The 61,778-nt window shown below is 32.5% G+C and overlaps 3 protein-coding genes across 3 annotated transcripts; 2 read left to right on the top strand and 1 right to left on the bottom strand.

Moving 5' to 3' along the window:
- Positions 1–7,115: 7,115 nt before the first annotated feature.
- Positions 7,116–13,214, top strand: LOC133189980 (phospholipid phosphatase 2-like). The gene is made up of 6 exons (XM_061325436.1): positions 7,116–7,273; positions 8,618–8,769; positions 9,245–9,597; positions 9,983–10,040; positions 10,323–10,499; positions 11,214–13,214. The coding sequence occupies exons 1-6, from the start codon at positions 7,183–7,185 to the stop codon at positions 11,616–11,618; spliced, it is 1,236 nt and encodes a 411-aa protein (XP_061181420.1). The 5' UTR covers positions 7,116–7,182; the 3' UTR covers positions 11,619–13,214.
- A 2,195-nt stretch (positions 13,215–15,409) lies between these two features.
- LOC133189979 (DNA damage-binding protein 1-like) lies at positions 15,410–31,915 on the bottom strand. The gene is made up of 28 exons (XM_061325435.1): positions 31,800–31,915; positions 28,877–29,025; positions 28,617–28,733; positions 28,199–28,344; positions 27,996–28,071; positions 27,236–27,350; positions 26,965–27,062; positions 26,528–26,686; positions 26,253–26,336; positions 26,027–26,143; positions 25,827–25,929; positions 23,611–23,683; positions 23,417–23,525; positions 21,965–22,143; positions 21,340–21,503; positions 21,084–21,191; positions 20,751–20,958; positions 20,383–20,478; positions 19,892–20,127; positions 19,477–19,641; positions 19,188–19,282; positions 18,924–19,094; positions 18,697–18,806; positions 18,485–18,570; positions 17,939–18,022; positions 16,320–16,422; positions 16,004–16,127; positions 15,410–15,845 (listed from the first exon to the last, which is right to left on the bottom strand). The coding sequence occupies exons 1-28, from the start codon at positions 31,858–31,860 to the stop codon at positions 15,762–15,764; spliced, it is 3,420 nt and encodes a 1,139-aa protein (XP_061181419.1). The 5' UTR covers positions 31,861–31,915; the 3' UTR covers positions 15,410–15,761.
- A 2,884-nt stretch (positions 31,916–34,799) lies between these two features.
- LOC133189986 (X-ray repair cross-complementing protein 5-like) lies at positions 34,800–60,584 on the top strand. Its single transcript, XM_061325442.1, has 19 exons — positions 34,800–34,890; positions 35,073–35,186; positions 35,600–35,674; positions 35,952–35,999; positions 36,542–36,596; positions 38,230–38,323; positions 38,584–38,662; positions 38,949–39,056; positions 39,515–39,591; positions 41,011–41,094; positions 46,493–46,589; positions 46,698–46,812; positions 50,133–50,221; positions 50,576–50,704; positions 50,802–50,913; positions 55,252–55,413; positions 57,439–57,539; positions 58,071–58,169; positions 60,256–60,584. The coding sequence occupies exons 1-19, from the start codon at positions 34,819–34,821 to the stop codon at positions 60,370–60,372; spliced, it is 1,827 nt and encodes a 608-aa protein (XP_061181426.1). The 5' UTR covers positions 34,800–34,818; the 3' UTR covers positions 60,373–60,584.
- The last annotated feature ends 1,194 nt before the right edge of the window (positions 60,585–61,778 follow it).

The raw sequence follows: 61,778 nt of genomic DNA, 5'->3' as shown, positions 1-61,778 counted from the left end.
AAATGCTTATCTGTAACATTTGTGTCCATTATATTAATACATACTGAAACATTTTGTATGATAGTCTTCAGTGTTGTATTTTGTGTATTTTATCGTCGAACCTTGTATGGCTGTACAGAGGGATTCAATTTTAAAAACAATAGGCATGAATGGAAGATCTTTAAACCAACTTGTATGATCATTTATTGGGCTGAAAGGCTTAGTGTTAATGTATGGAACTATTACAAGGAATCACCAGCTTTCTTTTGACTTATTTATCCAAGCCGTATCTTTTACCTTACAAGCAATAAAGGCTGTGAATGAAATGTAATACTTGTATATATATAGTCGTAACTTTATAAGCAACCTTTGAAGATTAAAAAGGCTTGTAAAAGGTCAGCTAGTGGTCCCTTATTTTAGGTAATCAAGATAACAGGTCCTAAAAAATGAAGAATGGATTGAAATATGCACTCTTGTAGGTCCTTTAGAAGATGGTCATGGTGTATAAGGATGTATTCCGATTCAATATGAGAATCCACAAAATGACTACATGTACTTTTATTTGTCAAATAATTTACAATTGTGAACTATAGTTAAGAGTTGTAAATCAAAGTTTCACAAATCGTGAAACTATATTTATCAGATAAACTATGTTTTACATCGTTAATGATAGTGTTCGGTCGTAAACTATAGTTAACGATCATTTATACTCATAAACTATATTTAACAAACGTAAACTATAATTCACGATCATGAACGATAGTTTTGATAGATAAACTATATTTTACAATTGTCAATCATAGTTTATCACAATAAACTATAATTCACATTTGTAAACTGTAGTTTACAGTGGTTAAATATAGATTATGCATAAAAAAAATCTGTTAACAATGGTTTTCAATTTGAATTCTCGAGGAACCAATCGTGAGAGGCAATACAAAATGTGCGCCATGCTAGGAAATGGCTCTTCAAAGGGAAGCACGAGCGAATTTGCCATCCGTACAAAACTGCATAAGCAGAATTAATTCTCTCCTGGATAATCTTTGAAGTCACCAGCGAATCCTTTGATGCTAACACTGCACGGTCATCTTTGTTTGACCTACGACGTAACATAGAAAGGTTGGAGTCGGCAGGAGTAGATGTTTTTTTATATTTTAATTCTTTTAAAAATTAATAATTTTTCCGGTAAAGTTTTTTAAAATATTAAATTTGCCTGAAAGTCGTTACAAACTAACTTTTCATGTCAAAAATTATATATATATATATCATAATACATATATATATATATATATATATATATATATATATATATATATATATATATATATATATATATATATATATATATAACAACCAATGAAAATGATCGTTGTAAAGGCAAACTCTTATCATGTTGTAACTGTATCTATGATGTACGAACAAAACTATTGTTAACTATAATAGTTTTGATCGTAAACTATAGTTTAGAGTTGTGAAATATAGTTTCACAGAAAATTATGCATTTCCGATACAAAATACGAGATTCTGTTTGTAAACTGTGTTTCTCAAATGTAAAACTATATTTATCACAATTTTGTGAATTCGGCACCTTAAATATCTGTTAACTATAGTTTACAATCGTAAACTATAATTAACATTCGTTAACTATACTTAAGAGTTGTAAACCGTCGTTTACAAATTGTGAAACCGTATTTATTAGATAAACTATGTTTTGCAATTGCTAATGATTGTTTTCGGTGCTAATTATTGTTTACGCTTTTGAAACATAATATGGCACGCCAAATTCACAAAAATGAGCTATAATCATAGTTTCACAGTAGATAAACTAGGTTTATAGACTGTAAACTATAGTTTACGGACCCTAAACTATAGTTAACGATGATAATCTATATTTCACATCTGTAAACTATAGTTTACACGATAATACATGTATATGTTTCACAAGCGTAAACTATAATTAACACGGAAAACAATCATTTGCTACTGCAAAATATAGTTTATCTGATAAATATAGTTTCACGATTTGTAAACTATGGTTTAGAACTCTAAACTATACTTAACAAATGTAAATTATAGCTTAGGCTTTGTAAAGTATACTTTACAGACATACAAAGCGCCAAATTCACAAAAATGCGATAAACATAGTTTTACACTTGAGAAACACAGTTTAGGAACAGAATCTCTTATTTTGTATCGGAGATGCACAATTTTCTGTGAAACTAGATTTCACGACTCTAAACCATAGTTTACGATCAAAACTATAGTTAACAATAGTTTTTTTTTTTTTTGTAAATTATAGATCGGCTAATCCTAGTTACAGCATTATAAGATTTTGCTATGTAACAACGATTGTTGTTAGATATATATGCATGTATATTTCTTGTTGGCATTAAAAGTAAATGTTCTATTATTTTAAAGCAAATTTGGAAATAAAAAGAAAAATGACAGGAAAATTATTGATTAAAAGAATGAATCCTCATAACACTGCTTTCTCGCCCCTTTTTAAATGCAGAATTTTACCTTTTCAAATCGGAACATTGTTATATTATAGCTAAAGTCTTCAAGCATAGTCTGTATAGATACTCATAAAAGATTTTTTGAGGAAAGAGACTTTCAATATATACATTATATCGATTAAATAAAATCGTATACTTCACTGTAAAATCCCGGTGTCGCCATTACAGCTATGTAGGTCATTGTATTATTTGAATGAGAAGGCGGAGCGTCTCTCAATTCGCATTGCTGCGAAGCGTGCGATTAGTATGAATACATTAGCGTGTGTTCGAGGTGTACTAATTTTTATGATTAACTGACACCTAAAAAAGCCTTTTTCATGCTAGAGACCGACAAAATATAAGCATACGTTTTTAATTTGGTTGGCTTAACTTTGATTTCTTTTCTACTTAACTTACGAGTCGTAATTGAAATGATTTACTAGAAATTTGTTAAATTATTTAAGTATTAAATACACAATGGAATTCGGAAAACAGAACGTATAACGAAGGATACACTATTTTTCACACTTTAAAGAAACTTAAAAAAGAAGAAGAAATAATTAATCCATTTAAGCTTATTACGTACATAATTAGAAATTGTTCATATATATATATATATATATATATATATATATATATATATATATATATATATATATATATATATATATATATATATATATATATATATATATAAATTTTGCAAAATGCGAGTGCTACAACAAATACACGTAGGCGGTTGAATTATGATATAAAACTACACTCGGTGTATAAAAAATAGTTAAGAAAGTGAAAATTTAAACTTCAATTAAACGTCAATTTAACGTCAGTATCATCGCTGGTGGATAAAGAAACACCCGTGTCAGTGTACTTTGTACAGTCCAAATTGCATTGCTTCAAAAAATCCTGTTTATTCATGCCAGACAAGTTAATATGATCTTCCTCATTTAGGAATTCATTAATTGTCGAAATCCACTCCTGTACTTTTTGATTTTAACAAACTCTCTCCCTGTTGTAAGATAAATAATAAATCACTCCGAGGTATTTTTAACGTCCTTTTTCATTCGACTGATTTTTTTTTTTACTAATATCTAGATCGGACATGTGAAAGGGTCATACAAATGCATGTTCTTGCTTTTAAACATTATATGCTTTAAAAATACCTGCGAACATGGACTTTCTTTTACGTGATCTAAAAAAAAAAAAAAAAAAAAAAAAAAAAAAAAAAAAAAAAATTGTGAAATTTTGTGCCGATGTAAAAAGTTAAAGCATTTGCTTTAGAAGAAACCTGTAGCTTCCTATTAGGGGTGCTTTTGTGCATCCAGTGACTTTTCATCCGATACACATGTTTTTTATCGAGCGCTCCGTGCTTCAATTTCTTTCCATGAAGGTTTCCTCTATTGGAAGTATGCATTTGTAACAAACAATTTATTTTTCTAAAGATATGGTGAATTTATGTTTTTCAAATAACGGACTATAAAATTAATGACAGTTTTAACTAAAAAAAAATCTTTCATATCTTCCAAGGCAATGAACGGAGCACCGATGTATATTTAGGAACAAGGGCAAATGTATAATATATACCTACAGTAATTTAAATTTTAAAATTCTGTATTTATGAGGCACAAGCAGTAAGTGCAAGCTATATGCTACAGGACTTCAATATAAATTGATATATACCCCCCTCCCCCCCCCCAAAAAAAATCAAACAAAATCGACTGAAAATATTAACACATCTTAATCATAAAAAAAAAAGTTTTCTCACAGAATTTTAATTACCCATCTGAAAAATGATTTGACCATCGATAGCTCGCAGACACTAGACACAATGTCGCATAGGTGTGCTCAAAGCGTGGAAGTGAATAGATTTGAATCACGTGTTCAGTGCTTTGTTATTCATGAGGTCAAAGACAGGTTGAAATTTGTAAACAAGGTGCCTTTACTATGGAGACAAGCACCCGTGATTTTGCACCTTTTTGGAAAATAACAAATGAGCGCAAGACTGTTTCAATTTCTTTCTTGAATGTAAATGACTAGTATAACTCTTTACATTGACTGTACTTACGACAACTTGAAACATCCATGCGCTCATATAAAAAATGGGCTTGCAAAATGGGGGTGTGGCCTAAAGTCTATGAGAAATCGATGTAAACAACATACCCCTGCTATATTAATCACATAAATACCTAATTACAGCGCAAGGAAGTAAAAATTGAAATTGAAATCAATAAACTACAATGTTTGATGGAAAGATTGAGGCAAAAATATTTAGAAAATCTTTAATGTAATTTTTTGTAAATTATCGGGGGGCCAGATTTGGACGTTTAAACGATTCATCCTTTCATTTTTTTTAATTTAAAAGAGAAAAATAGAGACCGGAATGCGTGATCTGTCATTAATAAAATACATGTATATCTTATATTAATCTGTAAATAAAGACATAACACAGTGCATGTAACATTGCAGGCGCGGAATTTATTTTTCAACAACCGAATTTTCTTCATACATAAATAAAAGTGGCCTTTTACGGAACAAACAACAAATATTTGGGACTTCTCTCTCATTCTCTCTCTCTTAAATTCAAAGGAGGACGTTGAAACCCCCACAACCCTATCTATATCCGCCACTGCATTTCCTCTGTTTTGGTGATGAGATGTGGCGGGAAAATGCTTGACACATTGTAAAACGCGCTTCACCCTCCTCTGCTTGAGCAAAAATCTCGTAATATTCTGTCTTTTAAGAAATTAAAATTTTATCATATTTTTAAACATTTCCCATAGGAAATGTATATATACACGACATTTTAAAACAAATACAATTAATCTTAAATAGAGAAAGTAATATTGATTATAATATAACTCGGTCTTTGCTTTAGATAATGCCGAACACGTGTCCTTAATATTCTCCCCACTGATAAAACCTATACCCCATTATTGCTTCTCGCGATTGGCGCCGCGAAATTTCGAATTGAAAAACTATCGTTAACAGGTGTTTAGATTCATAAACTATATTTAACAACTCTTAACTATAGTTTACGAGTGTGAATTATAGTTTATGACGATAAACTATGATTGGCAAATGTGAATTATAGTTTAGCTCTCAAAACTATAGTTTACGATCGATAAGTATAGTTTACGTCTGTTAAATATAGTTTGTGAGTATAAATGAGAGTTAACTTTAGTTTACGACCAAAATCTATGGTTAACGAATGTAAAACATATTTTATCTGATAAATATAGTTTCACGATTTGTAAAAGTTTGATTAACAACTCTTAACTATGGTTAACGAATGCAAATTATAGTTTACATATGAGAATCTATATTTATCAGCAAAATCTATTGTTAACGTTTATTTTCAGGCAGATAAACATAGACTAACATTCGTAAACTACACTATACAACCGTTAAATATAGTTTTACAAAGGAAAACTACAGTTAACGAATCGTTAATTATAGTTTACAGTTCGTAAACTATAGTTTACAATCGATAAACCTAGATTATCAACTGTTAAACTATGTTTATCTAATTTTTGTGAATTTGGCGTGCCATAAACATAGATTATCGTGTTAACTATGGTTTACAGATGTGAAATATAGATTAACGTCGTTAACTATAGTTAACGATCCGTAAACTATAGTTTACAGCCGATAAACCTAGTTTGTCGACTGTGAAACTATGTTTAGCTCATTTTTGTGAATTTGGCGTGCCATACATAACATCACAAAAACTCCGAGAAAGAGAAGATCTTGTATTTAGACAAACTGCATGGTCAAAAAGAAAAAAAATTGTAGGTAGATAAGTTTAGATGATCGAATGACTAAATACATGTAAATGGAACAAACACATAAACGAATGACTATTTTTATTCACGGTAAACTTAAAAGGCACAATCTCTCTAAAAACTTGACAAAAACGGGACTGGCATATTAATTGTAAATACTATCAACATGATCAATATGTATTAAATACTATCAAAATGGATCGATCTATTCTGATCATCCACTGTAGTAAATTAATCAGACCGAGGTTTCTTTTAGATAAACAAGAGCTGAAGAAGGGAGCGGAAAATGTCTCAAATCAGACCAGGATTCGAACATGGACCTCCTGAACTCTAGTCTAGGCAGCTAACTGTTAGCTCAGGGCCGGGTCACAGGTGCCACACCTTAAACATAATCAGTCATTCTGCGAAAAAAAAGTGACCAAATATTTTTTTAATATCTCTAATAAATTTACTGTTGCAACATCATTTAATCTATAATTTAAAAAAGTGAAACCCAATACACATAAATTTAACGATAAATTAATGTTTGGGTTCAAATCTCATTCTCATCATACAAATATTCTCGTATCATAACTAGATTTGGACAGTTGATCCATAACGTTACATTCCGCAAAGCTCAAATTACTTAACTGTTATATGTGTAGTATTCATATTACTTATATGTGTAGTATTCCTTCCTCTTTTTTTCAAAACGTGCTGTATTTTGAAATAATAGGCGAGGATATTAAGTCGTAGTTATGTTTATATACGTATATTTATTTTTTTTTTCATTTTGAAGAACACATCGGAAAAGCATGAGAACGAATTATCAAATATTTCCTGTTGTGAATGAAAACAACACTAGGCTCTGTATCCGGACATTGATCGCGAGATTATGAATCAACGAGGAATCAACATATAGCATATATTTTAGGGGGAAATTAGCAATGTTGTCTGCAGTAGATGCAACAGATATTGGATCATGCTCTAAGCGGAAGATTATCATAACTCTTATTGACATATGCATTGTTGGATTAGGTATGTACATCACTCTGTCCAGAAAATTAAAAAAAAAAGTTTCATTAAACTTGATTGCTAGTTATTTCATAAACTTGATTGCTAGTGAGTACTGGTGTATGCATAAGAAAAAAGTAAAAGATAACGTATTTATTCAAATGGTTATGGTGTTTGTACATTGATCAACTTTTTATTTCACTCAATGTATTTGTCAGAGAGTGGGTCAACTGTGGGTGTGGATTTTCTTAATGATAACCACTTATGATTAAATATGGCAAGAAATTTGTCCTGTGTTATACTGTGACGATTATCAAAGGGTACAATCTCTTAGAATATAAAAGATGGGTTGCTTATAGGGTGTTTATATAAGATATGATACTAATTCTTACTGAAAGTGAAAGTGGAAAAATAAAAAGTGTACATGTACCATACATGTATAAGTATGTCACACTTGGCTAGGTTATATTTCTGTTGGGATGTTGTCAATAACATGAATTGTTATGTAGGCTACTCCAATCTCATTATATTACAGGTTCCATTGTATCGGAGTATTCTTATTTATGAAAATTTAAAACATTTTCGGAATTTAGTTTCGTTATCTCATATCAATATGAATATACATATGATTGTATATAAACAAATAAAAACATTGAGTCAAGAAAAGATATTGAATTTCAGTTGTAAGTTTAATATATCACCTATTAGCAGTATTAACTACAGATGTCTGAATTTATAAATTTGTAATGAAATATAAGATTTCAATATCTAAACTTTTCAGTACTTTTTCAGTACAATAATGCATGACACCTGTATATATATGGGTTTGAAGGCTTTAAGGAAATGCTCAAGCCTTGGTCTGTGTAAAATCAAAATAATTTTTTTGAAAACAAGTTTTCAATGTAAAAATACTTCATAAACATGTGATTTCAATCTCCTCATGGATCTTATTTTTAAAATAGCTGTTGCTATGAATTTTCAGTAATTCATTGAAAACTTGAGGAAGAAAACGTTAATCTATTAGATCAAATGTCACGTATTTACATCCCCTTTATGTTTTCCATTCATCAATCCGTTTATGCTGCTATTTAACTAGTTAGAACTGATACATGTATTTCAAGGCCACCTGTATGAAAGTGAGCTATATTTCATCAATGAAACGTACACAACTTACAAAGCATAAATACAATATTTGAGTAACTTAAACTTTTGTATGATTACTTATAAATATAAAGACAAAATGTCTTTGTATGTTTATGCATTAGTTGCAACTGTTTAATTCCCACATTAACAAACGAAGAAAGATATTTTATTGTTTTAAGAACTAACTGGGTTTTAAATTTAATTCATAGACTTATTTTCAAACAGCTGCAGTACCATTGTTGATATTTAAAGTATCAGTGACTCCATATACTAGAGGATTTTACTGTAATGATGACAGCATCAAATATCCTTACAAGTCATCCACAATAACATCAACAGCCCTCTACACCATAGGCTTTGTCATCAATATTGTGTTGGTAAGATTGAACTTCCTGGTAAAGTCATCTTTATGATACAGTCACATGAGAGAGAGAGAGAGAGAGAGACTTGGATGTAAAGAGTGGATGGGGTATCTTGATTTTTAATTTTAATACATATTCTGACAAGAACAAACTTTTTTTCATGCTTAACATATAAAGCTTAATTGACATTATACTGTAAACCAACTTTTATTCGCATGTGAGAAAGATCTGCGAGTTTCGTGACCTACTTTAACTCGCAAATTTTAATCACCGCAAACCATTTATTTTGCTTTGTTTTTATAGAGAATGTTTCGTCAGTCACAAAAATTAATCACTACAGATTGATTTCAAACTGACAAATCGCAAATAAAAGATGACACGAATAATAGTTGGTTTACAGTAACTCAAACTCAGCTTTAATTCTGTACCGTAAAAAAGTGATCTTTGAAGTGACAGAAATGTCTTGAATTTAAATTTATTTTCTTGACAGATTCTCCTTTTTGAATTCATTCGTTACCAATTTGGCAGCAGCTATAGAGCCACCAATGGAGGCCCTGCAGCAGAGAGCACCACAAGCTATACTGACAGCACTATACAAACAGGAAGGTCAACCAGACGAAAAATCTTCCAGTATTTCTACAATGTTTACAGGGTGCTCCTTCCTTTTGTATTTGGTGCGGTGGTGGAACACCTGACGACAGACATTGGAAAATACAGTATTGGTCGACTTCGTCCTCACTTTCTGTCCGTGTGTCAGCCAGATCCCGCTAAGTACAACTGTGTGACAGGGTACATCACTGATGATGTCTGTACCGGGGATCAGTCTCTCATCAGAGAAGCAAGGTTAAAATCTCTTAAGATAAAAACATCAACTAGATATAGGCAAGGCACTCAAAACCTCAAGGGGTTTGCTATGGATGTCAAATATGAAAATATGGAATGTTGGAATTATATTCTTACATAATTCAGAAATCTGACACAAATTATATCTTTGTCCTTAGAAAAAACTGGACTTACTTGAATGTTTATACCTGTATATAATGGTGTTAAGTCATTTTAATATTGAATCAATGGCACTCATTTAAGCTTCATCACATTTAATCTATATAATTATTCAAAAGTCTATATAAAGATAGGACTGCTTACTTTTGGAGACAGAGCAAAAATGATAAAAGTAAATCTGATCATGAATAAACGTGTCAAACTTTTGATTATTTTTCTATTACAGACTTTCTTTTCCATCTGGACATGCATCATTTTCTACCTATACAATGATTTTTGCCATGGTGAGCAGCAGTATTTTTCTTTGTCTTAAAGTTCAGAGAGAATGAGAAATAATCTGATGAATCAATGATAAACTGTACAACAGTGGACAAAAAGTAATTGATTAAACTTCTTATTCCCACTTTACAGGAGAAATTTAATGGAAAATGGATTGGGACTGAGTGCATGTATTTATAGATGCTTCCTTGTGTTTGAAATATGATTCACATGCAAACTTAAACCTTTCTTTGTAATTCAACTCGGGTAAATCTTATATTTATTTACTATGACGTTTAATATTGTAGTTGTATGTCCAAGCCCGCTTAAGATGGAGAATTGTTTATCTGTTGCGTCCTTTGATCCAGTTGATCTTGTTCTACCTTGCGTTTTATACCTGCCTGTCTCGGGTGTCTGACTACAAACACCATTGGAGTGACGTGTTGGCGGGAGCCATTATAGGGGTAGTCACAGCAATCCTAGTGGTGGGTTCTACAAAATTAATAAAAATATAATTTACACCTTATCTATAATCACCTTTATCCTCATCACCTTTCAGAGGCACAGAAATAATTGCCTTTTTTATATCATTATTAGTCCCCTACCGGTGAAACCGGAGGGGACTATAGGTTTCCTCTGAGTCTGTCCATCCGTCTGTCCATCCGTCTGTCTGTCTGTCTGTCCGTCTGTCTGTCTGTCCCTCTGTCTGTCTGTCAGTCTGTCCCACTTGGTTTTCCGCACTTATTTCCTTAACGCTTGCAGATATTGAGCTGATTTTTGCTATGTGAGTGTATCTTGATGAGTTACAGATCAAGTTTGCATTTCGTTCCGCTTCGTTGATTTTTGACGGAATTACGGCCTTTTCAATTTTTACGGGTTTTCCGCAATTTTCTTCTAAACGCTTGTAGATAATGAGCTGATTTTTGGTATGTGGCTTTACCTTGATTAGTTATAGATCAAGTTTGCATTTCGTCCCGCTTCATTGATTTTTGACGGAATTATGGCATTTTCAATTCTTACGGGAACCAGATTACACTTGCCGGTAGGGGACTAGTATTGCTAATGCAATACTCTCAGAATGCTTGTTATAATAGTAGTCTATGTTAAGAAGTAAATTATCTCTCTTTTGTATATTAGCAAATACTGATGCTTATTTCCATATTTAATCTGTTTGATGAAAAAGAGATAAATCCTTACAGGTTTTTAAAGTGTCCAACTTATTTGAGATTGAACCTAAGGATGTCAACTCAGGCACTCCTGTTATTCAAAACATGGTGGTCCAAACGCCAGAGCACAGAACCATGGGCCTGCAACATTTTACAGAAACAGTCGGTCCAGGACCAAAGGGGAAGCAACACAACACCCACATAATGACCAAGGGATACAGCAACTCTCAGTTTGTTCCTGATGAATATGATGATAGATATTACGTACCAAAGGCCAGGCATAGAAATGGTGTAGCACAGAGTTACCGTGAAAATGAGGTGGGCGTCAGGGCAGAAGGGAGGATAGCTACACAGGTCTATTACATCGATGCAGGGTCCAGTCACCATTCAGACAGTGAAGGGAATGCAACATTTTCTAAAATGACAACTCAGTTATAAAACATTATTATTGATCAAAATGTCACAAAATTATTTTCTAGTCTTGTACATTCTAATATTTTTATTCAATGCCAAAGAGTTTAAGAGTATTCTACCATACATCTATATCAGTCAAACTATCATTATACCATATCATCATGAATAATCAACATCAAATGCAGGAATTTTTAATATGAAAAATTTACTTCTAAAAATATTATTATCCTGAAGATATATTTCATAACTTGTTTTACACCATGACAACTATATTTTTTCATAACAAGCAGCATGGAGATGTGTGTAATACATGTATAATGCAGCTCAGGTTTTGTTTTTTAACATTTTAAAATATTTTTCTTTTTCAATGAAAGAAAAAATATATTATTGCTAAATACCCAATGCCTTCCTCTCTCCTAGTGCAAGGAGTAGAGAAATCTAGATCATCACAAAAAATAAGTATGCTGCCGAGTAGAAATCATAATTACATGTACTGGGTAATTGTCGATAGTGCTCCAGACATCTTCAAAGTCCAAGAGATGTTTTTTTTCTGTTGAACCAATTAGCTATCTTTATTGCTATGAAATGTTTTGTTGTTTATGTGTATAAGTTTGAAGATTTTTATGTTATTGTAGAAAATCATAATCTACTAATTGATGTTTACGTTGTGCTGTATATTATGAGACAAAGTAGTCCAGATTTAAAATCTGGACTGTTCTGTCTCATTTTTATACCTTACCCAGACTCTATAATTTATTCAGATCTTTTGTTATGTTTGCCCTTCTTATTTATCCATTCCATTCAAAAGGTAATGGTAATGATAAAATTATCATGAAAAAAAATGAAAATTCCAATTAAAAATTGAATTGAAAGTGTACACTAAACGAAAATGCAATTTGAATGAGATATTGCAATGTGCAACTATAAAATTAAGTGGTATGTTTTATGTAGCTTTGTATTGAATTTTTTCCTTCCATAGTTCATGGGTATCTTTCTCAATTTTTAACTAACATTGCAACATTGTTCCATATTTTCTTAGAAATTAATAATAATCTTTATTCAGGTATAGGCATTATGCAATGTACATGGACATTGAGGTGTGAGTATTATACACATTTAAAACTTTTAAATAGACATGATTTAAGAGATGAATTTTAAAACATATTAACTAATAAATCATATTTTGCATATAAATCAAATAAATATATTATTATATTGTATATGCCTAAACCCAAGGATAACCCATGAAAGCCAGTATGGCTTATTTCCAATGGGGTCCTTTTACATGGAACAAAATTACTGGCATATGACATATATATACTTAATATAAACAAATAATATACTTACTATAAACAAGATGGCTTAAAATTCAATTTTCAACACTTAATAAAATGACTCAAACCAGAAATTAAAAAATGTAGATCTTTGAAGGAATTTATTTTGTGTTTGAAGATTATAAGGGTATATATGATTTTAGGGAGTACATTCCAAAGTATTGATTTGAGAATAGATGTAATTTTTTCCAAACATGTGTAATATTGTAACTTATCTTCAATCCTTATTACCTATATTTATGTACATAACTTACATGTATAGTTCTACATGACCCACCGTCAGAACAGAATATTAAGGCATCAGTAAAGGTGGTGCTTTTTTCATACAAGTAAAGCTACAAGATGTAAGCCTACCTAGCATGTATAGAGTTTTTATATATTATGCAATCTTTTTGGTAATTTATACATGAGTTATCAGACTTTTCCAATTTTTCCATGTATCCATGTACATGTTGAGTACCCTACATTACTGAGGGCATGTATATTACGTAGTAATATGATTGACCAACAATATACTAAAGATAGGAAAACTTACCACAACTAGTCTTCCAGAATTGAAGAATAATAAGCAGCTATGATTAATATTGTGTTATTTTGACAATTCATAAACAAAACCTGCTATATATTGCAATAATTGTGTTACAGTTTACACCATTCATCTTTGTCTCGGTGAATGACTCATTAAACTTTCAGAGTTGGCTCCAGTTTTAGTATCCAAACAAAATACTGCTATATACAATGGTAATGTTTACTTCCACTGGAAGACTTTTATTTTTTGTGTCATACTAGTATTTGTTGTTATAATATGATTACTATATAATTTCATTGTAATTGTACCTTTGTTATCTGTGATGCACATACATGTACTATACAGAATTAAAAACAATCAAAAACTGTTGTTCACTGTCCTTCACAAATGTTAGAAAAGCAATTTTTAATAAACATATTGTTTAATCTTAGCTTTAGCAGGAACTGAAAGATACCTGCACCTTTGAGAAAGTAGCTATCAGGTCATTAGAAAATGACCCTCTCTGATCGCTACTTCAGCTTAGACATGAAAAATTTATGAAATGTCACCTCCTGTACATCCTGCTCTTTAGTATGAACTGTCCAAAGGCCCCAGTAGTGTAGCGAGAAAATGCAGAAATTGAGACGGATACTCTAAAAACTGAGCTATCTCACCATCAACACCTGGGGCTCATTTTACAAAAGAACTTACGACTATGGCCAAAACTTAATTCTGCTTGTAACTTTCTAATTTACATTGAATTGAAAATGGTTTTAATCTTTTTAAAGGGAATGTAGAAAGGTACTTTAACATTAGCAATTTTAAACAGAATAATTAATTTTTTAAAATTTTACAAACAACTAAAGTTTTGGGTCTTAGTCGTAAATTCTTTTGTAAAACGGGCTGCAGGTCATTTCTTATAACCTCCTGCCTCTGGAGATTACATAGGTTCGTCCCTGGCAGTGTTTTTACCTTACACTATCAGGACATGGTCACAGCACCAAATATGACAAGATTGGAGAAAATGAAACAGACCAGACAAGAATTAAACTAGATAGGTGCTTTACATAACAAAACTATCTTGTCACTGGCAAACTTGAGGGATCAAAATAAAAGTAATCTTCCCTGGCTTGACAACAATGGAATATGATTAAATTGGTCAACAAAGAAAAGGTTAACAAGTAAAATGTCAAGGTTGAAATCATCCTTAAAATTTGGTTAATAGAACATGGCGTATTTGGCATGTGAACTGCAGGAAGCACATGTACAAAACTTTTATAGTTTAAATATCCACGACTTGGTCATTGAAAAACAAAGCATGTATAAGACTATGGCTATTTCCAAGACAATTTATGTTTTTTTTCAATTAAAGGTCTTCCCCCCCTTCTCTGTCTAGCCAATTTTCAAGTTAATTTTTAGCAAATCAAAACACAACACCAGGAAAATATATCTCTTTCCTATTTCACAGGAACCTGATACATCAAAAGAATGCTAAAACTTCATGTGACAGATCAATGAAATTTACTTTTCAAGAGTGCCCAGATTCCTGCCGAATGTCAATCAAATTTGCCTTTGTTCTTCAATGTACTACTACCCTCTTCTAAACATGTATATTTTTGTAGTAAAAATTAAGTATTTAAACAGTAGATCAATTTTGCTTAACACTTTGACAACTGAAACATAAAACGTGACAAGGTTTACAATTTATTGCCATTATTTTTTTTTTTTTTTAAATTAAACACATCCACATGGAATACAAACTATTTGTATCTTGCATAATTTAGCAGGACTAATTTAGAATATTGACTGAAATATTTTTACCCAAAAGCAACATTTTGGACCACTATTCATGAACTCCATCTTTGTTTATTAACAAATACTGGGATTGAACAGCTTTCTCATTCCATAACTCCAGTGTGTCTCACATGACCTACATGTATTATAGGAATCAAATATAATAACACAATATCAAATGCATTTTATAATTTAATGACATATCAAGCAACAATGTTCATTAAAGACAATCTTTTACAATAAAATAATCAATATATACATTAATAGCACTAAAAAAGAAAATCAATCTCTCCTTTGTAAAGTATCATGCTTGGTTTAGTATAGGATAGCAGGGGAGGCAAACCAGTCCATTGTCCTGGATGACAATTGCACCAAATTTCACATTTTCCATGAAATAGAAGAGATTTCTATATATATGTACAATACATTGGAGGTTGAATATCTCGGTGAATTCATGGTAACTCTTCAATGATGGATGTGAGACTTTTTACTGAATTTGTATTAGCTCTTCAATGGTGAAGGTGGGATTTCTTAGTGAATTCTTGTTAACTCTTCAATGGTTTTTACCAAGTCATCCACAGTTGCTTCCCTCTTCATGCCACTCCCATCATCAATCTGGAAAAAATTAGTACAAGTTACTGTCCACTGTCATAAAACATATCTACATATATTCAATTTTATTCAAAATCTTACATCTGACCTTTTCTGCATAGAAAATATACTTTAGAAAGGTTGCCTTTTATAGAGTTCAGCAATGAATTTTGTGTTTGTACCTGTAGCCCTTTGACAGTTTCCTGCATTTTGTCTCTGTTCAGATCTAAGAAACTTTCTATCAGATCACCGTCAATAAAACCTTCACATGCCTCTGTCTTCCTCTCGGTGTGGAATGATCGCCAACTGACAGATGTCAAGGAGTTCAATGGAAACAGAATTAAAACCCTCAAATCTAATCAAAATCAAGTCAACTTTATTTGGAAAATGCAAATCTGTCAACCTCTCTCTATTTAGATTTTTAGTACATGTATATCAGGGACAAGTTCTAAGAAAGAAAGAATTTATCAAAAGGAAATCTTTGTTCATAAAGGATACAATGAGTGTTCTATCTTTCCAACACTTTTGATAACTTTGGCCAGTCTTGACTGAACATCTTGTAGGAAAGTATAAAATTCTTGTGGCACCTGCGTTACCAAACCTGCAACATATAACAGCCATGTACAAACAAGAATCAGATTTAAGTGAAAAATAAAATAGATGGTTCCTATTGTGTGTGCTACACTTACCCACAACCCTAATAACTGTTCAACCAGTGTTTTCCCCAGAAAATTTTCAATGCATGGGGGGAATTTTGCTGAATTGACGGTGCGCGGCGTGTCTTGTTGAGTTACTTGTGCATGTATCTGAATTTATATTTAAATGAAAAATACAAATTCATTCATTTAATATATATTTTTTAATTTAAATGATATATTTTGAATACATTGTCAATTTAACTTTTAAAAAAGCTAAACAATTGAGTTCTCTTTTATAAAAATAGATCTGATCACAAAAATTGTTCTATTTTATATTCCTCTAAAGACACTGTCTTTTTATCATGTTTATGTGCCATGTTATTCTTGCTTTCTACAAACTGAATAGGCCCCTAGTGACCCCCCCCCCCCCTTTATTTACTAGACTACATTTTTTTTTCTTTTGAATGTCCCTACTTTTACAGTCATTTTTAAACAAAAAGGGTGCACATTATGTAGCACCATTGCTTACATTTAAATATTGTGACAACATATTTAGTACATTGGTGTCTGATTTTTTTTTTATTCAACGTAATGTAGGTCAAGCATGTGCGCTTGAACGAAGTATTTGCCCATAGTTCATAGAGTAAATAAATAATGATAATATTTATTGGACATGTTTATTTTAAGCATATTTATTCTAAAAAAAAATGGCTTTAAAATTATGTGTTTAACTAATGAATCATTTTTGATGTCGGAACATCAATGCTATTTATAGAATGACCTGTGGATGTTGGAAAAACCCACATGTGCATATAACAAGTGTATATTACTTTCACCGTGTGTACTATCTTTCAGCAATTAATAAATTTTTCATGTTTATAAATATTTTTAATCAAATAAAAGCTTAATACTTAGTAACATATCAGTAAATTGCAATAAACATAAATAGAGAACTATTGCATCATACCACGTACCGAGTTCACCAGGTGCGCAACATGTGTACAGTACACTCTGTGACTCTAGTAATTTGAATTGTTTTATTGAAAGATTAATAACTGATAACAATTTCAATGTATATCTTCTTCTAAAAATAGTCTGCCTTTAATAATTCATGCATAGCGGGAAGCATAGCGGCAATGTGTGCTGCATGGCAGGGGATCGTGAATGCATGGCGGTATCGCCATGCAAAAACGGTCTGGGGAAAACACTGGTTCAACACAGAACCTTGAGTAGCTGTGCTGGTTTTTTCCATGTTTTACTTACCCACAACCCTAATAACTGTTCAGCAAAGAACCATGAGTAAATGTGCTGGTTTCCATACAGCACAGAACCTTGAGTAGCCCCATTCACTGTTCCATACAGCACAGAACCTTAAGAACTTGTGCTGGTTTTTTCCGTGTTTTACTTACCCACAACCCTAATAACTGTTCAGCACAGAACCTTGAGTAGGTGTGCTGGATTCTCTGGTGTGTTACTCACCTACAGCACCATTAACTGTTCCATACAGCACAGAACCTTGAGTAGGTGTGCTGGTTTCTCCTGTGTGCTGCATTACCAAGGACCCTAAAACAAATGGAATGCAAGTTACCGAATATATTCAGGTAGGATGCTGTCTTTAAGGACATACGCAACGTACCTTACCTAATGATAATTTTTCAAGATATTCTTTATTTAAGATTATAGTGCCAACAGATGCTCATAGACAAAAAATCAGCATGCATTACCAGGGCTTTTGAAGAGATATCAATTGAAAATTCTTGTATACTTCAAAGAAAAATATTCAAAAATTACTAAACATATATTCTAGATGTTTTGTTTATCCAAACTTGTTTTAGAAGTGAAAAACAGCATATATAGGAAATGTAGCACACAGTTCCTTTTAGTATTGGAACTCTTCAACTCCAGGGAAAAAGACAATCAAGTTCAAACTACATTGCGTATGTCCTTAATAATGAGTATCAATGAACAAGAAAATATGATTTGTAAAAAATCATCTAATACTACCCTGATTTGTTTTGTACCTACCATGCCTAAATACATTAACAAATTCACCAAGATGAAACATTCCAACTTCTTGTAGGTTTTGCCTGTCCTCATCTGTTGTGGATGCACTGAAATTAATATCAGTAATCACACTCTTATAAAAAAACGAAACCTGCTCAAAATACTGTACACAGATTAACGAAATTACTTGAAAGTGAATCGGTTATTATATCAAAGTCCAGACAAATCTCTACCTGTCTTTCTGACATGTGAATAAATTAAATGAATTCTCAGCTCCAAGGAAGTTGTCATCATCCAAGATCTCTATTGCTGTAGTCCAGTTTGGATTGCAGTCCCTGGCAATCTGCAATAAATTAAAATCTCTTTATCATATTATATTCAATTTCTTTTAAAAAAAATTTTGTGTGTGTGTACATGTACATCCAGTTTATATGTAAGGAATATTAGTAATGTCTAATACCTCCTCAAAAGTGCCCTCCATTGGTTTGTACAGGAGCAATGTAATGGAGCGCATCAGGTCTCCCACAAGAATAAAATCACACTTTGTCTTCAGATACAATGCCACAATACTGTTAAAATAGTTACACTCTAATCTCAACTCCTTTTCTGTCGTCCACTCAAATAGCCGCACCTAAAAGTAAGATTAGGAAAGGTGCATGTGTCTGAATAATCATGGACTCAAAGATGTTGGTTTTTATAACATCCTTAAATATACTGAACTTACAGTGCTATTAATACTGGCAAGTAACTTCCCATTGAATTCCACAAGTGTGTAGGCAGCACCTTTTATTTCTTTCTCACCAATTTGATTTAGTTTACCTGAAAAAGAATCCATCATTGTTACAGAATCCTGCATTTTTTCCTCGTATTTCTATTTCCTTCCATCATAAGTATGCCTTTTGAGTGTTAAAAAAAAGATATTCTGGAAAGTTAAACTTTTTTCTTTATCATACAGGCTTTCTCTATGATGAAATTTTATAAAACTCATTGATGTTCATTTAGATTTTTTTTACCATCATGGAAGTGGAAGATGACAATTCTTCCCTGTTTAGGCTCTGCCTCCTCAGGGTGAACCAGTGCTGTCCCCACAATGTAGTATGTACATGGATCCTCCCCAAGTTTGGCAGAAATGAGACTAGTGGCAAATTCATTGGGCATCAGCTGGTGGGCATGTAGCACTGAAATCATAATCAAGTGTTTATCATACATACTATAATTAATAAGATGGCTCTTTCTCAACATCATTAAAGTACTGACTATAAAATTAAACAAGTTGCTGTATATTTTTTCTTTTACTGTAGATTAATATCACTACTGAAGATCATCTAGATGATGAACAGGGGGAAAAGTTGAAATTCAAAGTGTTTGGGAAAAGGATTACTTTTAAAAGAAAATGCTAAACTTGATTACAACACTTTATTTATTAACCTTCAAATGTGTGTTGATCAATGATCAACAGTGAGTGGACCTCTACTTCATCCCCGGTAGAGTGCTCTCCCATTGTGCTGGTCCCCATGGTAACCTTGCCACTAGAACTTGAGCTTGTCATTGCAGCATGTGTGCTGGCACTGGGTCGTGTGGGATTTAAACCATTGCTGTCTTGAAGGTCCATACGCATGGAGATAACACCAAATGTCTGTGACGATTCCTGGTAAGCTATTCGCCTGTAAATACCACACATTTACACTGCACTATTACATCATTAACTTTAAAAATTTTATCCCAGAATCTCTATCTTTGACACTCCATAAAAAAGATACAAGACTACTGAATGTTACACCACTGGTTAGTATTCATATATAGTTTGAAGGAATTATGGAGTCCTTGATTACAAGTTTGGATTTCTGAGAATAACGCAATGTAGAGTATGCTGTATGCTAATAAACTTTGAAGGAAAAAAAAAATTGTTATTGTCTTACCTGGGTGACTCCCCTAAAGGAATAGTTCTAATGTGTAACTTCTGAATTTCATCTATAGTCCCAATGGTAAGAGTACTGTCATTAGCTAATGCCAAACTAGAACACAAAAAAGATACATGTAAACAAACAGTTTCCAGTTCAAAGAAATATACACGTACGTGTAACTTGTTAGAGTTGTACCTTATTGTAAATACTACTTTTGTGTTTGGGAATAGGAGGATAAAAAGGAAGTATTAATGTAAACATGCTCCTAAACTGTTTAGACCCGTGAAAAATTTGAAGACTTGAAATCCCCTTTACACATCTCCTCCTGCTTATCCTGTGATAGAGACTCAGAACTAACACCTGTATTTTTTTACTGTTCTCACCTGTCTGGGTATCCCTCTGAATTCAGTGGACACATGTGATTAACTTCTTTTAAGTTGACATTGGAGAAAACAAGTTTATGATTACTGGAATATATCACAGTTGGCCGATCTGAACACGCAAACACATTTGTTGTAGACAGAGATCTAAATGTTCGTAAAACTGTTGGCTGTGTGCCCAGAGTCACTTTCCTCTTCTCTGAGAAGTATCCTGCCAAAAACATCATTGCATCAGATCTCTGAGACCTTGAAGTATTCTAAACTTAAAAATATTTCACACTGTTGTTAAGATAAGGATTTTGTAATCCAATTCTATAAACTAACTAAATTATGTACCTGTTTCAATATTAAAATTAAAGTAGAATAATGAACCATCTCCTAATGCACACAACAGATAATGAATTCCTTCAAATGTTGTCATCAGAATAGATCTTGGGATGATCTCTGTAATAAAATAAACTTATGTTACATGTAATACAAAAAAACAAAAAGGGTTTCCCTTTAATACCAAAAAAATGTTCAATCCCAAACAACATGTCAATGAATCACATGTATATTTCATCAGTGAATTACAAATGACATTATCCAGTACCTCCTCCCAGCATTTCCACATGGAGACTCCGGAAATCTGGCAAACTAAGAACCCTGGCTGAGATGTCTGTCCACAGACCAATAGCACACAGGTGAGACTTCTCCTCCCCTTCCCTGAGGGGGGTCAGGTCTACACAGGCCACTTCATGCTCCATTGTACAGGTGCTGTAAAAACAGAGATTTAATGCAGCAGAGTCAACACAGGTGCTTGATTGTTTAACAAACAATAGTCTTCTAACAATGCAGATTCTGATACTGATCACTATAAATAAAAATATTTTTTGTTTTCTCTTTTGAACAGTAAATTTTTTCCCTCCTATATCTATTGTACCTGTCACAGAGTAAAAAAAAAGAAAGTCTTGATTAAAACTGGAACCTCAGATAGAGTTTCAACTACAGTTGAACTTCAATATCTTGAACACCGATATCTCGAATACCATGGATATGTCGAACTGATTTGGAAGTCCCAATTACTTATTTTTTAAGCATATTACCCTCCCTATCTTGATTCCTCCAATATCTCAAAGTTTTTTCTCCATTCCCATCATGTTCAAGATAATGAGGTTTGACTGTATCTGAAATATCAATGTCACTAAATATGATACCTTGTAACTTGACCTACTTACCTGACTTGTTTGATGTCCCCCTTTAACAGTTCCAGGTAATACAACTCACTGCCAACACAGGCTACAACCTGACAGGTGTTACTACTGGCCAAACTGATATTCTTCCCTCCAGGGTGCTTCCATTCCTTCATCAGTTTCTGGTTATCACAGCTGATCAGTCGAACAGATTGAGGGGTTATCTATAAATGAATTCATAAAATAAAATTGAAATAGTAACTGTAAATACAAGCTGTGTAACTTGAATAAAATGCCTTAATAGTAGGGTAATACTGTAACTTCCGTTTGACCATATACAGGCGACTCTCGATCTCTCGAAGTTCAAGGGACCGCAAGAAAAGTTCGAGAGATCAAGGGGTTCGAGAGAGAGAAAGTGAATAAAATCCGGAATTTTCAGTTCCGATCATCATTGTTCTACTATTATAAATACCGGAAGTATATGTCGATAATGTCATTGCACGTTTTCATTCGTACTATTTTACAGGTAATACTTGATTTCAACAACAATGATCGTATTTTGAATAAATAAAACGATCTCTTTAAATTTCAGTATTTATTTGTTCTCATTTCATAATTACATGAAACCTGAATAGCAATCGTCGGCGTGGCTACCCCCAGGGCTTCATCGGGTCCTTCACCAGATTTCTCGTATTAAATGGGTAATTAATTCTTCAGATAGGATTTCTTGTGCAGTGTTTGTCATACTGGGATTATGTAAGCTCTAATAAAACTTCAAAATCTATGAAAAAATATTGACACATTTCTTAACTCATTTTCTAAAAATTATCGTCTCGCTGTCAAGTCAAAATAAGTTGTGAAGCAATTCGTTTATAGTTTACCAATTGTAACCAATTAATTATATCAACACTCGGATGCTCACATGTATAGTGTCATCTATGTAAACACCCATTTAACACCTCAATGCCAGCCCGAGGCGTTCACTGTTATCCAGGTAAGTCTAAGCTGCATTAATTTTACGCTTGATCGGCGTGTGCACACACGCAATCAAAACTTCGAGAGATAGAGAGTAAAAAAACAAGGAAATGTGTGTAACGGGACCCAGGTCTTGGTTCGAGAGATAGAGAACTTCGAGAGATTGGAAGTTCTCGAGATAGGAAGTAAATTTGCTTAGTTATATAGAAGAAAAAAACGGGACCGGAGGTTCACTTCGAGAGATCGAGAACTTCGAGAGATCGGTGTTCGAGCCATCGAGAGTCACCTGTATATGTGCATATACATTAACTCTGACTTGTCACAGGGCAGTGACTCAATTAACCTTCATCTTAACTAAATGATTATTATCTCCAATATTTTTATAGCTAAACTCAAAGTTTAAGTTGTGGACAGACTGACTTACAGATCATATAGATGTAAATATACAGGTTCTTATTGCTCTACCTGCTTTCTGTGAGAAAAATATTATTTAAACTCTGGAGACAATATTACAGACTTTACCTGTAGAAGTTGGTTGTGTACAACATTGGCACATAGAAAGGTCTGCTGATCTGATTCAAATCCCGAGAGCTCTGTTTCTTCTACTTCCTCTCCGTTTAGCATAAGCACCCTACAAAGTCATCATCAAAACAAGTCATATTCAATTGTCGATTTACTTCACCATTTACCTTTCTCCTTTTATTTAGTTTACCTACCTTGTTTGTCCAACAAAGGAAAGCACTATCATATTGTCATATTCCGGTGAGTTCACTCTCAGTGACCAAATACCTAAAAATGAAGCTCAAAATATTTATCCAAACTTCTAACTTGTTTACAGTATTCAACGTATAATACCACAGACTTTAATATTACAGGGAAATAGTTTTAACAAAATATTTAGCAAAATATGTAGGTTTAGTATTAGGTTAACAAGTACATGTATTTTGTATTTAGAACATTTTGAAAAATTTCACATTTAAAAATTAAATTGAAATTTAAATCAAATTTCAATTCTTGATACTCCAATTATGTTCAATATAAAATTTGATGAGCCTTCTTTCCACAGAATATAATTATTTTTTAATTTTTTTCTATAACAGTCTTTTCAAAATACATTGGATTTTGTCATAAAGCTCTTCATTAAATAAAAATTAAATTCCCAATTAATGATAGACTGGTGGATAATTTAATTAAATATACTGGAAAAAAAAAAAAATCAATTTTCAAGTATACATTACGCCTAAAAAAATTAATAACTTGGTTCTCAGGCCAGTTTTCTAAAAAAAAAAAAATAAATGCGGGAGGAAGGCATTTTTTCCTTTTTTTCCTATTAAAAAACAGACGCAGGATTTTTAATTTTTTTTTTTTAATTTCAAAACTAGCAACTTTTAATCAACAATGTTTCAACACTGAGTGCAGAAATCAAGATCATTTATTTCCTGCTTCTTTCTCTTTTTTCTTGCATTTTCTACATTTCGGTGATTCGTGTAATGAAACGGTGGCATCCTTAACAACCAGGCGTGTTAAACTTACAGAACCCAACACTTTTGCTTACGTATCACAACTAATCTAAGAGTGTTTCAGCACTATAAATAGCGCTTATGATTTTATTAAACATTGTTAAATTTAGCAGTCTTTGGTTTATGCACATTATATGATATCAGCAAATCTTGCTGAAACTTTTCTGGAAACTTCCAAGGCTGAGGGAGTTGTCTTTGATAGCGTTATTGAGTTCTAACATAGAACCACCTTCACGAAACCCCCACTATGTGCCATGGAAGTATTTCAGTCCAGGGATCGACATTAACGGTTGTCCAATTGCCCGGGACAAGTAAATCATCAGTTCGGGCAAGTGAAATTGTCAACGTACTTGTTCGATAGGGCAAGTGATTTTTTTTTTCATTCATATGTACATATTTATTTAGTTTACATTAATTTATAAATAAAACCATAAATTGAACACTTTATTTCTGCAACGTACCTGACTGACAATGTTTTTGCATTCGGAATCCCTTGCTAGTGTTTCTGTATATATACCGTTCATTTAAAAATCAGGTTCCTTATTTTCTTTCGTAGTAAATACACTCTACGTCTAACAAAATTTTGTTAACTTCTTATTAGGAAATTAGATTATTTATTCACGCACAAAATATAAGTACAGTGTAACAGGATGTATCGTGATCAAGATAAGATGTATGTTTCGTAGCAACTATCTTCCTTTAGCGGTGCTTCACGGTTATCTCTGAAAATCACGATTCACAAAAGGATCCTACCAAAAATAATTTTTAATGAACTTTATTAAAAGGAAACGGAGGGTTATTGCTGCATGTCAGTGTGTGCTAACATGTTAAATTTACAAGTACAGTGGTATACATTTATGTACAAATGCAGCATCGCAATTTTTTCAGGTAGCTCAACTTGCCAAATTGACAGTATTGTATTTAGTAACATTTTTTCTTATCATAACGTTTACAGTAATAAATTATTTTCTTCTTAAATTCTTTCCTAATTTGGGCAACCAAGTTTTGCATTCGGACAAGTCAAAGTTTGAGATCACTTGCCCGAAGGGCAAATAAATCTGAAAGTTAATGTCTATCCCTGCAGTCATTCCCTAATGAATTTGCACTGAAGCCATCATGACCAAAATTAATCTTGACGCCTTGACCTGTTAACTTGACAGCCATATTTGCAATTTTTAACTAGGCCACTAGTCTGGATCATCTTGATGATTGTCAAACGTTTTACTGATGGGAGTATCTAAAATGCGGTCAGGGATTCTGGATTTTTTTTTTTGCACCATATGAGCGCATGAGAGAAGTTTTATTTTATTCATTTGAGGATAAAAATGGGTAATGCACATTGTTAAATATGATGCGGGCGGGCCTGAGAACCAAGCTATTAATTTTTTTCAGCCTTATTTCATGAAATATACCTTTGATTCCTGGTAAATCTATACTGGCATGTTCATGAATTCCAATACCATTTCGTATTATCCTTAATGAACCCTCTTTATATGCACCAGAGCATGTAACAAGCTAAAAATAAATAGGCATTTTATTTAAATGTAAATTTACAGCCTACATGCATCTTAACCTGTCTGATATCTTAATTTTCTTTTATGCTGTACACTACCTGTCCTTGACCTTGTCTTTCCAGGTCAACCACACACATATCAAGGATAGGGCCCAGGTTTGTGAATCTCTCCATCTCTTGTACATAGGATCCATTCTCATCTGGCTCAACGTTGAGCTAAAATAAAATCATTGTTAATTTTCTCTTTAATCAAAATGGTGTTGCAATTTTCGAGCATCATAGCATTTCTTTTCTAGACCAAAAGAAGAAAATCAAATATTCTTACTTTGACAAGCTGTGAATCTCCAAGTCTGGATCCAATATACACAACAGCATTGTCCAAATATGTCATACATTCAGCTATTGTAGTCTGCAGTGAAATATATCAAAATTTTTAGGTAAAACAATGTAGTCTGAAGTAAAATATATATACATGAAAAATGAAACATTGTAGTCTTCAGTAAAATATATGAAGTCTACAGTAAAATACACCTTGCAATATATTTAAGTTAAACTATCATCTAATAAGAATGCATGACAATTGTTCCCTCAGACACTGACCTCTCCCAGGAGTTCCACCTTAAGGTCCTTCACTGTCACTGTAGAGTCCATTTTCTCCTCCTTCTCCAACATTAGCATGAAGAGTCTCCCCATCATGTCTCCTAATAAATAACGGGAACCATTGGCATCCACCTTCCCGTAACACGTCAGGGTACTTTGCTGAAATTCAAAATATGCTGAATAATTCCCAACAGGGTGGTTATCATCTTTACAATTAATGGATAAATGATGACAGATAGTTACTGAATGTGTCAACTCATATTGCCGTGATCTGATCTGAATGGAAAACTCTGTACTTTGTTATCAAACGGTTAATATTTAGCTTCAAATTCCTTCATTAGCAAGAATAGGGTGAGAATTTTTGCAGGTGGTATACAAATGTTGCTGTAAAATTTGAAGTTTTTATTTCCTTGACAAACCCATGACTATAGATATACCTTTATGGCAGGTGGAGCAATAGGAATGAAGTTGTCTCCCTTGTGGTACGTAATGGACTCCTGTCCAATGATTAGTGCTCCACCAAATGGTTCAGGTACTACAATGAAAAGAAAAAATTCATTTAGTTTAAAATATATTTTATTCATGCAAATGAAATGGATTGAACAGCAGGCATAAATGCCTATGATCGTTCTCTCCATTTATTCATTTATTCAGGACATCAAAAAAAAATTGTATAGGAATCATACAATATTATAATGAATTCCTTACCAGCTATAAGCATGCATGCTTCTGTTTCCACATTGTCTTGCTTCCATGGACCTTTCTGAAATTCTTTGTCTCTGAGAGATATTTCATATGTTTTAACATGGCGACCATGTTGATCCTGTAAAATACCGCATCAAGAACACTTTAAATTTCTTAATAGCTGGTGTCATTAGACAGATGCTTTTAAAAAAAATCAAAATAGAACTGTTTTAAATGGACCAATATCCCTCACATTATACACTAAAACAAGCTTGTTTAGAAATATTTAAGATCTCAGTAATACACTTGTATCACTAAGATTTCACTCTGCAATTTTATACAACATGAACTTCTCCAAATGTATTAATGCTGTAGTTTCTGATCATTAGCAAACTTCTGCAATCTATACATGACATTATTATGACTTGAACTATACTTACTGCCTCTCAGTGGGTGAATCATTAGACAAACTCTAGTCATGAGCAACCAGAAGCACATCAAGAGAATGTGGGTTAGATCAAGCCAAGTATGAAATTCTACCATTTGTCTATTTCTTAAATACAAGGTTACGATGTGGACAAAAAATCCAACATGGAAACTTGACCTTACTAAATTACCAACTTGTTTCAGGGTCATGACACCCTCTAAGCTAAAAAATAGTTTGCCAGCGATGACAGAGGTACATTTCCAGGTATGTTTTATGATGATCAAACCTTAAAGTCATACAAGAAAATGAGACTACTTGTTTTTTTTTCCTTAAATTTGCTAAGCCTTGTTGACTTGCCTGATGAATAAGAATCAGAGTTGGGGTCGTACAGCCATGAAGGAATTGTATGTCAATAACTGTCAGCTCCTCCAATCTGCAAAAAGATTTAAAGTGTGGAAAAAAAACATCACAACATATTTCCTGTGTCTCCATTCTTAATGACATCACATACATGTATATTTCCCGATATTCAGTCAATAACCTTTAAATATAAAACAAACCTAATATTAAAAGCCTTCAGTTCTTTGTTGTCTCTTTCAAGTGGGATAACTTTGAACAATCCATCATACAACCTTAGACCTATCACACGACACAGGGGGTCGATGATTCCAATTATCCCGGTCTCTGATGCTCGGCCTATTTTATCCTACAAGAGACAACCCAAAAAAAGTTAAAAATAATGAAACATAAATCTACAATTTTAACATATTTGGACCTTCACTTAGTAAGGAGGCTTTTCTGGGTCTGTGGTCAGTGATAAGAATATATCAAAAATTCTTATCTTTGTCTTTATTCACTCCCTTTGAAAAGGGGCATGGTCAGTAATCTCATTAATCTTGAATCACAATTAGTTGGCTTATTTGAATTTTACACAGAATTTCTGGGAAAATGAGAAAATTAGAAAGCAAACTTCAATACCTGTACATTGCCATGTGCTCTTGTGATAATGTCAATATTTTCCCCATTTTGATTACATTCCAGTATCATAGCATTATATCTCTGTGTCAGTAAGAACATCAAATCTTTTGACTCCCCCTGAAAAACACACCACATTTCTAAGACAAAGTTTAGAAGTATAAATAACTTGTGAACCTCATCAGTTTTTTGTGAAAATTTTCATTAATGTATATACATTAAATCAGAAGATTTAATTTGAAAATTTCCTTCCCAGAACTTACAGGTGGTCTGAACAACTCCATTACAGCAATTCTACCATAGATACCAACTTCTTTTACTGGACGCAAACCTTCTGGTGTCACCACATATATTTCCATCCGAGTATTTCTTGCAATAATTAAATTAAGGTCATCTGGTGATGTAAAATTACCTAAAAATAATAAAAACATCATATAAAATTACCTAAAAATAATAAAAACATCATGTAAAATTACCTAAAAGTAATAAAATCATAATGTTTCTATAAGACAATCAAAAAAATGAAACAAACCTGATAGATGTATGAAAGTCTTGCACTCAAAGTTAAATTATCAAATATTGCACAGGCATTAAACAGTAACACTTCAAGCATTGTATAGTAACAGCATTTTTAAAAAAAATAAAATTTAAATTTAAAAAAAAAAAATAAATTTTTAGATTTAGCTATTAGGTTAGTCATTTATAAATCTATAATTTCAACAAAATTTTCCTATTTTTGCCAGAATTAAATGAATATTCAGAATAAAGTTGCTACTTAAACATCCACTTAAATGTCTATCTGCCTAGCCAGCTTCTACATTTCTCCAGTGGCATTAGCATTACAGCTAGCCATTTTAATAGGGAACTGCAGATTAGGCCAAAAAAAATTAATCAATAGTTTCTCAGGCAGTGCCACATCAGGTCAAAAACGACCGCATTGATCAATTTTATTGACATTTTTAAAAGGGAAATAACTCAATTTTCTATTTTTCCAAGTTGAAAAAGAAAATTGAGTTATTTCCTTTTTCATAACAATAATAGTAAAACTTTTTTTTTTTTTATTAGATAAACAATATTCTTCTAGTCTATACAGTCCTTTATTAATTAACTTTTAAAGAAATGTTTAGAATAACATAATTTGAAGTTGAGTACATTATAATTAGTATTAGTATTAAGAGAACAAAAAAGTGAGATTCAGTTAATATCATCATTTTGTTGAAAGACTGACATGAAAAAAAGATACCTTTTGAAAAAAAAACAAAAAACAAAAAAAAAAAACAAAACAAAAAACAAAAAAAAAAAACCGGCCTGCCGCATTGAATTTTGAAATTTTTGGCCTGAGAAACTATTAATTAATTTTTTATGGACTTAGTTTCACATTTTATAACAAAGGAATGAAGTATATTACAATTAGTAAATACATTATTATTTATTGAAGCATTATCATTATTAAGCAAATCCTGCTTCTGATTAGATCTCTATCAGCAGTGTCCTACGAAAGATCACCATTTTATTGATTCTGAGAAAAAATATCTACATGTACATGCATGAAAATTTTAAAAATATCAGTCTCAAATAGACTTAACAGATATTGCAAGATATCTTGCATAACAATATGAATTGTGACAGAATTTTTAAAAATGTTTTACACATCATTTACAAGTTTTCCATAACTTATGCCATCCTCAAATAGTCAGGGTTCTTGTGTCAACTTGTTGCCATGGGACCCCTGACAAATTCATTTGGTTTTATTTGGACTTGCTTCTCTCATTAAAAAGCATCAATCAAATTGCAGAGACAGATAATGTAAACAGAGGGGAATCAGTTGACGCCTAAAATGCAGGTAGTATGCATTTATCATTGAAAGGCCTAATGTGGTTGGTTGAGAGATAAAAAAAAAAAAATCCAAGATTTGTTATTTTCCAGAAAGACACCGCTGCAGTAGGGCTGTCACGAGTACCTGAAATAACCGAGAACCACGGTCCAACTTGTTCGGTTCGGTTTCATTTTTCTGGATTTCGGTTCGGGTCTGGTTTATGTATTATAGTCTGTTCAATACAAAAAATGGCATCGAAATCAAAGGAATGATGACGAAACAGTGATAAATAAACATCACAATGGAAATTTCCTTCGTTCCATGACAAAACACTTGTCACGGAAGTATTATATAATTTTCAAAACGAGCAGGAATGGTCAGGTTGTGCTTAATAGTAGGACAAGTAGTTCTACACACCGATGTCTAGACATTCGCATGGTTAAGACTTGTTTTCAATGTAAATTTAATGTAACAAATAAAGATTTTTCAAGTTAAATTCATGAAAATAAGGTTTAAAATAGATGTAAATAACCAAACCGAAAAACCCAAAACCGAATCGAAAATTTACAGAACCGACCAGACCATAAAAATTTTGGAACCATGACAGCCCTACACTGTGGTCAGCCCATAAGATATCAAATGAAATTTGTCTGGGGTCCCTCAGCAAAAAGTTGACACAATTATTTTGCAACAAAGCTTTACATAAATATACATTTGTCATCGTTCGAATGATGTATTAGTTACGACACCATTGATCCTTATTACATTTAGCACTGTTATAGAGATTATTTGAAATCTGTTGCAAATAGAAAAAGATTTTGGTCCAATTTTGTTTTTGAACATGGACCTTTCACATGAGAGTCCATAGTCCGAAATATCTGAAGTTTTCCAGGCTTTTTTCATGATTTTCATATTTTACGTGCCAGGAAAACGTCAGAACTGGTGCCATTACAAAAACTGGAAATTCGCCACCTTCAATCGGAGGCGGCATTCTCCTGTTGAAATGCAGCATGGTTCAGAGACTAGTGCCCTGTCCAGTCAAGTCCATGTTGAAATATTCACTGCAGAAGACAGATTAAAACCTCAACAGGTCCAGTATAACCTCTTGATCTAGCTATAAAATTTGCATTAGCTGTTAAGCTTCAAGGGCTTTCAGGAATTGCAAAACTTCTATTACGGCCATGAAATATTTTGGAACCAAAATATTTTATCTTATTGATTGCAACCAACGGTACAATTTACTGTTCTTAATTTGTCAATGTGAAACAGTGTCTCCTCGTCAAGGCCAGGAAGACTACATGCAGTTACACACAGTCACTCTAGCACAAAAAATCCATCATTTCCCTATATTGTGCTATCATAAAGATTACCTGTTACACATGCATTTACAGCAGTCGGTTTGTGAGCCGTGACAACGTAATTATGAGCCATTTTAATGAAATTATTGTGTTTTCTTGCTCTTTCTCCTTATTTACGAACTCTTTCTTGAATAAGCACCTTGATGATGAAGATTTGCGGAAATGCGCATGCCTGGCGCCAATTTTATGAAAAAAAAAATTCAGAATAAAATAGTTACAGTCCGAAAATATTTATATGTTATATTTTTCAAAAATCAAACAAATTTATTCAGTAAAAATGAAATTTCATTTATTCACAAATATTTATGTTTTCTTTTTGTCTGGTATATCTCAAAAATCAAAATTTATTTTTATTCGTTTTGGTTTTATTCAGTCAAATTAATTTTCTGTCTCGAATTTGTTCAATGTTCAATTTTATGTTGGGATAGCACTTTTGTAAGTAGTGATAATTATGTAATTTACTCGATATATTTCTAACTAAGACAGAATTTGAAGCATGATAATGTGTTTTATTAGAAAATATTGAAAGACTAAACTGTCATCTCATAACATCCAAGATCTCTTAGGTTTAGATTTAAAAAGCCACAAACCTGTTGCAGCACAAATTGTTGATTTAGCTATATAGCTTGAATTAGCCGGGACCCCTGCATCACTAGTCAGGTGCTCTACCGACTGAGCTACCCACGCCGATATCCGCGGCCCAAACCATTACAGATCTATTTTTCAAATGTTTTTATGTTTCTATGCAAACTTCGGCAATTTTCTTCATAATTTCCTCCTTTTTTAATATTGGACCATTAAAACCTTCTTTTTTAAGTTTTTGCTTCTAAAAGGGAGAATTAATCATAATAATTTGCATGTGAAAACATTGATGAAATACTTGAATACGTCTACTCTTTGTAGTTTGAAATTCTAAAACCTTGCGACAGGCCGGGCCAGCCAGGTTTATTGGTTTAGCTATTAATAGCTTGAACTAGCTATACAGCTTGATTAAGCTATTCAAAATATCTTAATTTAGGTATTTTATCATATTTTTTTCTTAAATATACAATTGTAATGGTTTGGGCCGTGGATATCGGCCTGTGATAGCTCAGTCGGTAGAGCACCTGACTAGTGATGCAGGGGTCCCGGGTTCGATTCCCTGTCCAGCCATACATTTTCTTTCCCGTTACAGATCTAAAGTAATGCACCTTGTGTTCACGTTTTTAAAGAGTTGCAATCATATCCAGGTCCAGTACAATCAGTACATTTAGCTACGTAGCTAAAATTACCTACCGTAGCTTTATTTACCTACCTCGGGTAGCTTTATTTAGCTATTTCAAGGCAACTTTTCACAGTTTTGCTTTTTATTTTAAAAAGACAAAAAGTCGCAAGTAAATGTTTACTAATATTTATTCTAGGTATTATTTAAAAAGCAATCTAAAGCAGAGATAGTTTTAACACTGCTGCGTTTGAAAACTGTTAAGGAAAATACGTATTTCCATTGTTTGAGTAACTGTGCACCACCTTGTGTGCGATGAGGCGTGGATAAGTATGATTACTTTACATTGTGCTCATGTTAACCAAAACTAGTTTTCTTTGGTATGTCACTCAAGAAGTAACTGTTAGATCATAAATTAACTCTTGTATATAGCCCCAAAACTTTTATAACTTTGATTGCAATTGCGCTGAAAAAGACACATCTCCAAGAGTGATTTTTTCATGAATTGTTTTCAGATGAGTTCAAAGTTGAAAATTATCACTGCATCAAAGTGCAATTTTCTGCACTTTCTGGGAAAAAATGCTAATTTAAGAAATAAGTTTGATTTAGTAGCTAAATAAAGCTACTTCAGGTAGGTAAATCAAGCTACGTAGCTAAATCTAGTGATTGTACCAGACCTGATATCAGCCAACTATGTTAATTCTTTGCAAGAGTGATTTTTTATTAATTAAGATAAGATTTTACATCAAGTTAGTTATTGTACACATATGATTGTCTAAGTATGCAATGGCATCTCTGTATTTTAGTTAGACTCCAACGTCTATGTCTCTATATTCATCAATCTTTGAATCTGTGATTATAGTTTGATATTATTTTATATTCAACTATTTTTTTTGATGAGACACAGCTTTTCCGCGGAAAAAATCCTGCTTTTCCGCAACAAATTATAGTGCTTTTCCGCGGTAATATTTTTTTGCTTTTCCGCAACTTATTTCAGCATGTAACTCTTTTATTTCTCCTTCCTTACCACAGTCTTCAGCCATTTTCTCATTATTGAGATGTTTATTTTTTTTTTGTTTCTATTATGGCAATCACTTTGACACATAGCCATTCTTTAAATCATTGACCTTTCTAAAAATAAATTCATCGTGTATAATACATTTTTTCTCATGATTTGTCTCTTTATGAACAATTTGTATAACTAATACCAGTGTAAAATGTGATTCATTCAATTTTTATCACACTGTGAGTACTACAAAGAGAGGGGAAATACATGTAAATGCAGGTACCCTATATTGGCAACCATTTGATGTTAACCATTTAAGTACTTATTGTGGTCTTTTAAAAATCGCAGAAAGGAAGTATCATAATTTAAAGTAAAATTCAATACTGGAAATAAAACATGAGTATGGAGTAATTGCGGAAAAGCAGATAGGTTGTGAAAAAAAAGGTGGAAAAACAGGCCGACTAATAAAATAGAGCATTTTTTAAACATCCCATTGTCATAGGATTGCTAAAATAGTATTTAATCTGAAATTACAAAATCTGTTTCAAATTTCTTAGTATTTACTTGTTATTTTCTATGTTTTATTCATCATGTGTACAGTCTTGTAATAAATGTTTATAGAACTGTTCCAACCAAGATTAAAGAGAAGTTATAGATCCCTTCCCCATTTTCATTTAACTCATGATTAACTAGATTAATATTGATATTGAGAAATCTTTAATTGAATCCCCTTTTTTGTGTACCGGTACATGATATTGAAGATGTTACAGCTATTAGCAGTGAATTTTCTTTTATCTATTTACAGCAATACATTGTATGTGGAAATGGCTGATTTTGGGTTTGCAAACTTTGGAGATGATGATGAAAATGAAGAGGAAACAGGATTTGATTTTCTGGTAAATCAGTTGTAAAAATGAATGGTTAAATTAAGGTCTTTGGTTTCTTCACAATCTATCTAAGAGTAAGATGAGCAATATCATAATTAGATGATTTTTACAAATGTATCTAATTTTACCCTCTGTTTTGTGATTTGATAATCAAAGACTCATTGTGTACATTTGAAATTTATTAAAAACAGACAAGAGCTCAAAGAGACGGCTTAATCTTCTTGGTTGACTGCTCCAAGTCTATGTTTGATAAAGAGGATATAGATAATGAGGAGGAGGAGTCCCATTTTCAGCTTTGTCTGAGGGTAACACTGTCAATCCAGTAAATAAACCTGAGGGTCAAATCTTTAAGTCAGGAACAATTTATTGATATCAATTTCCCATCTGTGTCTAACTCATTATCAGGTTCAAATGATTTAAAGGCATTTATTGGTACATACAGTAAAAAAAATATTTTTTTTTTTGATTAGCTATAGAATAGCATAAAAAATGTTGTATGCATAGAATAGTTGTATTGAGAAATTTTACTTCAAATATTTAAAAAAAAAAAAACTATTGATAACCTGCCTTAGCTGTAATTACACATTATATATATATATATATATATATATATATATATATATATATATATATATATATATATATATATATATATATATATATATATATATATATATATATATATATATATATATATATATATATATATATTTGTCAGTGTGCCAAGACGACTCTACAGAACAAGATCATCAGTAGTGATAAAGATCTTGTAGGAATAGTCTTCTTTGGAACGGTAAGTATTATCCATTTCTTCCCTTCACATCTCAATTACCCGGTAATTAAAAAAAAGGGTGAAAATATTGTACATGTAAATTAAATTAAATTATACGTAGCATTGAAATATTCTGTAAAACTTGCATGATTTCAAACAACCAACCTTGGATATAAAGGAAAAAATGCAAAACTTATATAAGCACTTGAAAATTTGGTGATGTACATTACAGTATTGAGTCTTCTGTGTATTCAGTGAGTAAAGTTTGTACTTCATGTGAAAATTTTTTTTTTCCTAGGAAAAATCCCAGAATCCCAGTGATTTCAAACACATTTATGTCTACCAGGTAAACATAACTGAACATAAGTGCAATTTAGTATCCAATCAACATAAATGTATACAATTTAGTATCCAATCAACATAAATGTGTACAATTTAGTACATGCTTTATATTAAATAAATAAAAAGTTAAAAAAGTAAAGTTATGTTTTTATAGCATATTTTAAAGAAATATTATGGAAATTCATTTGAAATTGTAGTAAAAATTGTGTGTAGAAATATCACGATTTATTGTGATATTTTTGGAAAAAATCGTGATATATCATGATACGAAATTTTTGCCAATACCCATCCCTACAAATTAACATAAATGCGTACAATTTAGTATCCAATCAACATAAATGTGTACAGTTTAGTATCCAATCAACATTATTGTGTACAATTTAGTATCAAATTAACATAAATGTGTACAATTTAGTATCCAATCAACATAAATGTACAATTTAGTATCAAATCAACATAAATGTGTACAATTTAGTATCAAATAAAAAAAATTGCAGTATTTTTGAGCATTAATATTTTCAGTTGATTATGATATGAATGTTTTAGGGATTAGAGCAGCCTGGAGCAGAACGGATCTTGGAGTTAGAGAATATAATTGATGGTAGGTCACAAGATTAACCGAAAAATCTCTCCAAATCCTTCTTTATGACATTTTCTACAGTTAAATTAGAAAATTTGGAAGTTCAGATTTTGAAACTATTTTTTAAGGCATTGGTCTAGCAGGATTAGTTCCAGTTTACTTTTACTAATCAGGAGCCATATTTATTAGTCAGGTTGTCCAAGGGGCCAAGGAATTTCACTGCCTTCAATGAAATAATCCCCCAGTTATTTTGGCTCCTTCCCTCAGTTCCCTGTTAGGGGAGGGACCCCCCTTCTACTTTTTTAATGTCCCCTGCTATTTCAATTCTTAGGGGCAACCCTGATTACCGGTAGTACATCAAAATTGAAAATCAGTGTTTTGCAGTAATTAGAAATTGATTATACAATGTACACATGATACTTTTTTGTTAAATAAATAAAGCATTTTCATGAAGTTTTTGATTAAAAATAAAATAATGCTCAATTTGTAAGGTTAAATTTTATTAAATTTGTCAAACAAACCATAAATTCAAATTGTTGGAGATTAGAACTTTTTATTTTAGCATTCTGAGTTTTCACATTCAGGAGGCCATCCTGCTTTTCCAATTTTGATTTTATTTCAGCTCCTTGTCTGCTTTCTGCGACTTCTTCACATTGCTTTTCTGTGATTGGTTTTTAACTATAAGTTGTGTGTAATCTCCTTATTATGACACCTCCTTTACACATTTTTCAATGGCCATGGATAGTGCTTGGCATCAAACGGCTGCTGATATTTACCTATTTTTCTGTATTTTATCTTAAAAGTTTTATAGTCAGTAGTAATGATTATGAAATCATGGTGTGAGAAAAATTGAATGAATTTGACAAAGTTCTTCACATTCAGTGATAGGTTTCAGATGTCATGGAAATTATTTATACAGTAACAAATCGTGGTAACCAATGTATAATTTACGATGTATACATGTTTAGAAAAATCAATGTTTTGAATAACGTGTACGTTAATGTACGTGTCTTAGTAATGTAGCATAGGAAAAGCAATTACATCTAAATGCAAAAGGAGTTTTACTTGGCTAACAGAAGAGATACATGTAAAACTTAAGTCATGGAAAAGCAAAAACTATTATTGCAGAATAGCAGTACAATCTGTCTCGGAAAAGCAGAAATTTTTTGCAGAAAAGTGATGTCAAATTGTGGAAAAGTGGAACAGCCATTTGGGACTTTAAAAAAGTCTGCCAGCTGATTAAGTCATGTCATGCGAACTCACAATTACTAAAATATTTTTTACATCATAACAAACATATGAACAACTAAGTGCTTAATAGCGTGACCACCTAACAAGATATTACATAGCTAAAAATATGTTTCATGATTTTCCAGTGAAAGTTGTCAAAATTGGACAAACATGAAGATAATTTATTCAAGTTGTTTACCAGGAATTTTCATTAGTACTGCAGATTAGAAACAGATTTCATTAAGCTGAGTTAAAATACATAAGTCTGAGGCTAAGGGACTAAACATTAGTGTTTAACCATGGAACTTGTGAACACTATCAGAACTACTAGTATTGGGCCAGAATTCCCATAATTCTTCAAACCAAAAAAAAAGAATAATCAATTTTTCTTTGTTATTATCATTCATTTGTCACTATATTTCAGAGGGAATGAAAACTTTTGACAAAGACTTTGGACACAACACAGCATATTCCCTGAATGATGCATTATGGACCTGCCAGAATATGTTTGCTAACAGGTCAGTCTTACTATGCTTATTATATTTAATTAACATTTGTAGCAAATATAAATAAATATTGGGAGAAAAACTAACCTCTGAATATTTTTTATTTCCAAATCAATTCTAGTTTTTCATTTGTGTCGTAGAATAATGTTTTTTTTAAATTGAATTTTAGATAAAATCAGTGAATTTCCCTGGTAATTTATCTCTACAGACAAATAAAAATATGTATATATGAGATGTAAATGCAACTTCTTAATTTATTTTTCTTTTTCCAGTCCACAGAAGGTTTCCTATAAGCGAATCTTGTTGTTCACCAATAATGATAACCCCCATGCTGGCTCCCCACAGCTTCAGGTAGACAGGGCTCTGTTTAATACAAGCAGCCCAAAACTAATCATTAATTGTGAAAGTTTAAACTGAGAATGCATGATTGAAATTTATTTGGTAATTTTCTTTTATAGCTATGTTAAGGAGAAATATATTTTAATGATTTAGCAAATTTGATTTTTTTTCCCAACTAATGTTTTCGTTTTCACAACAGTAATAATGCTTCTCATATAAGAGTTTCTTTTATGGAGATAAAAATGTAAGTAAGAATTGTGTAATCCTCAGTAAGATTGTATCTTGAATCATTATTAAGCGACAAGCGAAGACAAAGGCCAGTGATCTTAATGAAACTGGAATTGATCTGGAATTGATGCACCTTCAGAAGCCAAATGAAAGCTTCAATGTCAGCAAGTTTTACAAGGTGACTGGACTTTACATCAATTTTATTGTGGAGAAAATGATTATAGGCATTCATGCTTTCTGTTCAATCCACTTCATGTTGCTATGAATTACAAAAAAATATTCTGTGTTAAATGTTTGTTTCACAGGGTTTTGATAATATGCCCCTAAATTTTATTTTTTAAATTTACATGATAATTGTTTAGATACCAGCTGCACACCATGTACAGTTTACATGTGCATACAGTATATTTTTAGTTTAACTTTGAAAAAGTAACATTGATATTGGTATTCCATTTCCAAATTGATTGCTTGAGAACAATATACAGTATGTTGTCAGTGTAGAGATTATACTGTTGATAATCTGGAAAAATGAACTTATTTGCTTGCTACTTTCTTATTATGTTAGGAAACATGATAATTCTGAATTAATTAGTCTGTGAATTACGCCAAATTAATTGTTTTATTTAATTTTATCAGGATTTACTTTACACTGCCGATGATGACTTCACAGAAATGGCAGATCCAGCGGAAAGACTGGAGGAACTACTTACCAGGTATTTATTTGTTCTTAACCAATTCGATGCAAAAGTTTTGCTGAATTGGCTTGTTCAGACTGTATATTAGAAAATATTGTATCAATATAATTAAATGCATGGGTTTCAGAGTAACATTTTCAGTAGAAGATATGGAGCTTTATAGGTACATGTATTTGAAAGTCTATATTATTGAATAGTTCATCAAAGATTAAAATGAAAACAATGTGAGGGTAGAAGACATAAAAAAAAAAAAACACACAGATAAAATGTGTCCCCCTAAAACTGTATGGTGAAAAGAAATTCCACACAAAAATAGATGTCTCAAAATGTTCAGTGCAGAATTGATTTTAAAGAACAACATATTCATTAAGATGGAATTTTTCTGTTACGATGGTAAAAATCTGATAAAAGATGATGGTATAAAAATTTGGGGAAACACATTGTCAAAGATGGAAATTTGATGAAAAGGAACTAGCTGCAGATCTGTAGCTCACTAGACTGAAACATATATGGCAAGAAATTGGTACTGTGTATTGAGGTCATACTTTTGTACCCTAGGGTACATCCCCTATTTATCCTTTAGCAATAAGGTTACAAAAAGGTTACAGTATAAAACCATTGAAAAATGAAAGTAGGAAATTTCTGAAGGACTGTTAATGTGACCTGGTTACAGTGGGTAGAGAGGGTACAGTGGTTATGTAATAATACGAATTCTACTTTCATTATTATATTATCTGGATTCTGAATGTAACCAGGGTACAGAAGGTACTATGGGTACATGATCATTTATTTATATTTCTAAAATTTTACATAATTATTGACATATTATAATTGACCTTTGGCATGCAGCAACCAAGTTTCCCATTGACCCCTATAAGCTTTGGAAACAAAGGGTCACAACCAAACATACACAGTATAAGAGACCCAAAGGATATATTAAATGCAAATTTCAAAGTGTAAAATATTTCAGCTCCTTACCATATTTAATTATGATTAATAGTCCAATGTTCTTTAAATATAGAATTATTCAATAATCATTCCTTTCTAAATTCTCATTCATTATATTTCATCTTCCTATTACATGTATGATAATAATGAAAGAATAAAAATAAAAAATAAAAATATAATTAAAATCAATTATAAATTAATTTACATGTAAATATCAATGAATTATAATTGATTATCTTAAAAAAAAAAATGTTTTTTTGACCTCTCCAAACCGACTGGCTAAAAATGCCAAGACTCAAAACATTTTTTAACCTCAAAGAAATGATATTTAAATTTTTATTTTTAATCCTGATTTTCCCTCAACATGTAAGATGGATTTTTCTGAGAATTTTTTTTTTTAATTTTTCTATCTTCAGTGCGATGCGCCTCTCAGGCCTTCAGGCCTTTGATTGTTAAAAAATGCTATTTATATTGTTAATGTATTGGTAGGGTACGTTCAAAGGACCACAAGAAGAGAGCACTGAGGAGGATTCCATTATCACTGGGGCCAGGGCTGGATTTAGGGGTCGGAGTGTAAGTCAATACATTTGTGTCATTGTTAGGATACAATATGGAATGATTTTGATGCAACCCTAGGCTAACTAAATAAAGTTGTATATGTTGAAATATTGTCAAAGTGTTAAGTCTTGTGACTTCATGAAATGACTATATACCTACTAACAAAATACCATTGACTTCAAACTGAAAGGTTGTTATTGTATTATTTTTATACGCCGTCTTAAGACGGGACGTATTATGTTATGGCGTTCATGTCCGTCTGTTAGCTTTTTCATGTCCGGCTCATAACTTTAATACTATTAGGCCTAGAATTATCAAACTTTGTCAGCTGATACATCTTTGGTAGAAGGTGTGTCGCACATTAAAAGTAGGTCGCTCTAACCTTTATTTAAGATGCTATGGCCAAATATGGAAAAATCCTGTCCGGTTCATAACTAGAAAACTATTAGACTTAGAATCATCAAACTTGGCCAATTTATGCCTCTTACGTAGAAGGTGTGTTGCGACCTATTTCATGGTCACTGTGACCTTTAGTTTAAGTGAAATTTTTTTAAAAAACTGTCTCTATACTATTGAATTACACAATCCCCAAAAATGTAAGAGTGTTGCAGTATCCTTATTAAAAAGTTTTAAATCAAAAAATACTTATTTTAAGCTCACCTCGACGAAGGCGAGATGAGCTTATGCTATACCCCCGGCGTCGGCGTCACGGTTAAAGTTTTAGGAGCAAGTCCCATTCCCAAGTAACTATAAGCCCTACCTGGACCAAACTTGCATGGCTGATGCATTTAGGGATGGACACTACCACGCTTGCTTCGGATGCTGGATATGACCTAGATTTTCCAGATGAGTGACTAGATTAATGTTTTTGAAGCAGGTCCATTCCCAAGTAACTATAAGCCCTACTTGGACCAAACTTGCATGGATGATGCATCTAGGGATGGACATGACCACACTTGCTTCGGATGCTGGATCTGACCTAGATTTTCCAGATGAGTGACTAGGTTAAAGTTTTTGGAGCAGGTCCGTTCCCAGGTAGCTATAAGCCCTACCAAGACCAAACTTGCATGGATGATGCATTTAGGGATGGATATTACCACGCTTGCTTCGGATGCTGGATCTGACCTAGATTTTCCACATGTGAGACCAGGTTTAGATTTTGGAGCAGTCCCATTCCCAAGTAACTGTAAGCCCTAGCTGGACCAAACTTTCATGGATGATGCATCTAGGGATGTACACTTACCAACCTGCTTCGGATGCTTGATCTGACCTAGATTTTCCACATTAGTGAATTTTAGCCATATTTTAACCAAATTAGCATGGATGGTGTATCTAGGGATGGACACTTCCAAACTTGCTTAGGATTCTGAATCTGACTTACATTTTCCAGATGAGTGACCAGGGTAATTTTTTTGGAGTAACTATATAATACTATGGCCTGTTATGATTAAACTTGCATAGTTCGTGCATCTAAGGATGAAACTTCCAGACTTGCTTTGGATGTTGGAACTGACCAAAATTTTCTTGATTAGTAAACAGGTTATAAGTTTTTTGAGCAGATCTATTTCCAAGTAACTATAAGTCCTGCTCAAACCAAACTTGCATGGATATTGATCTTGGGATGTACCCTAACTAGAAAAAAATATGATGTGAAATTTGCCTTACTTATAGATAACATTCATCGAGGTGAGCTTCCTAATCTTTGATTACCTGTGTTTTTCATTATAAACTTTACAGCAATCTATAACAAATGTAGTATTATAAGAAAAATTCCATCTCTCCCATGGGTGTAATTATCAAGCACTGGTCAAGGAGAATTTTGATAACAGAAAATTGCATGTCAAATTAGAGAGAAATTGTTGAGTTTAGTGTGAGGAGCTACAGACCCTGAAACGTGCTACTACCCCACAGGCACGCTGCACGAACGGTACACGCTCGCTACACGGTTTGCATGAAACGCTACACGGTTTGCACGAAACGCTACACGGTTTACACGAAACGCTTTGCGTGAAAGGCTGCACGGTGTACACAAAAGCCTGCATGAAACGCTTTGTACACATTTCTCACACGCTTTGTACATGATTCTTGCACGCTTTGGCCTCGATCTGAATTTTCTATTCGGAATCTCTCGGACTTTACTTAAATTATCACAGATTAATCAAAGATTAGTTAAGAATTGCAATCATTCAGATTAAGTTAAGAGTAAAACTCGCTACACCAGTACTATATTCACAGATAAAATACTCAATGTTCACTTGTAATTAATTACATTGTAATAGTTGTCATTGAGTATGTGACCCGCCCGGTGAAATGCCTATCATCGTCTATGTACAAATCTTTTTCACTAGACTCTAAATTACGCAATGAAAAAAATAATTATACATGTATTTGTAAATCATAATCTTTTACAGCATTCAATGATTTTACAATTTTAGTTTGATATTAAAAAGTCATTTTATTACTGACAAATAAACTCAGTTATTGGTTTGGAAAAAAAATGATTAAATTGTGTATGATTTCTGTGAACAGATTGATTTTCTTTTCTTTTCTTTTTTTAATTTAATTATTGATTGATTTATTCATTTCTGATTACATTGGGATCTGTTTATAATTTGCAAACTTTAAGGTAGTATGTACACTGCATCACACAAGAACATTATGCAGGAAAGGGGAGGGGAGATTACCGAGATCTTACCGGGTACTTCTGTACATGGCTAAATATAATGGGCACTTGTTTCAGTAAGTATACCATTGGGAAAAAATATTATAGAAACAAATGCCTGTTCTTAGAAAAAAAAAGGATATCTATATCTCCAGAGGGACCCGATACCTGTAATTCATTAAATACGCTTTATTCAGAATTGTAAATATATCGTTTCATTACAGAATTAAACTTTGGTTTATCATTTAAATTTAATATGGTAGAGAAGTCGGGGGGGGTGGGGGGGGGTGGTGGTTTTGGGGGGGTAGATATTGTAATTCTTTAGTTCTCTTTTAAGGCATTGTGTTTATCAAATAAAAACAATATACCCACCACCTTGTAAAATCCTTTATCTCAAACCACGTATAGACAAAAAAAAATGTAATCAATAGTCGCGGCTCTTAACAATACATTCAATATAAATGTATACATGACCAATGAAAGCTAAAAATTATGCTCAAGAACTGCATGATTAATAAAACAACTACTATATAATTGTTCGAGATTTATTTCTTTATAGTTTTTTATTCACGAATAGACATCAAATTAATTCACTGTTTACAGATAATTGGATAAATTTAAGAAATAAAATCCATGGGTATTTATTTGTACCCATTGAATACTAATAAAACAATTTAATTTTACAAATTAAAAACCAATCGTTATTGTCGGTTGTCATCTTAGCCATGATTGACAAGAGCTAATACATGTAGCAGAAAACGTTTTCGGTTCCCTGCACATGGAGCCCGTGATCGCTGTTGTAAATGACCTTGATCACAGTCGTAAGAAGAGTGTTGGAAGTGTAAAGAAGATTCCAAAATATTTTTAAGGGTAAGGGGTGCATCGGGCACACCCCTAAAAAAGCAATAATTTTCTTTAAAAAGAAAATTATCTCAAAGTTTGTGTGTTTTCATTTGACCCCCCCTCCCCCCCCCCCCCCCCCCCGAAATATTTAAACCTGTATTTGCCGATGTATGTGGGTTATAATTGTTATAATTCATTCATATGACAATTATTAATCAACCAATTTTATGCATAAATAGACTATAAATGACTTCGTTTCAAAATTATTTGTGAGAAAATTATGTTTGATTATAAAGAAAAAAAATTAATTGTGCTCCCCGGCCTAGAATTCCCATACTTCACATTTATTCAACGCACTAAATTTTGTATTTTATTTTTCATGCCTGTCTTATCTATCTATTATTTTGTATTAATCACCCATATGTTCTTGTAATCTCTATATACAGTAATTGTAAATTTGTAATTGAAGATTTTCAAATTAATGAATGAAAAGAATTCCTGACGAATTTTCTTTAAAGAAATGTTCAGTATTGCTCCCTATAAAAATGTATTGCATCAAATACCTCAAAATTGATTTTCATATAATTAATTACTTTGAACACATTTTCTTTCCGTCTTTATTTAAATAAAAAAGAAAGAAAATCAAACAAATATGTAATACATTACTGAGTAATTTTATTTTGTTGTTTCCATATTTTTTTCTCTTTTAAAATACCACCGGTACCGGTATGATAGATCCGGATAATATTAGTTACAAACAACACAGAATGATAAGTTGATCCATCAATAGCCATATCTGAAATAAAGTGACTTCTGAATGAATCCTACACGTTTCTCACACGATTCTTGCACGAAAGTCACACGTTTATCACACGGTTCTTGCACGAAAGTCGCACGTTTCTCACACGCTCGCTACACAGTTTGGACGATACGCTTTGGAGCTTACACGAAACGCTACACGGTTTACACGAAACGCTACACAGTTCACACGCAACGCTACATGGTTTGCACGAAAGGAAAAGCGCACGAAAGTCACATGTTTTTTGGGGATAGTAGCACGTTTCAGGGTCTGTAACTGGTAGAGCATCTCTGATCAAGCAGGTGTTATCTATATCTCTTGGGAATTGGGCAAAGGAATCAGCCATGTTTGATAAATAGATTTTGTTGGCTAGCCTAACTTTTAAAATGAATTTGGTGAAAAGTAATTAAAACTAATTTGATTTTGTAAAATAAACTGATTTGATATTGTATAGTATAAATAAAACTAATTATAGGGGGGGGGGATATTGGAATCAGCATGTCCATTTGTCCATATGCACTGCAGCTTAAAACCAGTTTGACATTAAATCTCAAAAAATCATCAAGCATTTTTAAAAAAAAAATGTTTTATGGTAGATAGTCCCTACAGATCTAAGAGTTATGCAGTAACCTTATTAAAAATGTTGCATCAAGATCACATAAGTTTTTGTTTCTTTTTATAAATCTTTTTAACAAATTAAAAAAATCTCTGTTTTCAACAGAATGACATAAATATGCATTTTTACTGCAGGACAGACTACAAAGCAGATAGTGCAGATCCATTCATCCCTTGGGAGTGATGAGTGGACATGCATCCAGTTAAAGATTATAATTAATTAATGAGTTCAATGTAGGAAGGCTAGCTGTCTCAATCATTTCTGTTAGAGCATCTCTGATCAAGCAGTGCCTACACAACAGGAGATGTATAAACAGCAAATATTATAAGGAATGGAAAAATCATGGAAATCTTTGAATAAAGGTTGACATGATTTTCTTGCACTCTGTTTATGAGAATTGAACAATATTTGATGGGCGTATCATGCTGTGGCAGGGCACTTTATTTAATGGTGATGTTTTTGAAGGAATAAACAGATTACCTTTGACTTACAGGTACACTCTAGTTCGTCCTTGTTACAAACCGTCAGCAGTAAAGCTATACAGAAACACCAATGAGGAACTCAAAACTCACTCCAAGACATATTTACAGGTGAGTGGGGATCTGGACCAATAAGAAATTCTGATGGTTGTAGAACATACAGCTAAATAGCAATGGTTGCAAAATGAATACCATTTAAATATCTGTTGTATCACACAGGAAACTGGTGAAGTATTGATGCCACAGGACCTAAAGAAGGCACAAACTTACGGAGGAAAGAGAATCAGCTTTGAAAATGATGAACTCAACCAGATCAAAAATTTTGGAGAAACTGGTACAGTGTGTTATATCTTTTGATAAAATTTTTTGGCTTCATTTCTTCAAAAATTGTGATATTTGCAATGTGAAAGTTTATTCAGAAGTTATTCATTTGTAAGGAAAATGTATGTAACGCATCATCAAACCTCAAGGCTCAAAGACAGAGCACAAAGATATTATTTTTTAGGTCACCTTGAGTCACTCAGGTGACCTATTGCTATCCATTTCCGTCCGTTGTCGTGCGTTGTGCATTAACATTTGAACATTTTTAGCTTCTTCTCTGAAACCGCTTAACCAATTTCAACCAAATTTGGCATATAGCATTTATGGGTGATGGGGAACAAAAATTATGAATTTCATGGTCCCTGCCCCCCTGGGGCCTGAGGGGTGGGGCTATAACCACTAAAATTAATGCAATCTTTAAAAATCATCTTCTTTACTCCTGGACATCAAGCAGTCAAACTGTTGGCATGATTGTAATAAGCATTGAGCCCTCTACCAAAATTGTGAAAGTCATTGCCCCAGGGTCAGGGGTTTATGGTGCTAGGGTGGGACTATCTAGATCATATAGTGAAAGTGCATTATTTCTTTGAAAATCTTCTTCTCTGCTCATGGGTATTAAATAACCTAACTAAGTACATAGTTATGAAGAGCAAGAGTGCCTCTTCCAATATTTGTGAATTTCATGGCCCCAGGGTCAGATGTTCTGGCGTTAGGATGGGGCTCTATTGATTATATAGTGAAAACACATTAATTCTTTGAAAATCTTCTTCTCTGCTCCTGGGTATTAAATAAAGTAACTAATTACATAGTTATGATGAGCAAGAGTGCCTATTCCAAAATTGTGAATTTCATGGCCCCAGGGTCAGATGTTCTGGCATTAGGGTGGGTCTCTATTGATTATATAGTGAAAACACATTAATTCTTTGAAAATCTTCTTCTCTGCTCCTGGGTATTAGATAAAGTAACTAATTACATAGTTATGATGAGCAAGAGTGCCTCTTCCAAAATTATGAATTTCATGTCCCCTGTGTCGAGGTTCTGGTGTTAGGGCGGGGCTCTATTGATTATATAGGAAAATGCATTAATTCTTTGAAAATCTTCTTCCCTGCTCCTGGGTATTATTCAAACAAAGAAAGTGCATGGTTATGAAAAGGAAGAATGCCTCTTTCAAAATTGTGAAATTCATGGCCCCTGGGTCGGGGTTCTTGTGAAAGGAGGGGAGGGGGGCTATTGATTATTTAGTGAAAATGCATAATTTCTTTCAAAATATTTTTTCTACTACTTTATTTAATAATATAGTGGAAATGCATTTCTTTGAAAATCTTCTATGCTTCTGGGCATATTCGAGGCAAACAGAGTAAAAGTTTTAATATGCAAGGGTATTTTTACCAGAATTTGGAACACCTGGACCATTTAGTCAAGTGTTCTGGTCCTGGTCAGGGCTCTATTAACTTGTAGTCTGCTGAGAAAAGTTATTCCCATTTGCTATTCACCTTTGATAATTAATCACTGTAAACAATGTATTTGAAAGGTCAATAGAACAAAAGAATTATGCAAGAATATTTCTTGTATAATACAAAAAGTACTTCCATAGTTTAAATGATTAGGTAGACTTGGAAATAATAGATGAGTAAAAATGAGACAAAAATAACTTATCTTTTTTAATGTTCTTCAAAGAGCTGCCAATGTGAGAAGTAAAAATATGGGGTTAAAAATAGAAATTTTGTTAATAGTCTGCATGGTAATACAGTGTAGTGGTAAATGGGGGACAGATAGATACTAGACCAATTATTTTGTTGATGCTGATCATACTATTTTTCTTTTTTTTTTTATTTTTCTTTCGGGCAACAAAGCTTCTTTTATCAGTTTATGGATCCTCTAAATTGTTGTATTGTACCTAGGTGACCATTAAGGCCCTTGGGCCTCTTGTTTTCATGAGGTTTGATCTATGAATTGTAATGAATCAAAAGGCAACATTTGTTTTATTATTTTTTGTTTATGAAAAATATCTTATATTTAATCCTGCTTTTCCATTTAACAGTAGTTTCATATTCAAGGCATTGTTACATCATACCCATTACGTCATCATTAGGGCCTGCAAGGATTTGCAGGTGCCCTATAGTAATCACTCTGTCTGTCTGTCCGTCTGTCATTCTTCCATCCACAAATTTTCTGTTTTTCTCTAATAACTTTTTTTTAGAGTTGACCAATTAAGTTCAAATTTGGTATGTTGGTTGAATAGGCAGTAAGACATATTTTGATGCTAAGTTTGGGTCCCTATGTCATCTGGTTTGTAGCTGGGGTAGTGGGGTAGATTCCTTAACTTCATATAAGAGTGAATGGGCAAAGAGAGATAACTGCTGAGAATGTTCCTGTTGTAAACTATGAAAGGCAGCAATGAGTCTCTTGAGATAAATTAACTTTCCTCTTGAAGAAAATCCAAAGCATTTATCTTTATCTGCCACATTGAGATTAATTAACACCTCTGTCTGCAAATGAAGTTTGTTTTGAAGTTAAGGTCAATTTTGAATGATGTTTACATTATCTGAAATGTGGATTTAAATAATGTTCATACTTTATTTTGGTAAAATACACAGTGAGTAATGATTTTATTGAATTCTTAAAACAAGATATACATGTAGATAATGATATCTTTTTTATAATGATTTTATTTTTTGTTTTCTTTTTTTCTGCTTTATGTAAATTCAAGAATACTGTTTATTTTAACAGGTATTCAGATAATAACCTCATTCTATCATTGCTTAAAAAGTTCTTATTGTAAATTTAGAAGAAAAGATTTAGAGAGCAGTATAATTAATCCCTTGGGATTGATTATCTTGCTGGTTTACAGAAAATTTTAGAGGGTTATCTTTATTTATCACTTTAAGATTAATTAACACCTTTGTCTGCAACTGATATTTGTTTTGAAGTTAAGGTCAAGCCTGGGTGATATTTGCAGTCACTGAAGGCTGGCATTTTAGAAAACACATGCTTCATTCTTCTTTAAATATACATTTAATTTAGTTATTATAGATATGAGGTATTTTACTGCCTTATGTAAATACAAGGATACTATTTACAGGTTGTTGGATATTTAGCAGTTGCTGTTGCCTTTTCTTTACATATTATTAAAGTTTTGTTATCAAGTAAAATTCTCATCCCCTAATCTGCACCCTTATATTTCTACCCCTCAGCAGGGCCCTTGCTGACTCATCAGATTTCTAGTTTTTTTTTTAATTTCTAAATTTCATGTGTTAAAGTGTTCATTGTGTATATTTTTTCCAATGTTTATTTTTAAATGCTTATAACGTTGATTTTTTGGTCTCTTTACAGGATTTCAACTGATGGGTTTCAAACCCTCCAGTCTTCTGAAAAAATATTACCATGTTAAGCCAGCACAATTTATTTATCCTGATGAAACTGTAAATATATAGTTTTTACTCTCATACTTTAAGCTCTCTTTTAAAATTGAATTAAACTAGTGGCAGAAATACTATTATTCTAAACCATTTATACAGGATATTTGTCTGCACTGCTTTTTTGGGAGAAAAAAAATCAATTGCCTCCAAATTAATAATAATGCTTTTTGAAGATAATTGTACATGTGTATAAGTTTATTGATAAACATATGGTAGGAGTGAGCCTTGTTATTTGTTCATGTACTAGCTGGTTCATGTATGTAATATTTGTTGTTTAAAAGCCTATTTTGTTTAAATTTTGACAAGACACCATCTTTCATGTATTTTAAATGTTTATTCATCTTCATCTCTTTATAGACCATCACAGGCAGCACCACACTGTTTACAGCACTTCTCAAGAAGTCATTAGAAAGGGATGTAACTCCAATTTGCAAATACATCAGCGGCAAAAATTTTCCTCCACGCTTTGTAGCACTAGTTCCTCAGGTATAGTTACAATGTTTATAAAAAAATGACACCTAAGAAAGGAAAAAAAAAGAAGCATATTGGCAGTGAGACAGAAATTTGTGACTGTATATTGCAGGAGGAGGAGTTTGATGAGCACAACGTGCAGATTTCACCCCCAGGCTTCCATGTGATTTATCTCCCTTATGCTGATGATTTCAGAAAAGTAAAGTTCGAGGAACAACCCAAAGGTACGTAATATACTGTATATGGCCTTAAAAAAGCAGGATTTATGTATTAGCAGCTTTGGCACAGTCAACATTTTGCTAATTCATGATAACATTAAAAAAATGAATACAATATCTGAGCTTAAATGATCAATCTTACCGATCATTTTGAAAGGTTTTGAACAGATTCTGATTCATCTGTGCAATTCAAATGCTACATTTGTTTTAATTTTGTACAGACATGTATACTGGGTATTAATTTTTTTCTTCAACTCGTTTTAAATATAATGAATTCCTCATTCATTCAAAAGAATATGCATGTAGTCCACCTTCACAATCAATTACTTACGCTACTCTAGTAATGATAAGATTTACCCTTTCTTGATTTAAATAATCAGTGGGTATTTGTATAAAAATAATCTTGTTCCTATTTTAAAATGTGTGTAAATGAGAGTATCTCATTCTCTGATCAATCACTCTATTTAGTATTTATAAGTGATACAACATCTATTTGGTATTTATGAGTGATACAACATCTATTTGGTATTTATAAGCGATACAACATTTATTTGGTATTTATAAGCAATACAACATCTATTTGGTATTTATGAGTGATACAACATCTATTTGGTATTTATAAGTGATACAACATCTATTTGGTATTTATAAGCGATGCAACATCTATTTGGTATTTATGAGTGATACAACATCTATTTGGTATTTATAAGCGATACAACATCTATTTGGTATTTATGAGCGATACAACATCTATTTGGTATTTATAAGTGATACAACATCTATTTGGTATTTATAAGTGATACAACATCTACCGTAAATCTGGAAATTTTTACATCGATTTATTTTTGCGAATCTAGGTCAAAAAGCTGTTGATTAATTTTTACGTTTCAAAATTTTGCGAATTGTCATTGGCGCTAAAAATAAAAAGCACTTTAAATTTTCATAACAGTTTATATGTTTCACATTAGTTAGCAGAGTTAGAATACCACCAATATACTCCGCAATGTGGCAAAAAAATTTCAGACTCGCTCCGGAACAATTTTGAAGAATACAAAAGGATTTGCACTGAAAATAATTTCCAAATTAATTATAGACCTTTTTGAGGCTGTGTATGCCTTTTAACCTAAAATATAAATCCAAATAAAGACGAAAATTCAACTAATTTTCTCAACTTTTTTCTCACCTCAAATTTACACGCCATGTTTACATTTGGAACTCTCTGGATTGTTTGTGGAAAAATGCACTGAGTTCGAGTTTGAGTTATCGCCTGTGTTTATTTTGCAACACTGTAAATACACGGAACGAATTCTATCGTTAAACCGGGTCCATAGGACTATCCTTTTAACGATAGAACATGCTATCAAGATTCACATGTACATACAATAAATTACACATGTACATATGGCAATATAAAATGACGTCAACATTCAATAATCAGAAGAAATATCAGAAGAGATAAAACATCTAAACTCTATTTTATTAAATCATGCATGTACATAAAATATATTAAAACGATGTCATCTTTAACTATAACCTTAAAAATTCATATAAAAATATTTTCTACCGTGTATAAGAAGAGATAAAAACGTCTAGTTAAAATTAAATTAAAACACAATTTAAAACATTGGTTCACATGAAACATTTTTTGTTGAAATGGTCCAGTATGGTAACAAATTTATTTGCGTTCATTAAAATTCAAATGAGAGTTTCAGAGCGTCTGAAATCCCAGCTTTCTTGAAACCGTTATAAACTTTCTCTGGATTTCTCTTTAGGTAGGATATGGCTGAATCAAGCCACTTTGCACTGAGTGGTTTGAGAACAGACATTCCAAGATTAAAATCCAATTCATCACCAGCTTTGAGCTTCGCTGTGACCTTTTCAGCATACCACGTTTCAAACTGTTCACGCATGTGGTCTTTAACAATCTTTTGAACACTCAAGTCCATTGGTTGAAGTTCTGAGGTACAGTTCGGTGGGACGTACACATAAACAAGACCCAGTATTTTCATACAATCTCTGAATTCCTCGGAAAGTTGTGCACTAAAAAAGTCCCAAATGATCAGAGCCTTTTGGCGCAAAGGCAGGTCTAGTTCATCCCTCACTTTGTTTACGTATGGTATGATGATCTTGTCAAGATAACGAAAACTAGTTTCTTTGTTCGCCCAATGTTTATCTGTGTGAGTAACATCCCAGTCTCTAGGAAAATTATACTTTGCATGACAGGCATCTGTTTTCCCTTTATAAATTACTTGCGGTGGCAGAATATCTCCGCTCAAAGCTCCGGCCATAACACCTGTAATTTTTTAAATATGCAGTATTGAGTAAGATGCCTTGCTTTAAATAAATTAAGCCTATTTATTATGATTTAAGAATTGTCATTCACAATTATATAATTATTCTTACCTGTGATTTCACGTTTGTCGTCCAAGCCAACGATGTTTACTTTGTCACACCCCTTCTCCGCCATTGTCCACCTGCTGACAGGTAATAGCTGAACACTCGTGTGGTCAAAATTAATTACCAGCTGTGGAGGGATTTCATACTTTGTAACAAGTTCTTCGATTTTACTGAGAAAATTTGATTTGAGTTCCTCTAAGTTCTTGATTTCAGGTTTAGCCGTACTGCTTCCACGTCGTTTTACCATATTCATTCGCTTCAAGAGCGAGAGTGCCCACTGCCGAGTTATTTCAATGCACCCCCCATTTTCTGCTAACAGTGTTCTGTCTTCTGCTAGCACCACCCCTTTTGCTATGGCACGGATTATTCGACTGTTAATTATACCACCCGCATCCCTTATTTCTGTAACTAACTCCTGCACTTTCTTGTCAAGGTCTTCCCCCAGCATTAATGGCGTCGAACAGTAGATTCCTTTAAATTCAATTTGCCGAATTTTTTTAACGTTTTTGGTGTCCCGTGTTCATTAGCGTACTGCGCCACTTTGGCTCTCATTTCCTCACTTAGTATAGTATATGACCCTCTTCTTTGTTTCGTGGGGGTTTCTGCATAAACAAGAGTGAGTTCCTCATTGACAAGCTTTCGTGCTAGGGATTCGTTGGTAGCATGGTTAGATAAAATAACTGGTCTCTCTTTCTTGGCAAAATAATTTAAAAGAGACATACCGGTACTACCTCAGTGCCTGTCAAACCATCAGACGATATTGAAACTAGTGAGGGCACTTTACACGCACAGGTAATTTGCTTGTAATATAAACAGGTTTCTAAAATGACCAGTGCTTACGAACACCTGTTCACTGAGTTAAAAATAGACACCAGCTTTCAGCAAAATTTTTGTTTACATTTTTTGTTGTTGATTTATTTTTAAGAAAAATATTTTTGCGAATGCAATGCACGCGCAAATTTGCTAAAAATTTATCTACAGTAAAAATTTCCAGATTTACGGTATTTGGTATTTATAAGTGATACAACATTTATTTGGTATTTATAAGCAATACAACATCTATTTGGTATTTATAAGTGATACAACATCTATTTGGTATTTATTAGTGATACAACATCTATTTGGTATTTATAAGCGATACAACATCTATTTGTATTTATGAGTGATACAACATCTATTTGGTATTTATAAGTGATACAACATCTATTTGGTATTTATGAGCGATACAACATCTATTTGGTATTTATGTGTGATACAACATCTATTTGGTATTTATAAGTGACACAACATCTATTTGGTATTTATGAGTGATACAACATCTATTTGGTATTTATAAGTGATACAACATCTATTTGGTATTTATGAGCGATACAACATCTATTTGGTATTTATGAGCGATACAACATCAATTTGGTATTTATGAGCGATACAATATCAATTTGGTATTTATGAGCGATACAACATCTATTTGGTATTTATAAGCGATACAACATCTATTTGGTATTTATGAGCGATACAACATCTATTTGGCATTTATGAGCGATACAACATCTATTTGGCATTTATAAGATACAACATCTATTTGGTATTTATGAGCGATACAACATCTATTTGGTATTTATGAGCGATACAACATCTATTTGGCATTAATGAGCGATACAACATCTATTTGGTATTTATAAGTGATACAACATCTATTTGGTATTTGTAAGTGATACAACATTTTCATGAATTCTGTTTTTGTTGTATATTGTCTTAAAAGAAAAAAAATATATGCATGAATAAATTTTCACAAGACCGTAAATAAAAAGTTCTTGCAAATAAAAATGATTTACAGTTATTGTTATTATTGTTATTATTATTACTGGTACAGTTACTATTGTTTGTAAAAAAAAAAATTTTCTGAAGGAATGAATGTGTCCCTAATTTAGTGTTTGCTTTTTTAAGCTGATGCTGGTCAGATAGAAAAAGCAAAGGAGATGATTAAGAAGATGAAGTTTACATTTAACAGTGAGAACTTTGAGAACCCCTCACTACAGAAATACTGGAGGAATATTGAGGCTTTGGCCCTTGACAGAGCAGCCCCTGAAGAGGTGGAGGACTTTACTTGTAAGTATATGTACACAAGTGATGTACAGTTCAGTAAAACCCCATTACATTGAACATGCTTATAAAGAATTAAAGTTTGGTCCTGTCTAGTTTATTTTGTGTCAAGGTAGCCCGACTGGCCATTTAAAAATTAAAGGATTTCTTAGCATTTCATTAAGTCATGAGTGCTTTCTTGTTTTCACCAGAAAAATATCAATATTGACCTCAGCTTCGCCTCGGTCAATATTATATTATTGTTTAAAATGAATGTATTTTGTGTCTCAAGAGGTTAAAAAATGAAATTTACATCTTTGGATCCTGTTGTATTTCATTATTGGATTCTGCTGTATTTCATTGTTGGATGCAGTATATTTCATTATTGGATCCTGCTGTATTTCATTATTGGATCCTCTGTATTTCATTATTGGATCCTGCTGTATTTCACTATTGGATCCTGTTGTATTTTCATAATTGGATTCTGCTGTATTTCATTATTGGATCCTGTTGTATTTCATTATTGGATCCTGTTGTATTTTCATTATTGGATTCTGCTGTATTTCATTATTGGATCCTGTTTTATTTCATTATTGGATCCTGTTTTATTTCATTATTGGATCCTGCTGTATTTCATTATTGGATCCTGCTGTATATCATTCTTGGATCCTGTTGTATTTCATTATTGGATCCTGTTTTATTTCATTATTGGATCCTGTTGTATTTCATTATTGGATCCTGTTTTATTTCATTATTGGATCCTGTTGTATTTCATTATTGGATTCTGTTGTATTTCATTTTTGGATTCTGTTGTATTTTCATTATTGGATTCTGCTGTATTTCATTATTGGATCCTGTTGTATTTCATTATTGGATCCTGTTGTATTTTCATTATTGGATTCTGCTGTATTTCATTATTGGATCCTGTTGTTTTTCATTATTGGATCCTGTTGTATTTTCATTATTGGATTCTGCTGTATTTCATTTTTGGATCCTGTTTTATTTCATTATTGGATCCTGTTGTATTTCATTATTGGATCCTGTTTTATTTCATTATTGGATCCTGTTGTATTTCATTATTGGATTCTGTTGTATTTCATTTTTGGATTCTGTTGTATTTTCATTATTGGATTCTGCTTTATTACATTTTTGGATCCTGTTGTATTTCATTATTGGATCCTGTTGTATTTTCATTATTGGATTCTGCTGTATTTCATTATTGGATCCTGTTTTATTTCATTATTGGATCCTGTTGTATTTCATTATTGGATCCTGTTTTATTTCATTATTGGATCCTGTTGTATTTCATTATTGGATTCTGTTGTATTTCATTTTTGGATTCTGTTGTATTTTCATTATTGGATTCTGCTGTATTTCATTATTGGATCCTGTTGTATTTCATTATTGGATCCTGTTGTATTTTCATTATTGGATTCTGCTGTATTTCATTATTGGATCCTGTTGTTTTTCATTATTGGATCCTGTTGTATTTTCATTATTGGATTCTGCTGTATTTCATTTTTGGATCCTGTTTTATTTCATTATTGGATCCTGTTGTATTTCATTATTGGATCCTGTTTTATTTCATTATTGGATCCTGTTGTATTTCATTATTGGATTCTGTTGTATTTCATTTTTGGATTCTGTTGTATTTTCATTATTGGATTCTGCTTTATTACATTTTTGGATCCTGTTGTATTTCATTATTGGATCCTGTTGTATTTTCATTATTGGATTCTGCTGTATTTCATTATTGGATCCTGTTTTATTTCATTATTGGATCCTGTTGTATTTCATTATTGGATCCTGTTTTATTTCATTATTGGATCCTGTTGTATTTCATTATTGGATTCTGTTGTATTTCATTTTTGGATTCTGTTGTATTTTCATTATTGGATTCTGCTGTATTTCATTATTGGATCCTGTTGTATTTCATTATTGGATCCTGTTGTATTTTCATTATTGGATTCTGCTGTATTTCATTATTGGATCCTGTTTTATTTCATTATTGGATCCTGCTGTATTTCATTATTGGATCCTGCTATATTTCAGTGCCTGATGAAGAGAGAATGAAAAAGAAAGCAGGAGAAGCAATCAAGAACTTTAAGGACATTGTGTTCCCGAGTGGATATGAACCAGGGGCCAAAAAGAGGGTAATTACAGTGTTTTATTCACATTGACTTGAATGTTATACGTTTCATGTATAAGCATATTTTAATCAATTATGCAAAGTATTTGGCCTGGTCAGCTCACATGAGTCAGATGATCAATTTAACTTTTGTGATGAAAGTTTGACCATTGCCTATCCATTTGTATGTCTGTTAACTTTCCTTGACTCCACCTGAACCACAAGGCAAGTTTCAACCAATGCTGCCACAAAGCATCATTTGGAAGAGTGGTTATTGCAATAACCCCTCAAACCCCTTTCAAGGAAATAATAATGATTATACAGTATTGAAAATATGGTGGGGTCATTTAAAAATTTTTGTCTTAAGAATCAGTAGGTTAAAAAAACTAAACTTACATGAAAATTCCATTATTGAATGAAGATCCAAATTAATTCACAACATTTTTTCCTGCGTGGTTGGATTCACCATAGATCAAAGTTTTATTTTCAAAACTTATCCTAGGGGAAGACAAAGGAATTTCTGTTTATTGACTTTGATTAATTGTTTGAATTGTAGAAAGCAGGAGGAGCCGCTGGAAATGCTGCATCAAAAAAAGCAAAAACTGCAGAGGCTTCGGTGTCCATCGACGTCAAAAAAGAGGCCGAGGCAGGAAGGGTAGGTTTTAATTAAAGTTTGAGCTTGTTCATTTAAAAAAAAAATCTAAATTAATCTTTGGATACCTCTTTAGCTCAGATAGTTCTTAAAGATATATCTCATAGTTTTAATCATACATAACATATGCACAAAGCCAGGGTAGATTCTGAACCAGCTCTGAGCCTAGGACTCAACAACAGTCAAAACTTTTAGGTGATGAAAAGATGTTTGGTCCTCTCTAGTTTATTTTGTGTCAAGGTAGCCCAACTGTCCATGTAAAAATTAAAGGATTTCTTAGCAGTTCATTAAGTCATGAGTGCTTTCTTGTTTTCACCAGAAAAATATCAATATTGACCTCAGCTTCGCCTCGGTCAATATTGATTTTTTTTCTGGAGAATATCAAACCATATTCACCACTAATAGAGTCCATAATTGTATAATATTTTTATTTTTCACCTCAAAAAAATCTTTTAAAAGATAACCATCGATTTATTGCTGACTATGTTTTTTGTTTTTTTTTAAATTTGTTAAATAATTAATTAGTCATTCATTGATCTAAGGATATTAGGTCATGTAGGTCAGGTCTAGTAAAAAAAAGTTTGTTTTAAAGTTAAAGTTGAGTCCTGTTTCTTCAGTATTAATTGTTTTGATAAGGTCACACAGGGTTCGACACTAATATTTTTTGGCATTAGTCCAACCGGAATAGTGCTTCTTTACTTTTACTAGTCCACACAGGATTTTACGAGTCCGTCAAAAGAAAATGAATGTTTTGTAACAATTAATTTAAAAATAAATATTAAAATGTTCTTTTATACTTTTTTAAAAAAAAAAAGTGAAGTGTTTTATTCCACAGATTCTTTGAAATCAGGAAGTACAATCGTATTCATGATCTTGTTCTTTTTTCTCTATACATTACATCCAAAATGTTCGACATCTTTCTTTTATGTGTCTTACTTAATCGTGATTGCTTAGATGTTTAACTTCATATCAATCAGTTGTAAAATTGCTGAATTGACTCGAATTAGCTAACCACCCACCAAGAATCTAGAAAGCTAAAATTACATTTGGGATTTTCCCATAAAAGTTGTCAAGAATCCAACATCAGTAACAAATTTATTTTGTTTTCCAGAAATTTTTATTGGTCTGTTCGGACTGATAAGCCACATATTTTATAAGTCCGAATGAAAAGTACTAGTCTGAGACTAATGGACTAATATTAATGTCGAACCGTGACACTTGAACTTGTTCTGTCACTTGAAGGATTCAAGTTTCATCACTTGAGTCTCATCCTTACAATCCTAAATAGTAACATGTATTTCTTATTTTCCCCTTTGTTTACAGATAACGATGTCAAGGAAGGAAATGTAAACTTTTCTATAAACAAGGAAGTTATTTTAAGGCAAAAAGCAAAAGAAAACAACACCACTTTTTTTTCTTTAAGTTTCTGTATTTCAATACTGATGTGTTGCTATCAACCTATTGTACTGCTTTGGTTTGTTATTTTATAAATAATATCCAAAATTTGTTACCTCAAATCTTAATTAACTTCTTGTGACCATAGGCTGACATTTACTGGAGAACAGATGCTATTATCATGGCCATAATTCACTGCACAGACCCTTTAGTGTGACAAGTGTATCTGTTTGTTCTCAAGTAGGATTCAAGGTCATCAAGAAGGTTTAAAACTAATTCTAGTGTAGAGTATATAAATGTTATTTTGAAAAAAAAAAAAAAACTTCATTCACTCATGGCAGATAACTGATATGGTTTAGATCTGAGCATGATCATACATGTAAAGAAAATATAATATACCATTAAATAACTTCCTCGTGACCTGTAGACATCGGACAAACTGCATGTTAATGATAAGCCAAGTTCTCTCTACCACAAGATTTATAATTTTATGTTCCATGGGTCCAGATTTAGAGCTCGCTGTGGAGAATAATTGATCATAAATTAACGATATGTGTGGCTTTCTAAAATCTTCCTCCTATTAGATATGTGAGAATATGAACACTAGGCTTATGTGAAAAAAGGAGTTGAGTTAGGCTCCTCAAACAAAAATGGAAAAGACAAAGTTTCTAATATAAATATTGATCTTTAATAGCTTGGGAAGTTGACAGTGGCAGTTTTAAAGGAGATTGTGAAAAAAGAAGGAATTTCTGCCTCTGGCACAAGGAAAGCAGATCTTATAGATGCCATCAATGACCATTTTGGTTGTTAACCAGCTATTGGATCGTCAATGTAATCATAATTCATGCATGGCAGCACCAGCATTTAAAAGACTCCATAAACAAGCTTCATTGTTGACCTGAACATACGTAATGTTAGAGAAAACATTTGGTTGTGTGAGAGAAATAAAGTCAGTAACATTTGTAGCATTTACATTCGTATCCTCATGTTTGAGCTGATACACAATAAACATGTTTAAGTGATTTTTGCAGTCTTAGTTGTATTTTCCAAAAAAAAAAATATATGGTATGAATTTTAATCACCGTAAATCACATTTTTATTTGCATTGTGAAAATGAAGTTGTGAACTATTTAAGAGACCTAGTGGTAAATTTGTTGAAATTAAAATCTTATATTTCCTATTTCTTTTTGATTGGTGATTGATAGATATCCTAAATGATTGTTTTAATAGAAAACTTCTTATGAATTCAATTGAGGACTCAGGAGAGCCAGGGAAGAAACATTTAATGCGATCATTAAGTTTTAACTATTATAGCCCCAAAACAAGTGACATTAGTAAACTCTACTGTTCTCTGGCTGTTTTGATTTTTTGCTTCAGAAAGTTCATTCTACTGAAATGGATTCAGTGAGCAAAATACTAGATCTGTGTGATTATCTACAAGATGCAAGGGGAACTTTAAGGCCAAATGTAAATAATGATTTTGTCCATTTATTTCTGGTAGCTTGAGAATCATCTTTAACTTCAAACCCCGTATTTAGGCACCCGTAATCCTGACCTATAATTGTGTTAAAATTATAGTTTCATTAATTATGTTGCCTAATACATGTACATTGTACAATTATCAATGCATACAGAATTTTCAGTTCTCCGCTGCACAAGCAGGGGTTAGAGTCAGAGGAATCTCGGGTTACTATAAGCCCTTCGTGGACCAGACTTGCATGAATGATGATCTTGAGATGCATACTACCAGAGTGACCGGCATAAATGCTGCACACCGTCACGTAGCGAGCGCTCGGTAGAGCGCTGGCTCCGTGATCTGAAGGTCATGTGTTCGAATCACGGCCGCGGCTGACCTAAGTCGACAAAAAATAGGTAGCAACTGTTCCTTCCCCAGGCGCTCGGCACTTTGAAGTGAAAGTTGCGGGTCCTTCGGTTGAGACCTAAAAAACAGAGGCCGTGTCAGGTGTTGGCACGATAAAGAACCCTCACTGCTCAAAGGCCCTGAGTGCCGAGTAAAGGAGTAAAGGTCTAAATTTGAATCCCTTCACAGGTATATGGTGACGTCTCTATATGAGTTAAAAAATTTTCGAACGGGACGTAAAATATACATTCAATCAATCAATGCAGCACTTTCTGATGATTAAAAAGAGTTTTTGGAGAAGACCCTTTCCTACGTAATTCACTGTAAGTCCTACCCAACGAATATCTACACAACCA

The sequence above is a fragment of the Saccostrea echinata genome, unplaced genomic scaffold (assembly GCF_033153115.1).
Source record: "Saccostrea echinata isolate AGI-Se365-2 ecotype Australia unplaced genomic scaffold, CSIRO_AGI_Sech_v1 ptg000020l, whole genome shotgun sequence".
Taxonomy (NCBI): Eukaryota; Metazoa; Mollusca; class Bivalvia; order Ostreida; family Ostreidae; genus Saccostrea; species Saccostrea echinata.
Note: the sequence above shows the minus strand (reverse complement) of the source record. Positions and strands in the feature narration are given on the sequence as shown.

Excerpts from the sequence above, each read along its gene's own strand:
- LOC133189986 (XM_061325442.1), top strand. The coding sequence starts at position 34,819 with ATGGCTGATTTTGGGTTTGCAAACTTTGGAGATGATGATGAAAATGAA. Across the intron at positions 36,000-36,541 it reads AACACATTTATGTCTACCAG|GGATTAGAGCAGCCTGGAGC; the intron begins GTAAACATAACT and ends TGAATGTTTTAG. Across the intron at positions 50,222-50,575 it reads TTATTTATCCTGATGAAACT|ACCATCACAGGCAGCACCAC; the intron begins GTAAATATATAG and ends ATCTCTTTATAG.
- LOC133189979 (XM_061325435.1), bottom strand. The coding sequence starts at position 31,860 with ATGGCTCATAATTACGTTGTCACGGCTCACAAACCGACTGCTGTAAAT. Across the intron at positions 29,026-31,799 it reads TGTAAATGCATGTGTAACAG|GTAATTTTACATCACCAGAT; the intron begins GTAATCTTTATG and ends TATTATTTTTAG. Across the intron at positions 18,571-18,696 it reads TTCACATGTCAGAAAGACAG|TGCATCCACAACAGATGAGG; the intron begins GTAGAGATTTGT and ends TATTAATTTCAG.
- LOC133189980 (XM_061325436.1), top strand. The coding sequence starts at position 7,183 with ATGTTGTCTGCAGTAGATGCAACAGATATTGGATCATGCTCTAAGCGG. Across the intron at positions 9,598-9,982 it reads TCTCTCATCAGAGAAGCAAG|ACTTTCTTTTCCATCTGGAC; the intron begins GTTAAAATCTCT and ends TTTCTATTACAG. Across the intron at positions 10,500-11,213 it reads TAGTCACAGCAATCCTAGTG|GTTTTTAAAGTGTCCAACTT; the intron begins GTGGGTTCTACA and ends AAATCCTTACAG.